The 60,948-nt window shown below is 36.7% G+C and overlaps 2 protein-coding genes across 4 annotated transcripts in view; both read left to right on the forward strand.

The window, feature by feature from the left end:
- Positions 1–8,367, forward strand: part of LOC145663805 (uncharacterized) — a 15,601-nt gene extending 7,234 nt beyond the window's left edge. Inside the window, exons 3-4 of the mRNA XM_081729893.1 lie at positions 77–238; positions 5,215–8,367. Of these exons, the coding sequence (XP_081586019.1) occupies positions 77–238; positions 5,215–5,403 (351 nt within the window). The 3' untranslated portion in view covers positions 5,404–8,367. The remainder of the gene's footprint in view (positions 1–76; positions 239–5,214) is intronic.
- Positions 8,368–21,969: 13,602 nt separating this feature from the next.
- On the forward strand, positions 21,970–59,882 carry LOC145663806 (uncharacterized). 3 transcript variants are annotated; one of them, XM_081729897.1, is made up of 4 exons: positions 21,970–22,191; positions 49,139–49,262; positions 52,501–52,671; positions 59,563–59,882. In XM_081729897.1, the coding sequence occupies exons 2-4, from the start codon at positions 49,140–49,142 to the stop codon at positions 59,851–59,853; spliced, it is 585 nt and encodes a 194-aa protein (XP_081586023.1). In that variant the 5' UTR covers positions 21,970–22,191; position 49,139; the 3' UTR covers positions 59,854–59,882. The 3 variants fall into 3 exon arrangements, with proteins under 3 accessions (XP_081586023.1, XP_081586020.1, XP_081586021.1); XM_081729894.1 differs by lacking the exon at positions 21,970–22,191 and adding an exon at positions 23,594–23,717; XM_081729895.1 differs by lacking the exon at positions 21,970–22,191 and adding an exon at positions 46,257–46,474 and having other exon boundaries at positions 59,563–59,881.
- Positions 59,883–60,948: the final 1,066 nt, after the last annotated feature.

Below are 60,948 nucleotides of genomic sequence, written 5' to 3' on the forward strand. Positions count from 1 at the left end.
AACTCAGCTGCATGAACTTGAAACTTCCCTTGATGAAATTCTGTGTACGCTACTGAACTATTTATTTACTTTCTAGCTACTGACTGTTCTATGTTTAATGCTCCACGCCGTCACCGACAGATACAGCTCGATCCATGTCACAGAGGGAGTTGCTTCTACAACATTTGTAGCCTACCTAATCCTTCCAGTGGGATTCATTCTAGGAATAGGCACCAAGGAACAGGTGCCACTAATAATTGTAAGTAAATGTGAACAATTTAATAAACTACTATCATATCTATATAAAATTATCCGTATTCGAAATTATCATACTATCATTACGAAATAGTAACATTTCACTTTCAAAAATTATATTATGAAATATATTGCCGTCAGAGAGCTCATTCCATGCGGGTTTGCATCAACGCAACGTAAAGCGTGCATTTTAGGTTGCGATAATCGATATAGCAGTTATCATTGACGTTTCCTGCTTTTGTGTTGCTTTGCGATCCGTAAAGGCGGATTTTCATGCCCGCGTTAGAACGGAAGCATCACATGTAGCGTATTCACCGTAAATTATTTTCGTTTTCATACATCCATGCGTGTATTGCGCCAAATTACTACTCCCTAGCTAATGCGCATGCGTAAAATAGAAAGTTTGCGACCTCCGCCATGTTAGTCAGTGAATACAATAGTGTACGCGCGCTACTTCCGTCAGAATTGAACAAATTTCTACTCTGACGCGAGTGTAGCGCGCCATCTCCGATGCGTGATTTCATTGGCTGTTTAGCACAATCGCTCGCAACTCACGGAGGTAAAGGACACATGAAAATCCGCCTTAAGATTTTGTGAAGACTGGTATGGAATAAGTTCCCAGGTTCAACTTAGCGAAATAATTGGAAATACTTCACGAAAATTTTCAAAAAGTTCTTTATTAAAGCATTATCAGCTACAAATTGCCTACCCACTAACGTACACCTTTACCTCAGAAAACAATAATTAGCACTTTTGTAACACAGAAATATCCATACTTTAGCTTTCCATGTTCATATACATCCTTGTCGAGAATTTGTTGAAGTTGGACAAGTCTCTTTGAGTTCACCTTGCCGTATTTTAAGGACTATAAGACGCTATGTACTATAAGCCGCACCTTAATTTTTAAGAGTTTTTTAACTACCGTAACATTTTTACCATTTGTATTATTGGTAATGCTAAGCTTAGCAATTTTACAGTGTTAGCAAGTTTGTGAATCCACGCAACTCATGTTCGTCGCATCGGTACACTGCTGCTGCCAGTTAAATCCAATGTTGCCAGATAGAGATAGGTTTCCCGTGGCATCGAATATATGGCCATTTTTAAAACTGGAGGGAATTTTAAATCAAACCTGTACATTTTTATATTAATTTCGAGTATAATTTTAGAGGCAATTTTTCGAAGAAAAAAAAAAAGTTTGTCTTATAGTCCGTAAAATACGGTATACGTTATTTGTATGTTATCGCCGGGATGCGCACGAGACGAGTCGAGACAGGATTTTCCTGACAAAATTCAAGTCCAGACACGACTCTTCCAATAGAGAAATATACATTTTTCGAGTCGAGACATCACTTTTACAGCATATTTTTCGAGACGAGGCAGCCACAAATCTTATCTCGTGCGCATCCTTAGTTATCTGTGTTTAGCTTTGTACCGGTATGTTATCTGACTTAAAGGTTCAATTTCTTGTACCTCTAATCGAGCAATCATTGCACCCCTCTTTGTACACAGCAAACAACGACAGCTCTTTTGTGGGTAAGCAGTTGGCGTACGCGCCTTGGTGTGGGAGACCCGCGTTCGATTCCAGGTAAGAGTTAATGTGGTTCGGATTCCACGTTAATCAATAGGTCCACGTCTCATTTAGCCTCACTGCTGAACGTGACGTTAAATTCAAAGTCAAATGAACGCAACAGCAAACAACGATGGTGTTAGCATAGTCCCAGCATGATTAACATGGTATCTCAACACCAAGGATTCGGTGTTTCGGTTACCACAGGCCCCGTGATACCGGTTTCACACAGAGCTGGTGCAAAGTGGTGTTAAATTAGACGACGATTCTAATTTTACATTGTGAAAACAATACAGTGACGGTGCTTAAAAAAAAAAAAACTAGGTGAGTGAACGAAGGAACGCAGAAATAAAAACAGTTCCACAGTGTTATTTTAATATGGTATATACCTTGTGTTGTTAGTAACACCGCAGCTGGCATGAAGAATGCAAGCTATTGAGGTGATGATATTGATTATGCATCAGCATCCAGTCAAATCAAAAGCATGTTGTTTGCTAAGAAAAATGATTTAGAAAAGGTGTCATAGCAGTTTCAAAATCAAAATCATGTTGAAGAGACAGATTTCATCTATGCTGTAATTTTCATATATACATTGCCTCGAAGGAATATCATAAACATCTAAGTATCTAGCATTCAGATGTTAAATTAGTTTCAATTTGTATCTATGAGCAAATGTATATTTAACATTTATACCAAGTAATGTACAATATATTATATTTTTTGTAATCTTTTACGAAATTATTTTTGTGGACGTTCGAATTTTCTAAGTTTACATTAGCAGAAGTGCTGCCATTTGTTGTTCTTACATTTATTATCGGTGTACTTAAATCTATACACACTTTAAAATTAAACTAAACCAAGAAAAAATTGACACTACATTCGATTATTTTGTTGAACATTTTCCGACGTTTTTTCTTTTACTCAGAAGCATGGTTGCCAAATCACATTATTTAAATCCACGATGATCCTCTTCCCTTCCGCATATACTTTGTTCTTCGAAACTACTTAGAATTTGTGCCACATACTTTATTACCCCACATAATAGTCATTTTCGTTTAATAAGAAAAAATATTTTTATAAAAATAGCTGTTTGGCAACTATACACAAAACAACATTAATGATGAGTTACTGAAATCAATCCTCTCGACAAGTCATCATGTCAGGTAGTTGATCTAACCATTACTATTTTGACAAAATACTTGACTCCAGTGGCGTTGCTGTAGCGTCAGGCATGTCCCATAATTTAACATAATTCGAATAACAGAATGTCATTGTATTGAATTGAAACATCTATTATTTTACTACACAGCAATGGGCGCCCGCAATGGGGAGGGGCGATTGCCCCTTCCTGGAATTTTCAAATACATGTCAAAATAAATTAGCTTATTCACTCACTACAGTACTTATACAGGGTGTCTTAAAAGTCCCCTAACATAGAGTAACTTATTATCAGAGTTACGACAAACTGCAAGATGGGGAAACTGTCTCCAAATATGTTTTCAATCTAAAGTGAAGGATTTTTTTTTTTTAAATCGAACGAGCCGTTTGGACTGTACACTCTTTATGCGACCAACGTTAAATGAAAATACAACGTTGCCATTTTACTTGGACCCACAACATAAGTGAATGAAGTTACTGTCTTCCTCGCTAACATGTCGAAGGCCAGCCCCCATTTCACACAGTAACTTCATTCACTTATGTTGTGGGCCCAGGTAAATAGGAACGTTGTATTTTCATTTAACATTGGTCACATAAAGAGTGTACAGCCCAACGGGCTCGTTCGATTAAAAAGAAAAAGCCTTCACTTTAGATTGAATACATCATATTGGAGACGGTTTCCCCCCTCTTACATTCTGTCGTAACACTGATAATAACAGTTACCCTATGTCAGGGGCTTTTGAGACACACTGTATATTTACTGTGGTTACTAAAGTTACGCGATCCGCATCTATGGTAATTGTTTTACACAAAATATGTGCATGAAAGTGTGTATATTCAAGGTTTTGCTTGTCTGTCTGTCATTTCCCGCCCCGTTACCCCTTTGGAAAAAATGCAAGCGTTCCTAGTGGCCTTCCTTATACAGATTTCCATTTTACAGGGTGTCTACTGAAATTCCAAAATGAAATTTCGTGACTTTTTCGTGACCTTGTCTTTACTAAAGCATAAAATTTCGTAACATTCTCAAGTGCGAATAGGCATGCGATAGTAGCATGCTTTGCTTACGATTTGGTAGCGTCTAAAGTCGACCATAGACATTCTTGGTGGTGAATTTTTACGTTTTATAGAACAAAATTTTCCATTCTGTACTTATATTTGTACAGATAAAAAAAAAAAATCGTGACCCAAAAGCCAAATTTCTTGACTTTCATGACCGTTTTCTGATTTCATGACTTTCGTGACCGATAGACACCTTGTAATTGTGTCTTTTTAAACTACTTACATTATAACGATCATGATGTAAGATCAATTACCAGGTGCACAGACCATGATGTATGATCAATTAGCACGTGCACAGATCAACTCTCACAACATAAGCTGTTCTGCATCACATCATTTCACATCCACACCAACGACCCCAGCTTATGTTCGTAAGGAATTCTGGGTGCTTACCCAGTTTAAATAAACATAGATGTGTAAAATTTATGGAAGAAATGTGTTTTATTATTTTGGAAGATCAATGTACGGTGTATAAGTACTCGAAATATATCTGGATCTTACTTCTCACACATACATATAGTACGGTAGAAATGCAAATGCGAAGGGAAGGCAGTGTACAAAGTAAACACAGAAGTATGTCCCAAAGCTATGTCACACGCAAAGCATGTATTTCTACGCTATATGAAGTGTTTTTTTTTTCACTGTACTCGTTTATGTATATACCCATCATCACTGACGCGCCTGCTACCGCGTTGGGACGACCCTTGTTTCGCTCCTTGCTCACTGACCACAAGTTGGTTAGTGTTTTTGCACTGTAGTTTTTATGGCATAAGTCACCACGCGTAACAGGTAAGCCCTCCTAAAGTGAACCTTTTCCACTAAGAAACATTTTGTAAAGTGGTCAGAGTGAAATTCTTGACGAAAGAAGTGAATATATTATGAATGTAAGTATGTTTACCTAAACTGAGACTGAATGGAATTCTGTATTTTATGACCAGTATCACAAGCAAAGAAACCCAAGTTTGACTGGACGACTTATTCTCTTTATAAAGTAAATAGTTAATTTTTCTTTCAATATACGAATTCATTTTTTAAGATTAAAATTTGAAAATTTGTCAATAAAGAATTATTACTAACTTCCATTATTAATAACCTACTTTGATTATTGTGCATATTCACCCACAGAAAAGACGCACTATGGATGATCGGATTCAAACGCAAAGTTAACTAACGATTTGTTTTTATTTGTATTCCAGGAAATGGTCTACACCTTCCTAGGAATCATTTTGTTCTTTGTTTCTGGCGGTGTTCTCTTGGGAATTGACGCTCCGCAACATCCGAACGCAGCGAAAACTCTGAAGGCTTGTGGTTCTTTGGCCGTTATCAATGCATTTGTTCTCATTGGAGATTTCACGATGACGTTCTTGGGAAAACGACAACAGTGATGATATACAAAATAAACATAATGTGTGTTTCACAAACTTTTCCATTATTTATTTGTTGATTTCACAATTGCTGGCAATATAACATTTAGCCTTATATCTTCACGTATGTATTGCAACTGAGAATCATGGACGTCTCTGGTATGTTAAAATTAAGGGGCCGATTATACACAGAATGTTTGTAGTCCCCAAACTCAATTTAAGTGAGAATTTTGAAATAAGTAGGAAGTAACCTGAGTTAAGAGCTACCAGCTAGTGTTTCTACTTCTAACTATACAATTTATTATAATTTCCATCAATCGCTGGTAGGTCACTTGCTACACATTTAGAAGTTTGCATGTATTGTACTTCCTAAGGTTTTTCGTCTTGGCGTAATAATTATACCTTTAATATATGTGAACCATTATTGAACCTTTCTGTACCTTTCCTAGGTTTCCATTCATCATACCTTCTAATCATGTTACTAAGAGTACAATTTGTACTCAAACAATACCCTAACATCTTACCAATTATACTCCTTTACTTCTATTATTCCCAACGTTCCTCATTAGTTTATGATTCCAATCAATTAAGTTTCTTCCATTCTTCTCAACATACAAATTTCCGAGAACTTACCTACAACACCTTTTGTTGTCTTTTTGTAATATCCACTTCCCTGCTCCGCACAATACAGAGATCATACACCTTAGTCATTTTTGTAACTCTTCATTCGAATAAAGTGCTTCTCACCATTCCACACCACAAAATGATCCTAAAAATATTTCACGATTTCTCATGTTCCTTTGTCACTTAGATTTTACATCTTCGTTCATAATACTAACAAGAATTAAAAACTAGTCAGTTGTTCCACTATTTTTGCTTAGACTTGTATGACTTTCACTGGTGTGAGCGGTCCTGGGTTCGATTCCCTTTGGGGGCATTAGGCCGAAAAAGTGTAAGTACTTTTTCAGACCAGCCATCCTGCGCGAGGTTTTCCTCAATCACACCAGACAAATGCAAGGGATGGTACCTAACATACCGGTGCCAGGGCGCTTCCTTCCTTCTTTCCCATTCCTCGAATAATGTGATCGCCGAGGGATGCCATCTTTGATACGTGACGCGCTAACATGACCATAGATCATTAAAAAAAACAAAATCTAATTTCTAATCCTAGTTCTATGACTTTCACAGCCTTAATCATCTGAACCACCATTACACTTTCATCTTCATATTCCTTTACTATTATTATTATTATTATTATTATTATTATTATTATTATTATTATTATTATTATTATTATTATTATTATTATTATTATTATTATTACTTTATCATCTTTGTTAGCGCACATCTCACAATAATAGTAAATTTCTAGGAATACACTTCTGAAATCGAATCCTTCATTTTGACTTTCCTTGCTTATAATTAGGGATGCGCACGAGACGAGTCGAGACAGGATTTTCCTGACAAAATTCGAGTCGCGACACGGCTGTTCCAATAGAAAAATATATATTTTTCGAGTCGAGACATCACTTTTACTGCACATTTTCGAGTCGAGACAGCCATAAATCTTGTCTCGTGTGCATCCCTACTTATAATATCTATCTTTTCATTGCTGATTTCGCTAATGTTCCTGAACTTGTCCCTCAGTATCACAATTTCGTTGTCATTTCCATTAACTTTGTTCTCCTTTTTAATCCCCAAAATAAAAATTATATTCCTGCTGACATACAAACTCTCAATGTGTCCTTTCCATCTATTTCAAACTGAATTTTGCTCTTAAAGGCTCATTTCTATCCTTAATTTCTATACGGTACTTCTGGTACTTCTCCGCTGCTATGTTTCTAATTCCATAAATTTCTGTATCCTTTTAAATTCCTCTTTTTATCTTGAAGTCCACCTTACTTCCCTGCCTTTGTCACTTTCCCTTCCTAACAGAGTTTAACCTTCTATACATTATTTTACATTCTACTGTGCAACTTTGATTCCATACTTTCTTTCATTATTATTTTTTAAAATCTCTTATATAATTCACGTTTCATAGCTATATACTGCGTTCATAATACTTCATAGCTGTACACTCATATTCACACAAAGTTCCAAATTTAAGGGGACGAGGTGGCTCAGCGGTAGAGCGTTCACCTCCGGTGCTTGGGGTCCCTGGCTCGATCCCAACTCGCGCCGTGGACTTTGTGGTGGATAAACACTGTGGTCGTGGGTTTTCTCGGGGTTCTCCAGTTTCCTCCCACTTCCTTCATTCCACCATTTCATTCATTTCTTATAAGCACCGTCTCCTTCAGCCTAACCAGCATAACTGTGGGACGTAAAACTCAAAGATTTCATTTCAAAGTTTCAAATACTTCTTAATTGTTTTTATACTCTTCTTTGAAATTTCAAATAAATCTGTTTCTAGTTCTCTATCTTTAAACTTTCTAGTAACTTGTTTAGCACCTCCGTTCCTAGCCTACGTTTCACTAATATTCCGGATCAGTAAGATTGTGGTCTGACTTTTTCTTCCTTTTTCTTTTCTTCTTCTTTTTTTTTTAACATCGGCGTTCAGCATAAGTTTCTACCATACTGGTAGCTCACTTCCTCAAAATTCAAAGTCTCCATACACAATGGGAACTAGGTGAATTATTTGTTTTGGTATATCATTAATTGTAGTATTTCTCTATCTCTTTTGTTCTACTTCCATTATACCATGGCATTCAAAATACACTTTTCCTATAAGTAGCTGTACAATGTAAAAAGCACCCCTTACCAACAGATACAAAATTAATTTGTTCTTGCTATTTCTTTATTTCTTCCATCTAAGTACCTTTGACCTTGAATATTTTCCTCCCTTACTAAAAATATTTGATTGGACACGTTCCTGCCTCTCACCCCCCGCCAGAGACGCCCTTGCTGAGAATACAAACTCAACTTAGGTGTTTGTTACGCCATTAAAACTTGTAAAAAAAATATTAATAATAAACGAAAATTGGAAAACTTGTACGGTATGCGTTTTTCTTTGTTTCAAGTAGGCCTATATGGTATTCTCTATCAACTGAATAAGGCGTTGTTGCCAAACCTATCTCTTTCGGTGTGCATATCGTAGGGAGTAATAGCATATTCAAACTCCAACTAAGAGACAACTCATTTGATTTAACAATATTTTCAGTTTAAAGCTGCCCTTAAACATTTATTAGACTGTTGGTGAAATCGTGGACGGTACTTTATTAGCTTCACGCCACTGAGCCTTATAAGATTGTATTGTTAAGAAGTCGGTTAGTATACACGATATTTCTCGAATGAATGGAAATTTTTAAATTCTGTTTTGAAATGCATAGCTAGAACCATTATCTCGGTTAACGGAGTCATGAGTTCGTTAACGATGTCATTCTGTTAATCTATCAACGGATAACGATGACTGTAACTGTTAATTAATTATTTTTGAAACAAATATCTAGAGCTAAGTTCGTTAATGAAGTCAATATCTTAACGTGTTAACGGATAAGAAAGATTCTACTGTTGGCTTCTATAGCCTGTATCTCATACACATAAGCGAATTTTTATTTATTTATTTATTAATTTATTTATTCCACAGATGGCTACTCCACTAAATATTATTTTCTAATTACGAGGGTAATCTCAAAAGTGCTGGGGACACACAAAACCTTTCGTGCGGCTGTTGGCAACATTGTTGTGTTTCTTATTTCTCTCATTCCCAAACAAGCCTCCGCGCATCTCACTGGGACATTCAACCTTGGCTTGGAAGTCGTTTGTAATGAAGCTGTTGCTTAGTGCTAACAACAAATGCGAATTTTGCGCATTTTTTTTCTTCACTTTTTGAATGCAAAATCCGTCAAGTCGATTGTCAATTTCCGCTGAGATAGTTGCGACAGTGACTCTATCCAGTAGTGTTATTCTAATTTTTAACAACTGGTTTTGTATATTTATTATATTTATTATATATATATATATAGGTGCCTTCCATTTCAACTCAGGCAAAAAAATATAAAATTGTACCATCACCATCTCAGATATTTTTGAAACTTTTTTTATAGCAACTAGACATGTTTTTAAGAGACCCATATTTTTTTGTTTTGTCGAAAAAAATTTTCCCGCCAAGTAATGGGCCATCAAAGACGGGGAGTACAATTTATGAATTGTAGAAGACATGGAAAATGGTCAACTTCGGAGCCTCACCATTCAGCTATGGAGACAGATAGAGTTATAATTCTTGTTGTGGTATGTACATAGGGATATAAATAAACTATATTTTATTATAGTCTGGTTTGCGCATGCGTATCTTTTTGTACATAAATTAACAAATGAACATCAATTTATCTGAAAAGTCGAAGTTTGCGAATTTTTTTCGAGCACTTCCGGTTCGAAATTTAAAATTCTGTTTTCACGGTTGGTAAGACCTAGTTACCCGCTTTCCGAAAAAAAATTTGTATCGCTTCTGTGGTCAACCGTTTTGTCGCAAAAAATTCGAGAAATTGTAAAATTTTCAAAAATCGCCATTTTTTGGCGCCATTTTCTCGAAAACACCATTTTTTAAAATTCTGAAATTTTGTCAGATGGTTGAACTTTACCTGAATAATAAACACACCAAATATCATTTTCGACCAATGCTTCGTGGATTAACTGCAGTCTTTTAAAGTTAGCGAAGTTTCGCTAATTTTGATGTCACAGTTAGCAACACTGGGAACAATGAAAGTGCAATGATTTGATGATGTTTGTGGTTCACATTCATTAAATGAAGAATAAATGGTTTTCTTGGCTGTTTTTTTTTATTATTTTGATTAAAAAGGCTCTGAAATAGTAAAATGAGCCTCCCTCTACTCCTCCGTTTTCTTAAACTGAAGTAATCTGAGGTGGAAATTACGATTACGAAACACACAAATTTCAAGTTCACTTACTTAAAATGGTCTTCGGAAACAAAATTTCACTGTTTTTTTTTTTTTTTTTTTTTTTTTTTTACATGGGTCAATCATTTGCTTGGTTGTTGTCTTCTTTGCTAATAGCATGTAACCGTGCAGATGATCCAATAGATGTTGGTTCACTCATAACTCATCCAGGAGTGGATGTAGGGGGACGATTGTCCCTTCCCCCCCAGAAGAAGAAACTTTCTTATTTATATATAAATAAAACCCATCCCAGAGTTTGGAGCTCTTAAAAGTAGCTCTAAGTAGCAGTATTACATTCCCCCCCCCAGAAGTCCGTCCTGGATCCGCCCCTGCGTAGCACATTGTCGATAGTCACAAAACACTTATTTTCACTTCTCTTATGCTCTTCTGGAAACCTGTACCCTGCTGAAGGTTCATGTGGAAGCATAAACAGCACTTAAACTTCACGTAATTCATGATTTATTCATAATATTTCTGCTACGCACCACTGGTTATCATACACATATGTATATAACAAAAGTTCCTTTTTGCAGATTTCTTAAATCTACACTTTGAATTGCAAAAGTTCGATTTTGGCGGAAGTATGAAGTTAGTTCATGGTGACCCGTTACTGCCATAAAAACTTCGCAATTTTCCGAAAGCCAAAGATAACTTCGTTGAATACCAGTTACCGGTCGCATACTTTCCCTTTTTTTCTTCCGGAAGTCGTCGAATTCAGTTGCAGGTAACAAAACGAGAGACATACCCGGAGTTTGTACTTGCACTATACTCACGAATTCTCCTGCGGTTTTAGTGGGAACGCGGTGGTTCAGTGGTAGAGCGTTCACTTCCGGTGCTTGGGGTCCCTGGTTCAATCCCAGCTCGTGCCGTGTGGGCTTTGTGGTGGACAAACACCGTGCTCGTGGGTTTTCTTGGAGTTATCCCGTTTCCTTCCACTTTCTGCATTCCACCATTTCATTCATTTCTCATAATCACCGTCTCCTTTAGCCTAACCGGCATAACCGTGGAACATAAAACAAAGATTTCATTTCATTTTTTTCTTCTGCGGTTTTAATACTGTGTATCTGTTTTAGCCTAAGGCTATGGCGCGTTGCCACATTCTTTGCCTCCCCCCCGTTCCCCACTACCGTCGCAGAGACCCTTGCATGGCCGGTTTCACTGCAAAAACACTGCTTTATCGGACCTGTCTGCATCTCGAACATCTGAAAGCGATTTTTAAAGTGGGATGCAGCACCATCAGAAATCACTGACACGGTTTGGGAAATTGTAGACACCTATTTTCACGTATTCAAACCTTTTTCTATAAAATATATTTTCGCTTTTCTTCGAGTATGTTTAGAATCTTGTCTATGACTATGAGTTCACGAGCCGAATCGTGTATTTTATCGTCGTTTATTACAACAAAACTGTCAATTGTTTCATATTTCGGTAATAACTCTGAATTTCACTTTGCAGAATAACAGTCCAGTTTTCAACGAAGTCCACATGAAGTAAAATAGAATTTGTATCTTGAAATTTTATACGGTGGTTTTCGGTACCAATTGATTCTCTTTAGATTTTCTTGATGTAGTCATGAATTACAATTCTTACAGTTAAACCGGCAATGTACGATACGAAAACAGAAAGTGGCACAGTTTTTTTTTTTTTTTTTTTTTTTTTTTTAACGAGATCATTATTCTCCCATATGGCATAAGTAACCACTATCATTTTCATCAGGATCAATAATTAAAGACACCACACTTATTTCTTCCACTCCAGGACATTCACCACATTCTTGAAGAAGACAGCTGTCATTTTCTACGGATCATACTACTAAAGGAAATAGGTCACTCATGACAGCTTCAATACAGGTTGCACCTTTGATTTGTAGCAACGCAGTAGCAGCTAACTTAAAATTTGCACAATACACACACACACACACACACACACACTTCCCTCTCAGGTTGCGGACTGACACACTTTAGTCGAATACTATAAAATTCAGAGTGACCCATTTTTATGCTGGGATTGTTCTGTTTAAAAATTCAGTAAATTTCTTTGGAACGCGTAAGAAAACGTTTCGATTTTTTTAAACTTTTTGTCATTTTTCGATCACTGTTATGACATCGCACTTAATTGAGAATTTGTCTGGAGCATTCCAAATCATACTGAGGTAATAGTTTAGGCCTTTTATAGATCATCAGAATTCATTGGATGGCCATTTCAAGTAAACTTAAAATTTGTGTGTTTCGTAATCGTAATTTCCACCTCAGATTACTTCAGTTTAAGAAAACGGAGGAGTAGGGGGAGGCTCATTTTACTATTTCAGAGAGCCTCTTTGTTCAAAATAATACAAAACCAGCCAAGAAAACCTTTTATTCTTCATTTAATGAATATGAACCACAAACATCATCAAATCATTGCACTTTTATTGTTCCCAGTGTTGCTAACTGTGACATCAAAATTAGCGAAACTTCGCTAACTTCAAAAGGCTGCAGTTAATCCATGAAGCATTGGTCGAGAATGGTATTTGGTGTGTTTATTATTCAGGTAAGGTTGAACCATCTGACAAAATTTCAGAATTTTAAAAAATGGTGTTTTCGAGAAAATGGCGCCAAAAAATGGCGATTTTTGAAAATTTTGCAATTTCTCGAATTTTTTGCGACAAAACGGTTGACCACAGAAGCGATACAAATTTTTTTTCGGAAAGCGGGTAACTAGGTCTTACCAACCGTGAAAACAGAATTTTAAAATTCGAACCGGAAGTGCTCGAAAAAAATTCGCAAACTTCGACTTTCCAGATAAATTGACGTTCATTTGTTAATTTATGTACAAAAAGATAAGCATGCGCAAACCAAACTATAATAAAATATAGTTTATTTATATCCCTATGTACATACCACAACAAGAATTATAACTCTACCTGTCTCCATAGCCGAATGGTGAGGCTCCGAAATTGACCATTTTCCATGTCTTCTACAATTCATAAATTGTACTCCCCGTCTTTGATGGCCCATTACTTGGCGGGAAAATTTTTCTCGACAAAACAAAAAAATATGGGTCTCTTAAAAACATGTCTAGTTGCTATAAAAAAAGTTTCAACAATTTCTGAGATGGTGATGGTACATGCTCTGCCTGAATTGAAATGGAAGGCACCTATATATATATATATATATATATATATATATATATATATATATATATATATAGAGAGAGAGAGAGAGAGAGAGAGAGAGAGAGAGAGAGGAGAAGAAGAAAAAGAAAGGGGGAACAGATGAAAATGTGGAATTTAAAGAAAGAAAAGAACCTAACATTATGTAGTTCCGTTTCCGGAACTCCAACAGTAATATAGAAGTAACCTTTCCTTTCATATATATTTTTTTTTTAGGACATTCGAATATATAGAGGATCCTTGAAACATTCATTAAGTCACTTTCATAAAGAATATCATACTCAATTTCCAGTAGAACTGTAGATCTCCTAGACAAATCTAGGTTAATGTAAAAAGGTTAACACACATGCTTTGTTTCCACGTGGTTCGGTTGCGAATTCGGAAGTGTTCATTGGACATACTGATCCAAAGTACATTCTAATAAACCCAGTAGGTAGCGTAAATCATATCTTGCATTCCAGACTACTAATGCAAACTGAACAAAAAAAAGAAAGAAAGAAAGAAAGAAAGAAAAAGAGAGAGAAAGAAAGAAAGAAAGAGAAAGATATTAAATGAGAGCTATTTTACTGGTAAATTTCTATCATAAATATCATATATTAAAAGTTCAAACTGAATCATAATGAAAAGTTACAAATGTTCAAAAGGAAAATTGGATGTTCCTAATAGATGCTGAAGACTGCATATTTCAAATTTCAAACGTGAATGAAACACATTGAATTACAGGATGGAAACAAATTTTGTATCGAACTAGTATAAATAAAATCTTGTTTTTAAATAAACAAAGAGTGGGTCATTTTCTAGTCTTGTCCGATGATTTATCTGTTACGAACATCCAGTGTCGATTTCATCTATTGCCAATATAACGTTGTAATTCGCACAGATAGAATAAACACGCTAGAGCTGAAACGGTTTATCGCGTCAGTCGGATGATGTTGGTTAGATTATAGACCACCACTGGGTCGAAGATTCAAACCCGTAGTGATCCGGTAATTCGGCTGAGACTCAGTAAACCAGAGGATAAACAACATATTTTACTTATTTCCTTGCGTTTAAACAGTATTTCTTTAAGAGATGACAAGGACTGGAGATGTTATCCCCAAAACACGAAAACCACGACGCCGAAATTCCAGTTAAATAGGTTTTTCAGACCGGTCGTTTGCGCTCTTGCTCCGTTTTAACTCTGAAACACGCACACGCACATAAAGAGTGTAAGAGAGGGGAGAAAAGGAATACGCAAAGACAGGACAAGGAACCATCAAAAGAGAGAGAGAGAGACGAATATAAATATGAAACATACTTATCATTACAGTGTATGATAAAGAACACACACAATGTTTACTCGAATTCTCGCCAATGATTCCTTGTAAGTTCTCCAACAGAACATGAATTTCTGCATCAGCCATTATTTTGTGCGGAAAAATGATACTACCCGACGGGGAATAGATCCGAGATTTTCCATTTGAAAGTCTAGCACGATATAACTACTACACCAATTATTCTACCATGACTTCGTTTAACAAATCATGTAGTGTTTCTTTTCGAGAACAATGACAAAAAGTGTATACTGTAGATCAATGAGATATTTCGAATATCCTGATAATTCCCTTGCCCTTTTCCAACTAACCTTCGTAAATTGTATCTATCTTGATACAGGTGTTTGCTTCCACATTCTTAAGGATTGCTCGTCCAGCAGTATGAGAGGTCGATTCTTCACAATCACTTTGTAAAAAAAAAACTTTGGCTTGAATAGTATTTGAACCTCCGTAGGATAGCTTTACTATTCCTAAGTACATTACGTTACCCCTACACTATCATACCACCTAAAACTACAAGCCAAATATTTACTTCAGCTGTGATCATTGGGACGAACGGCTTCTTCCTGTAAGGTTATTTACACCAAAGTGCATAACGAAATTCATTTATTCGAATGTCTAGAGAGAAATACCCACTAATAAAGGAAATAACATACAATCCAGGAAAAATTACAGAAATGAAAACATATTATGCAGTAATTTCGACGTGCAAGTTTAAAAGTATAGTAGATTTCTTCTATACATGGGCAGTTCGGTAAATTTTTTGACCTTCCCCTGCTGGATTTTTACAATATCTTTCCCTCCCCCATTGCTCTTTAGACCGCATTTGCGGGGCTGCAATGTCGCAGCACCCACTGGTTCTGTCTCTCACTCTCTCTCCCAATACTATCCTAATGTGAAACAGATGTCAAGCCTCCACATTTTGCTACAATTGAGTATAGTATATGAGACCTATATATGTTGAACAGCAATCTTCTAATTACTGACTGAATGGACAGCGTTTAGAACGTGGCAACTAAGTAGTCCACGTGGAGTTGATGAGCGGTTGTGAAAATCTGGAAATGAGGGTTCTGGTTGGCGATTTAGTTATCGGGGGTGTTTTCCACAAATTTCTGCGGACGATGACTTATTTATGGCACTAGCCTCCACACGTAGAAGGCTGGATCCTTTATATACAGGGTGACCGCGTGACTATGTTACAAAATTTAAGGGATGATTCCTGACACGGAAACAAGAAAAAAAGTTCAAATAAACTTTTGTCCAAAGTACATAATTTCGGAGCTACAAGGTGCCGAAAGCGTGGGAAACTGACATTCAAAGCTCTATAGCTCGACTATGGTGAATGATAGAGCTAATGCGGCATGGTCACGTCAAAGACACCGAAGCTGCTGTATTCAAAAATGCTTAGGTCGAGATCGTGCAATTCGTGCACAAGGGATTCCCCAAAGGAGCGTAGGGATTCCCGGATAATCTGTCAAGAAAGATGGGTCGAAAAGGATACGGATGAATAGCTGTCCCAACTGCTAGCAATAATGCGTCTGTACTAAGTCGATATCTCGCACAAGCACAAAATGGTGAACAGTTTTATACGTGCCATGTGTGGTTGCATAACGCGCACTAAATAAGAGTGGGGAAAATATGAAAGGAAAATGTGAATAATTTAGTACAAATGGTAAATACATGATAGTACATTGTCCTGTTCATTGTACGTATAGACGCGTTTAATAAAGGGAATAATCATGAAACGTACTAAAATGTTGTACAAACATCACACTATCATTGTTTTCTTTCATGTAGTTTTGTCATTGAAAGCAAGTAAAACTAAGGGGAAAAACCGGGGGATATGGGTGCTTTCTTCCAGGCAGAAACTTTATTTCATTTGATGATACGAGCCGAGGATACTTTTTACGAGAGGGGGATTTTTCCGCCATCCCATGTTAATTTGACCACTGCCAGAGAACAACAGTAAAATATCCGTTTCTTATCATTAGCCGTAATGTGCGTTACCCGAACATTGAAAAAGAACAAGGAAAAACAATTTATCAGGACGTTTGTTTTAGTCGCTGCTTCCGATGTTTTGCAGGACTAATTCCGAGATTTTGTTTAGAATGCTTAACATGTCGTATTGTTATCGTTTAGAAAATATTTTGTTTTCACAGACGGTGCTATCACCTGAAGCACACCACAGTTTGCAGGTTCGATCACAAGCATTTGTTCTTCCTTCTGTCGTAGAAAACAATCGAAGGTAAGGAAAGTATAAGACAATCCTACTAGAAGGTGTTGTGGAAGGTGGAAGGTCATTCTTCATGTGGTTTTGTTCGTAGCGTACGAGTTCCTTAGTGCAGTTTGTGCTTTGCTTGTTCGAATGGGAGATCAAATGGAGTATTCGATAGCAGAACTTGCGCATATGATATTTGTATACGGTCAAGCAAATGGCAACAGTCGACAAGCTAATAGGTTATATCGACTGAAATATCCAGAAAGAAGACATCCAGCCCATACTATGTTTGCCAGACTTTTTCAACGCTTACGAGACACGGGGAATTTACAACCTCAATACTACGACCAAGGAAGACGAAGAACCACAAGTACTCCGAACTTTGAAGAACAAGTGCTTGACCGTTTCACCCAAGACCCAACAGTAAGTACCCGGAAAGTAGCACGTGAAAGGGGAGTAGCACAAGATACTGTTTGGAAAGTAGTACACGAGCAACAGTTACACCCCTATCACCCGCAGAGGGTTCAGGCCTTACGTCCAACTGACTTTCAACCTCGCGTTCGGTTTTGAGAGTGGTTTCTCCAACGCTCTGTAATTGATCCAGTTTGCTTCCTACCTGCTTTTCACCGACGAAGCTTGTTTTACGAAAGACGGGATATTTAATAGTCACAATAGTCATGTATGGGCAGACGAAAATCCTTATGCAATTGTGGAAAGGGGCCACCAAGACCGATTCGCCATAAATATGTGGGCGGGTATTATCAGTGATCAGATAATAGGTCCATATTTACTACCACCACGATTAACTGCACCAGTGTATACGAGATTCCTGCGAGACATACTTCCAGAGTTATTAGAGGATGTCCCTCTCGGTGTTCGTCAACGGATGTGGTTTCAACATGATGGCGCCCCAGCCCACTTTTCAGCTAGTGCTCGAGAGTATTTGAATCAAACGTTTCGTGACAGATGGATTGGAAGAGGCGGTCCTTGTAATTGGCATGCACGTTCCCCAGATTTGCATCCACTTAATTTTTTCTTGTGGGGTCATGTCAAAACACTTGTCTATGAAACGTCTATAGACAACGCAGAAGACCTTAGCACGAATACTCGCTGTCTGTGATACTATAAGAACAGATCCTGGGTTGTTACAGCGGATGCGTCAGATCTTACTGCGACGCTGTGATGCCTGTGTTGAAGTAGAGGGACGCCATGTCCATCACCTATTGTAGGATAATTGGGAGATTTGTCTCGTTTACAGGTAATTGATGATGTTCTTGGCTGCATTCAATCCTGCTGTAAAATGTTGATTGAAGACATTATTCCCATTCTTGTGACTTTTGCTTTTAGGAAACAACCTCTTTTGCATTATGGTTGTTTCGCTCAGTTTTGTTTATTTGTTTTCAATGACAACAATACATGGAAGAAAGACTAATAGTGTGATCCTTTTACAACATTTTAGAACGTTTCATGACTATTGCCTTTTATTAAATGCGTATGTTCAATGATAGGACAGCGTAATATCATGTATTTAACATTTGTACTAAATTATTCCCATTTTCCTTTCATGTTTCCCATTCTTATTTAGTGCGCGTTATGCAACCACACATGGCACGTATAAAACTGCTCGCCATTTTGTGCTTGTGCGAGATATCGACTTAGTACAGACGCATTATTGCTAGCAGTTGGGACAGCTATTCATCCGTATCCTTTTCGACCCATCTTTCTTGACAGATTATCCGGGAATCCCTACGCTCCTTTGGGGAATCCCTTGTGCACGAATTGCACGATCTCGACCTAAGCATTTTTGAATACAGCAGCTTCGGTGTCTTTGACGTGACCATGCCGCATTAGCTCTATCATTCACCATAGTCGAGCTATAGAGCTTTGAATGTCAGTTTCCCACGCTTTCGGCACCTTGTAGCTCCGAAATTATGTACTTTGGACAAAAGTTTATTTGAACTTTTTTTCTTGTTTCCGTGTCAGGAATCATCCCTTAAATTTTGTAACATAGTCACGCGGTCACCCTGTATAAACTGCACACATATAGAATGAACTGACTTTATGCAAATAATAATCATAAATGTTCACCTTCACAATATATTTGTCATTATATTTTTCTATTATTATTATTAGCGTACTTTTATACTTTCACGGCGAAATTACTGCATAATATAATATATTTTTCTTAGATTGTATGTTATTTCCTTTATTAGTGGGCACTAATTTCTCTCTAGGCCGTCGAGTAAATGAATTTCGTTATGCACTTTGGTTAAATAACCTTACAGAAAGAAGCCGTTCGTCCTAAAGGTCAGCGCTGAAGTAAATAATATTTGACTTTTAGTTTTAGATGGCATGATAGTGTAGGGGTAACGTAATGTACTTACGAATAGTACAGCTATCCTACGTAGGTTCAAATTCTGTTTAAGCCAAAGATTTTTTTACAAAGTTTGAAGAATCGACTTCTCATACTAGACGAGTAATTCTTAAGAATGTGGAAGCAAACACCTGTATCGTGATAGATATAATCTACGAATTTTGGTTTTGAAATGGCAACGGAATCACCAGGCCATTAGAAATAATTCATTCATCTGCAGTATACACTTTTCGTGTTATCGTTGTGAGGAAGATATACTACACAATTTGTTAAAGTTATGGTAGAGCAGCCGGTGTAGTAGTGGTACTGTGCTAGACTTCCAAATGGAAAACATCGGTTTTATTCCACGTCAGGTAGTACTATTTTTCGCAAAAAAATAATGGCTGCTAACAGAAATTCATCTTCTGTTGGAGAACTTACAATGTGTCACTGGCGAGAATTCGAGTAAACATTGTGTGTGTTCTTTATCATACACTGTAATGATAAGTATGTTTCATATTTATATTCCTCTGTCTTTTTTGACGTTTACCTATCCTGTCTTTGCGTCTTCCTCTTCTCCCCTCTCTCTCACACACTCTTTATGTGCGTGTGCGTGTTCCAGAGTTAAAACGTAGCAACAGCCCGATCGACACGGCCTGGAATAACTAATTAACTGAGAACTTTCATTCTGATCCAGTTTGGACTTTTAATATATGGTACTTCTGATAGAAATTTACCAGTAAAATAGCACTCATTCAATTTCTTTCTCTCTTTTTCTTTTCTTTTTTTTTTAATTGTTCAGTTTACATTAGTAGTCTGGAATGGAAGATATGACCTACACTACCTACTGGGTTTGTTAGAATTCATTTTGGATCAGTACGTCCAATGAACACTACCGAATTTTCAACCGAACCACGCAGAAACAAAGCATGTGTGTTAAACTTTTTACATTATTCTAGATTTGTCTAGATCTACCTTGGTTCTATTCCACGTAGGATAGCTGGAAATTGAGTATGATATTATTTTTGAAAATGACTTAATGAATGTTTTGAGCATCCTCTATATATTCAAATGTCCTGAAAAAATATATAAAAACAAACGTTACTTCTATATTACTGTTGGATTTCTGGAAACGGAACTTTATAATGTTAGGTTCTTTTCTCACTATATTTAAATTCCACATTTTTACCTGTTCTCACTTTTCTTTTTCTTCTCTCCCTTTCTCTCTCTCTCTTATTTCTGAACCTGGGTGTAATAGACATCTATTGGTTTCAATTTTTAATTATGTGTATTTAAGTTTCTCCCTACATTAACTTATGGATTTTGTTTCATCTCGGTTTTATTCTTTCATTTTATCGATACTACTACATGTGTAGTTTGAAATTAGAATTGCGCTCATATTGTTAGCTAATTTTAGTATGGGAGAGAGAGGAAACGAGAGAGAGGGGGTCTCTTTAACAGACACGATTATCGGGAAAGGTGTATATTGGGTGGCCTAACTGGACGGCGTTAGCTGTCGCAATTTTTTTGATGCGGGGTGTATAAGATTTCAGAGCTATCATTAATATGAAAGCGCGTGACAGTAAGGATATAACATTTAAATCTATAATTTAAAAATACACCAAGACAGAATAGAAACCATTGTAAAAAAGAAATATTATATTTGTGCCTCACTGACTGTAATACTTGTAGAGGAAACTGGTTGAATTTCGCGCACTTACGGTTTAGTCGCGAATTACGCAGACATTTTGGGATGAAAAGGACTATCAAATCAGAAACATATAACCACATCCTGTAACTTAAACGTATGTATAAGCTGTTATGTTAACTGCATTACATTATGAAAAAAAGCGAAAAAATGAGTGAGGCAATTGCGCGGTATTCACCATCCCCGTAGAGTAATATCGCGCAGATAATATACTAATATTAAACAGTCCAATGTAACATAGAAACCAAGCATGTTTACGTATTTTATAATTTACTAGGTACTGTAAACTTGAAATACTAAAAGCAGAGACAATAAACTTGAAATACTATACCTGAAATGAAATACTTGAAGTATATTTGTGTATAATTTGTCCCCTAGAAAACAATGAGGGGGGAAACACTGCGCGCCATTACTCCATATGCACCTTCACATACACAAAAAAATAACTGAAAATAGAACATGCTAATATTGTCGTGTAATAGTTTTATATTTTAAAAGAATATACTATCCTACTTACCTTAGAAACATAATTTCCTTTTTCAAAACACGACTAACAGAGAACGTTCTAATGTCTCTGCTCAAATCATAAACACATTCCCACTTGCTTTTGATCATGTACTTTGCAGTTATTATGGCGCGCACAGCCAACTGTTACATTATGTATTGTTTCACTCCTTGTTCGCTACTGTCACTCGCCACTACAAATATCACGCTCTGCGATATCATAAATTTTGATGCGCAGCATTCACTCACTTTCTTCTAATTTTGGACAAATTTCAATATAGCAGCACTGTATAGCCTGACAGTAGGAATAACGGTCACCGGACTTAGAACCGTTAGTATATGCCAGACAGAATGGCGAAACGGTTGTCTCTGAAACAGCGTGTGTGTCTTGTGCGTTTGTATCCTGTGGATCTCCTAGATCTCCCGAATTGACACCACCTGACTTTTTCTTATGAGGTGTTTTAAAGGACAAAGTGTATCAACATCACAGATGCAATTAGGCCAAACTACAAGAAGCTATCACTAAAGAGTTTCACAGGATATCAGTATGGGTCTGTCAAGCTGCTTGCTATAATATCACTCTTCGTCTCCAGGCATGGATGGATTTGGATGGTGCATTGGTGGACGACCACGCCATGGAAAACAGAGATTAAACTTCTTGCAAGGAAAGGTATGAGAATAATGCGTTTATGTTCAAATTTATGTTCAACTTATGTTGCTAGTTTCTTTACCCAGTCTTTGAAACATCATACACACAATTATGGGCCATTCTGTACATTTAAAAATATCATTGTAGTTATTTCGTATTCTCATTGTGTTATATATATTGCATAAATTTCCCTGTGCGGGACACTGTGGTTTAGTGATAAAGAGGTTATCTTACTCGAATGCCTGGTTAGATCGATTCTCGGAACAAGAAGTTTGTCGTACACAACATCGTGTCCGTGGGGTTTTCTCACGGCACTCCCGTTTCCTCCCATATTTTCATTTCACTAATTCCTCCATTCTTATTCATTTCCCTTAATCCCCGTCTCCCTTAGCCTAAAGAGAATAATAGTGGGACGTGAAAAACTGAAAGATAAATTTCCCTTTAAATATTATATTCCAGTAAGTCAATCCGGTAGTCTTAATTTCGGTCGCATACAGGGAAAAACGTTAGTGATGATTTGATTCCAGCATTTATGTGTATTTCTAATTTGCTGATGTGGGTACATGAAAGACAGAAACCGCATTCTTTTCGTTGCTTCCTCACTCCAAAGATACGTGCGTACTTCCGAAATTTTCCGACCTCACAACGATGTATTGCACCATTGGTTATAAGCCGTTCATGGCATACAGTGCCATCTATCGAAGAAATAATGTATCAGTTTCAAATATTCTCTATGTAGCTGCGTCTGCGTCAGTTTGTTGGAGCTAGTCATTTGAATCAGACGTTGTGCATGCAGCTCGCTTACTGCATGACAGTGCTCCAGTCCACACTACAGTTTCAAATGACCGCAGCGCAAGATTTTAGCTTCGAAGAGTTTCAACACCCATCTTATGGGTCAGATTTGGCACCCCAGTCATGGTAACAAGAGTCGTGTGGACTGAAGCATTGCCATCCAGCAAGCGAGCTCAACGCAGAATGACGGATACAAGTGAACTGATGCAGTTAGACAGTTTAAAGTGATACATTCTTTCTTCGATAGATGGCACTGTACGCCATGAACGGCTTATTATTATCAGCGCCGCAGTATTCCAATTTAAGGCCGGAAAGTTTTGCTAATACCCTCGTATACCATTGCACAATCGAATTTGTGACAGCGCACTAACCACTGGACTACAGCGAAGCACACTCAACTTATTAAACACCTATTGTCCTGAAAACTCATTCTGAGGACATTCACAGGTTGACAAAAGGTAGGCTATTTTTAGTAATGAATGTTAATAAATTTGACCTTGTCTATGTGTGATAATAATTTCTTGGTAATCAAAGGATGATAAAAAAAAATGACAAGCAAAAGAGAAAAAGCAGACCACGCCTCCTACCAATTCGGAAGTTGCGTATTCCACTTTGCTGATAACACTTATATTCTTGACACACACACACACACTACGAACTCTCTCTCCTTGCCCATCGTACACTTGTTAGCTGCCTGGAAACCACTTTTCACTAACAACAACAACAGATCAGATGGGAGACATCGAAATGATCAGGTATGTATTGCAACTTCTCTACTTCTTAAATATTACAACGATGGAATAATTCGTATCAGTAGCTTCAGGAATTCACTCACACTCCCGAGCGAAGATAAATCATTTCATTAGAGTTATTGTTTGACATTCATGTAAGGTTATATGCTTGTCGTATAAACAACTTTAGATTTTTAGTTTACAGCGAGGTTTTCGATGAGTTAAGAATAAATTTGGTGGACTTACGAAGGAGGAATTATTGACAAAAGGTTGGGCATTGTATATAGAACCGCGTCTTAACTATAATAAGGCATAATTGGACTAATTCAAAGTATTTTATAAATCACTTATAATGTCCTGACGTTAGATATATACTGTATTTACATACCAGCAATTACTTTCCTGTTGTATTACGTAGGCCAGAAACATTAGAATTCTGACTTACTGTGTCAACCCAGATTTATTATTACGTGTATTATGATTAATCTTGTGCAAATACAAGTAATTAAAAGTCACTTACGAAAGAAAAATCAAATGTAATAAGCCATTGTTGAGCAAAATGCCTAATTCAAATTATGTATTAGGTTAGTATGTGATTATATAGAAGATAATACAGAGCTCTTCCAACGGAAATACATTTTTTACCAGACAAGACATCATTTTCATGATTCCTTTTCAAAATGAAACAGCTTCAACTCTTCTCTTCTAACCAACGATATTACAATGAAACATTAAAGAATATTCTATTTTTTCTCTATTTGTAGGCAATCTCCACAACGCACAGTACAAAGACATTTATAATGCAAATACAGGATCAGTATAAATTCGGGACAAAATTTGCTATGTGGTCGTGGTACATTTATTTAAGGTTAAAGACTACGAACATAATGCACACATTTATTCTTCTCCCCATTTCACGAGGTCCACACGAAAACGTCCACGAGTATGAACTATATGTTAAGAAGAACAATGGAAGTGAGAGAAAATGATAAAATGCAACGGACGTTCGACATAGGAACTATTGCGCTCCAAAATATCTATTCCAACGTGACACCAAATCGTCCATGCCCTTTGCAAAGAAATGTTGTATCAGATTTTCTAACCAGGTAACCGTATCCTGTTGTGTCTTTTCCAGTGTAGAGGCCCAAACAAATGGTAGTTGGAAGGATCCAAATCAGGGCTATACGGAGGATGATCAACAATTTCCCAGCTAACCTCACGATGTGTGTACGGGTCCGTTGGGCTTCATGTGGTCATGCGTTATTGTGCAGTAACAACATCTCCTCTCGCAGTGCCACTTCATTTCTGACGTATGGCTGCTTTTAGCCTGTTCATGGTTTGACAATGTGTGTCCGTAGTAAAGTTCTTACCTTTCGACAAAAATTCAACATGAATAACATCTGGACGATCCTAAAACACAGTAGCCATTGTTTTCTTGGCAAATGTTGAGATTTTGAATGTATTGGCAGGAGGTGACAGCTGATATTTCTATATCATACTCTGACGTTTTGATTCAGATGTCTATAGAGGCATGGAGTTTGATCGTCCGTTATGATGATGAGGAATGAATTTCCCTTGTGGGCATATCGTGTGAGATAGGTCATTCGAAGATGTTTTTGGTCCTCACTCAGATGTTTTAGCACCCAGCGCGCGCACACTTTTCTGAAGCCAAGTTGGTCATGGATGATACTCCTCACTGAACCATATGACATTTGCAATGCATCTGCAATGTCATGCAACCTCACGTTTCTGTCTTCAAGAATCATCGCATCGACGTCATGAACATTCCTGTCGGTGATGGACGATGGTGGTCTGTCACAGTCCTACCACTTGCGAATGCATTGCACCATACACATACTTCTTTTCTGCGACATAACACTCTCTCCATAAACCGCCATCAATTCTCGACGGATGTCAAATACTTTCTGTCCCTTGGCGCATTAAAAAAAATGTTCACCAGAGATTAGTAGCTTTCATACTTGAAAGGTTTATTTATTTATTTATTTTGCATAATTGAATAGATTGCCTTCTCTGGGAGTTGAAGTTTGGAAAATGCACACATATGTAAGTGCTTATATTTGATTACGACTTTATATGCCGAAAGTCGCTTCTTAACTCTGTCCAACTAAACATTGCATCCATCTTTACTTCGTGGGAGCGCGATGGCTCAGTAGTAGAGCGTTCACCTCCGGTGCTTGGGGTCCCCAGTTCGATCCCAGCTCGCACCGTGTGGACTTTGTGGTGAGTAGTTGTGGGCAAACTACTCGCCCAAATGAATATTCATGAGTGTGTACTTTTTTGACATTTTAGCACTTCCTAATGCACGTTTAAAAAAAATGGATACACCCTTTTACGCATACTAATGACACATAATGTATGCAGGTGCATCCGGAGGTAACATGACATATAATAAATGTTTCCGGTGAAAAAGAAATGTTAATGGGACAAGCAGAATACAGAAAAGACCTTTTCGGAAATAAAATATGCAGATCACACACGTAGAACAAGGTAATTCATTAATATTCAGCACATGTAACGCGACAGCTGCTGCTGGAGAACATTCTAGAAATTTGGATCGTTGGTATGAGTGAAAGAAAGTACTGGAAAACTTCGAGATCTTTTTTAAATTTATTATTGTTGGAATAGGGGAAAGAACACACTCGAAACTTCTGGAAAGATTGAAGGGCATATAAATACTGATGCATTTGCATGATGTGTACATTTAGAAAGAAGACAGCAGGAGCATCAAGTGTTAACTTTGCGAAGAAGATATTTTATTACTAGGAGAGATTGGAAGATTGGTAAGTACTAACATTGTAGTTTTCTTGTATTATACTTGTTTACTTTTATATGGGAAAGGGACATATTGTAATTGTTGGAAGTATAAGGGGGACGGAACTGTTTGGTTTTATCGGGAATTGATTGCGGAATTTCCGGCATTGAAAAAATGATATGACTCGGTGTACTTTTATGGAATTATAACTTGTCTAAGATATAGTATAATGTAATATGTAGGGAATCAACATTCATGATTGCACCGGGAATCGAATGAGTATTCTCCCAGGTGGAGAACCGTGCGCTAAATTTTATGCTTGCAGTGTGAACTTATTACTTATATGTAGCTATGAATTGTGTATGACACAACAGGTATATACAAATTATATTGTACAGAAAGTTAGGAGAATGTGCTCCCGGGAATCGAACCAGTGCTATTCTACGTGGAGAACCGCACACTTGCTTGCATTGTAGACTTTTGTCAGTTATAAATGGTATATTTTACAATCTTATATTGGATAGGTAGTTAATAGAATCTGCACCGCGAATCGAACCATGGCTCTCTTACATGCAAAGCCAATATGGTTGAGCGTTAGTGTTACGTTGAATATCATATTTTGTAATTTGAAAAGTCGTAATACGGTAACTAATTGCATTTTTTTTTCTTTTCTGTTTTAGGTGCTGAAGCAAATAAGTGATAGAAACGAGAAAAAGCAGAGAGCACGAAAGACGTGGATTTCAATTGGATTATCACTTAAACAGAGATAAACTAATATTCGGTAAGTATTATTATTATTATTATTAATATTATTATTATTATTATTATTATTATTATTATTATTATTATTATTATTATTATTATTATTTTCAAAATTTTGTTTGTTTTCAGGTTTTTAGTCATTGTATACATATATTGATTGCACTTTTTTTGTCTTGTATTTTACAGAAAAATGGAGTTTTACTTTGAGGAATTTAACGTGATTGATGAAACCATTTTCCAGGGAAGACTGAGAGGCTTGGATAGTGCTGAACGTGTTTTACAGACTTGGCAACAAGTAGTGGACCTGCAAGCAGCAGGGTATGTTGGATCGTCTGAAATTGTAAGTGATCTACTATCGCTTTTGTACCTATATTATAAAAATAATCAATATATCATTCTGAATAATGTTCGCTCAGCAGCGGATATTATAGAGCTTTTTGACCACGGATTTTTCCGTGAAGATCGACTGTATGATGCGGCATTTATGTCATATTTAAATTATATGGCTTCTGAGAAGGGGCAGTTAGAGCGAGTGAGTGACAAAAGTGTATCCGCGTTCTTTTCATTTACGGGAAATCGAGAAAATGTTCAATCAGAACATAATGATGATGATGATGATGACTCATTACATATTGATTGGGCACTATTAAATGAAATTAATTTGGATGAACCAGTAGAAATTCAAAATTCCGAAACTGACTTTACAGAGATGTTGTGGCAAAAATTACAAGAAATTGAGGAAGAAAATGCGCGTGTTGATCGTCTGAATAATGCACATTATTCAGAAGATATGCGACCCACAACTTCTCAGCACCCTCCATTGCGAGGATATGGAGGGAATGAAAGAGAGTGTAATATGTTTGAAATTGTGGGGAGAAATGTGAGAGAGTACCCGCGTTTCAATATGAAAGGGGTGGAAATTATTGTAAAACCAACGGTGCAACATATAATTACAAATCCCATGGATTATATTACATCCATGATGGATTATGCGCTTTCTACCGTTCTGAGGGATACACGGCCCCACGATTTTGTTGGTTTAAGAATAAATTCCGACCGAGATCTTCTGAATAAAGAAGTGTTTGTTCCATGGAGAAAACGTCAAAATTTGAATACCGATGTGGTTCTTAGAACGGTGGAGAACGTACTAAATAGCAATGAATCATTTCTTTTAGGAAATCAATTAGAATTCCGGTTTGACATCGTTGATGGATTACACGGACAGGGTATATCTAAACGCGCAGCGGTAAGAAAATATGCAGAAATGAGTATGTTTTTCAAGGATCATGTGGTGGCCACAAAGGCTAGCGATTTTCTTTGTCTGCCAAAATCCATAGTATATTGGATTACGAAACATGAACAAAGTAAGGATGCACTATACAATATGACCTTGCCTACGAAGAAAACATGGGTTAATAAAGCACAACAATTGTGTAACGATGCGAAAATGTACGTTGAACGGAAACAGGGATTTGATTTAGAAGATGTAGTTGCTTTTCAAAATTATTTAGTGAAAAAGAATTATCAAATTGTAGTATATGAATTACCGGAAAATTCCAGAACACCTGTGGTACGCTACCCAGGAATAAATGCTGAGAAAAAGATATTTATTCTGTATCAAAGAGGGGATACTGTGGGCCATTTCCAGCCCATTAAGAATATTACTTCGTTTATGGGTAAGAGAAATTTCTGCTTTTCGTGCTTGGAAGGATTTAGATCAGATCGTAGTGCTCACCAATGTCAGATGAGATGTTCGTACTGTGAACATTTTCATAGTAAAGAAACTAACGCGAAATTGGTACATTGTACACAATGTAATAGAAACTTTGCTGAAGGCATTTGCTTTAATAACCATTTAACACTAAATAAAGTAAAGAAATCCACATGTGATTACGTAAAATTGTGTAACGCATGTGGTGTAATTTATGATGTGAGAAAAAGAAAATCAGCTCATGTATGCGGCGACTACTATTGTAGTCTTTGTAAAGTGCACGTAACTGTTGGCCATCGATGTTTCGTTCAAAAGTGTAAACTAAAACGCACTGAACGGTTTTTGTATATTATATTTGATGTGGAAACTATGCTATTAGCACCAAATGAGAAAGGTGAACGGGAACATGCCGTAAATTTATGTTGTTGTTTGAATGTATGTTTCCACTGCATAAATACAGGAGTAGATAGTTTATGTTTCAAGTGCGGAGATAAAATATCCGGGAACCGTATGTTTTCTTTCACAACCATGGAGGCGTTTATTGAACATGTGCTTATGGAAAGGCCAGAGTATCAGATCATTGTGGCACTTGCTCACAATAATTCGCGATATGATGGCCTATTTTGTGTGCGGACACTTATTGAGAAACAAAAAATAACTCCACATGTTCTTATGCACGGTCAAAAGATATTTCAAATTAGTATTAGTAATCGTTTTTATTTTCGGGACACTTTTCTTTATCTTGGTGTAAAATTATCCAAATTACCGAAAACCTTAGGATTGAATGTTGAATTGAAAAAAGGAGATTTTCCATACCTCTTTAATACAGAGGAACATCAAAATTACGTTGGAGAATGGCCAGCATTGCATTATTATGACCCAGACTCACGTAGTACGGCAGACCGGGCAGAACTTATGCTGTGGCATGAAGAGCGAGTACGGAATGGTGATGTTTTTGATTTTCAGAAAGAATTGATGGAGTACTGCCGGAACGATGTGCGTATATTGGCGGAGGCAGTAATTAAATTTACCTCCATGATTGAAGAGAAAACAAATGGTATTCAATGTTTTATTTCCAGCACGACGATCGCTAGTCTAGCAATGTTGACGTACCGGTGTCATCACCTGATTGAAAACACAATTCCAGTTATTCCTCCAAACGGGTTCCAACTTACTCAACAACAGAGTATTAAAGCATTAAAGTGGTTGAAGTATATGGAACATGTAACAAAGAGATCTATTGTTACTTCGAATAATGCGTTGGAGGAACGGTTTGGCAGATATAAAGTCGATGGTTTTGACGCTAAAACAAACACTATATATCAGTTCATGGGATGTTACTGGCATTCCTGTAGAAGCTGTTATAAAGATAATAGAAATAGCATTTTATGCAAAGAAAATGGTGCGTACAACACTTTTGAAAAGAGATACGAACAAACAGTGCACTGCCGCAACTATTTGAAAAAATTAGGTTATAATTTAATAGAAATTTGGGAATGTGAATGGGATGCAATGGTAAAACGTGATAAACATATACAGAAGATCATCGAACAACGGTGCAAACATATTCGTGATCCTCTCATTCCAAAATCTGCCTATCAAGGAGGAAGAACAGAAAATTTTAAGTTATATGTAGACTGTGCAGAGGACGAATACGTAGTTTACGTAGATGTCACCTCGCTTTATCCCGCAACAATGTGTAAACGAGGCATGCCTGTGAATGTACCTAAAGTACACAATGGCCCCAATTTCCCCAATGTGCGAAACATTCATGGACTTGTAAAATGCAGTGTTCTTCCACCCTCCGATTTATATTTTCCAATCCTCCCTTATGTTACGGGAGGAAGATTAATCTTTGGATTGTGTAAATCATGCATGGATGAACAAAATGATGATGAATGTACGCACATAGATCTTGAACGTATCATTACCGGTACGTTTTGTACCCCCGAACTGCACAAAGCATTAGACAATGGGTATGAGCTAATTGAAATTCATGAAATATGGGAGTTTGATTTATTAGTCCCGGAAAAAGATGTTTGTGAAGGATTATTTGGGTCATATGTGAAATCCTTTTTACAAATGAAACAAGAAGCTTCAGGCTTTCCTGCAGAATGCAATACAAAAGAAGAGCAGGAAAAGTACATTCAAGAATATTTCAGGCATGAGGGGATACAGTTAAATTATGAGAATATAGAATATAATCCAGGCCTGCGCAGTACAGCGAAACTGTTTTTGAATTCGCTGTACGGGAAATGGGGACAACGAACAGACCTTTCACAGTGCACAATGGTTGATACAGCAGAGGATTTTTTAAAAATTTTAACAGATCCTAAATATGAAATTCAAGCTGTAACACCAGTTGGTGAAACTCATTTAATTGTTCAATATAAAGACTGTGAGAGTGAAAATATCCCATTAGCATTTTCAAATGTTGTGCTGGCAGCATTTATAACATCATGGGCACGACTGTGGCTGTATGATCTACTAACAAGTGTTGGAGAACAGAATGTAATCTATTGCGATACGGACAGTATCATGTTTATACAAAGAAAAGATGAGCAACTCCCATTAAAATTAAGTTCGTATTTGGGTGGGTTAACAAATGAAGTTCCCGAAGGTTGGGAAATACGTAAAGTAATAGCATTAGGTGCAAAGAATTACGCCTACGCTTTACGCAATGCTAGTGGGGAAATGAAATATGTCTATAAAATACGTGGAATAACATTAAATCACAGAACAAGTGATAAAATTAATTTTGATAGTTTTTATGATTTAGTGACGGGGAATCGGGAGGCAACTGTAATCGAAATGCCATCCAAAATTGTTCGGAAACCAGATTTGCGCATCTTTTCTCGAAGAGAACTAAAGACACATCAAATGGTGACCAGTAAACGCAGACGAATAGACGCTGACATTGTGACTGACGTACCAAAAAGTGTTACTGTTCCGTATGGCTATAGATCTCATAAATGATTGGCCAGAGACTCGTTTTTTGGGGAATAAAAAGCAGAGTTTCTATCACATTGTGTCATTTGCAACGAAGATGTTACGTTTTAAACATCCGTGCACTATTCTCATAGCCGGCCCTTCCCGTGCTGGTAAAACTCACTTTGTGAATCGATTAATCAAAGAAAGAAATGATATGTTTAATGTTTCCTTTAAAGAAATTGTATGGTGTTATGGCGCAGTTATACCAAACTTGGACGTTGATGCAAAAATACGTTTTCTGGAAGGAATCCCCGATATAAATACTTTTGATATAAGTGAAAATTCATTACTCATATTAGATGATTTAATGTCAGAAACAAATGACGATGTGGCCAAATTATTTACCAAGTACGCTCACCACAAAAAATTAACCGTAATATTTATTGTTCAAAATTTATTTCCAAAAAACCGGCATGCTCGAGATATTAGTTTAAATGCACATTATATAGTGGTATTTAAGAATCCACGTGATAAGTTACAAATTGAATATTTAGCAAGACAAATTATGCCTCGTGAAAGCAAACAACTCGTGAATGTCTTTGAGGAAATTACACAAAAACCACACACGTATTTATTGTTTGACCTTACACAACAAACACATGATGCCCTACGACTGAGAACAAATATATTTCCCGGAGAAATAATGCATGTGTACAGTAGTGTTAAAAACGCGGCCACACCGTTTTATGTTTAGTTAGCATCAAGATGTTGAAGGTAAAACATCATTACAATACGCTCTGCACGCTTGCGAAATGCAAGCCATCCGATCGGAAAGTTATTCTTCAAAACGCACCGGGTGATTTGATTCGTACCATATCACAAGTAGCAAAAAATACTATAAAAGGAAATATCCCCATATCATTAATTCAGAAGCAAAGGCTCCGTAGACATAAGAAGATCTTACGTGCTCTCTCCTCAAAACTTTCTCTTAAAAAGAAAAAGAAATTATTACTACAGAAAGGTGGTGCATTACTTCCATTAATTCTCGGGCCACTCATTGGTGCCTTAGCCTCAACAATTTTTGGAAGATAACATGTCGGAATTACGTAAAATGCTATTAGTTCCAGAAAATGCACTTCATAGAATACAATCTAATTTAAAGACGCATGAAGCACATCAATCAAGACTAGATAAAGATATGAGCGAAATCTTACAACGTACAGATTTGAGTAGAGAACAAAAATGGAAATTGTATCAGCAAGTATTACATCAATATTTACATTATAAATCGAGTCCCACACCGGAAAATCCTATTGCCCTACCCATTGTTGACTCAGAAAATGCAAGTAGTCGTACAGATAGTGGTATTTTAACTCTTGTACCCGATATATTACAATCAGTACCAAAAACACTTCGAAGGAAAACGGATTTATTACTTAAACAACTCATTAATTCACAGAAAATCTCGTGGGATCAAACAGGTACAGTAACTATCGATGGAAATATCATTCCCGGTTCCAATATTATCGATTTAGTAAATGATGTCGTTCGTACACGAAAATATTCAACACAACCAGTAGGATTACAGCCATTTAAAACGTTATTGGATGATATTAATGTTCCTCGGGAGTTTATTAGTTCACGTACACCAGGACCGCCTTCACCTGCTTTTACAACCCCGAAAGTGACTGGCAGTAAAATTCGAAAACGGCATTCTTCTTCGACTGCAGTATCTCCCGCAATTGCAGCTAACGTATTTCGGTATTGGAAAGAATATAAAATGTAAATAAGAAATGACAAAATTATCAAAAATCTATTACAAGTATTCAGATCCTGCATCTTTATCCAGTGTTAGTACATTAGAACGTAAAACAAAATTATCCCGAGAGAAAATTAAAAAATGGTTAGCATCACAAGATGCATATACAATGCACGCTCCAATACGAAAAACATTTCCACGGAAACAATATTATGTTAGTGGTCCTAATGAAACATTACAATGCGATTTGGCGGACATGCAAAATATTGCAAAGTATAATGACGGATATCGCTATATTTTATGTGCAATTGACATTTTTTCGCGGTACTTGTATTGCATTCCTGTGAAAACAAAGAAAGGGCCTGAAATGGCTAATGCAATAACTTCAATTTTAAACCAAGTGCCATTACTGGTTCACGTTCAAACTGATTTAGGGTCAGAATTTTATAATCGCCATGTAAAGAAAGTGTTTAAAGATTTTGGGATTAATCATTATAGTGTACATTCGGAAATGAAATGTGCGTTAGTAGAAAGAGTAATTCGTACCATTAAAAGTAAAATATATCGTTATTTTACTGCAGAAAATACGTATCGGTACATTGATGTGTTGGATCAAATTGTACACAATTATAATCATAGTTATCATTCAACTATTAAAATGGCACCCGCAGAAGTAAATGATTCAAATATCAATCAAGTGTGGAATACGCTGTACGGAAAGACTGTACACAAGAAGAAATTAACTTGTAAATTTCAAGCAGGAGATTATGTTCGTATTACTAAATATAAACATAAGCTTGAAAAAGGATATTTGCCAAATTGGTCTAGAGAAATATTTCTCGTTGATAAATGTATAAAATCAAATCCTGTAACTTATAAATTAAAAGACTGGAATGGTGATGAAATTAAAGGAATATTTTATGCTGAAGAATTACAAAAAATATTTCTAAGCTCAAACAAAACCTATTTAATTGAAAAAGTTCTTCAACGTAAGAAGGGGTGGGTTTTCGTAAAATGGTTAGGCTACCCAGAAAGTATGAATTCGTGGATTCGAGTATCTAGTATTCAGTCTGCATAATGAATTCGTCATTGAAACACGGTTTTTACGTGACGTTACCTTCCAATGCAAGTAGTACACTTTTTGATAATACAACATCCTCATTTCGAGTAAAACTTGCAAGGGCCATAGATTTAACGGACGGAGAGTGGGTTGTGGGCTTAACACAAATTAATATACCGTGGAGTTTTTATAATGTTGGTCCGGGTGAACAAATTACAATCGATACATTTATTGATGGTGAATATATTCGATATCCTGTTAAAGTAACAGAGGGATATTATGCATCCATTAAAGCCATCTTAAATCTAATTCCCGAGAAAGTACGTATAATAAAATATAATTATTTTAAGAATCAAGTGTATATTCAACATTCCTTCCGGTCACGTGATCGGTGTATTCTAGACATAACAAAAGGTTTACAACATATACTCGGTTTTATGAATGAAAATTCAAATTTTTATAATTCAGTGGTGTATATAAAAGATCAACATAGGGAACAATTTCTGGCTCCTCAGGGAAAATATCCCTGTAACCTTGATTATAATATTCCAACAGAAGTTAACGTATGTGTGGATATTGTAAAACAACAAGAAGAAATTGGACCTTTACTTCGTAAAATTAGTATATTTTACGAGCGGTATGGACGAATCAAAAATATTTTATTTCATAACCCGCAGTACGTGAAAGTTGAAAAGAAATATTTTGATACGATAGAAGTAAACTTAAAAGATGAACTCGGTATAAACTTACCATTTCGTTTTGGAACTTCGAACTTGACACTTCACTTTAAACGAAAATGATTTCTGAAAGCATCGAAGACAGTTTCTACATTACACTGGTTTCAAATGCAAGTACAGACGTTTATCCTAAAAATAGTCCAACCCATTTCATTAATAATTTGAAAAATACTGTACGTTTAACAGATACGGATTGGTGTGTCGGATTAAGTGAAATACATATTCCTTTAACGTGTCATAATGTCACCGAAGATGAAAATATCGTTTGGTACAAATTAGAAGGTCATGAAATTATGAAAAGTAAAATTACTCCTGGATATTATGCAAACATTGAACACATACTGGAAGAATTAAATAAAGTTTCAGAATTTATACGATTTAACGCTTCCAATATTATTCATGTTACTTCTGAACCAAACGTTGAATTTATAACACTTTCACCTACTTTGGCTATACAACTAGGTTTTCATGAAAAAAATGATCTCATTATTCAAAAACAGGGATTTAAACAACCATACTTAGATATTGGATATCCTTTTCAAATTTTTGTGTATACTGATCTTATTGAATATCAATTGGTGGGAGACACGCAAGCTCCCTTACTACGTATTGCAACTGTTGGCAATATGACTTATGGAAAAGTTCAAACGTTACGATATCAAGATATTCACTATATACCACTCTCTAAATTTTGCTTTAACAGTGTTGAAATACTACTAAAGGACCACGCAGGACGAAATTTACCATTTCGTTCCGGGACACTGACAGTGACACTTCATTTTAAACGTTCTCCTGGAAAATGAAAAAGCAACATACGTATTATCAGCGGGGACGTGGCCTTCCCTTCTTTTCAGGTCCAGTTTATCAACGGGGTCATGGGATTGGTAGTTTCTTTAAAGGTTTATTTCGTTTTGCATTGCCTTTATTAAAACAAGGTGCCAAAGCTGTAGGCCGGCAAGCGTTACAAACAGGAATACAAGTTGCAGGTGATGTACTAGAAGACCGTCCGTTTAAAGAATCCGTTCGTGCTCGCGTAGAAGAAGCTGGAGAAACATTAAAAACTAAAGCTGCAAATAAACTTAGTCAGTTGTTAACCGGTAGTGGTAAGAGACGTCCACGAAAACGTAAGGCTCCTGCTATTGTACAATTCGGTCCTCCGGTCAAACGTAATCGAAAATATTCCGGTGATATATTTAGTTAATCATGGCATTACTCAGTGGAAGTAGTCCTGAATGTTGTACAAGTGAACTTGATTTGTTTACTATTCCAATGACTCAAACTGCTATTGAGTCATCTTCCACTGTTGAATATCGTCCGGTTTCTACTTTATCGTCAGAAGGACCAATTGAATTTGTTGTACCTGGTGAAACTGGTGATTTTATTCACATTGCATACTTGTATCTCTATGTAAAATGTAAAATTACAAAAAACGATAATACAAATTTAGTTGCGGCGGATATTGTAGCACCTGTAAATAATTTTCTTCATTCGTTATTTAGTCAAGTTGATGTTTTATTAAACGATAAATTAATTAGTTCATCATCTGGTTCATATCCGTACCGGGCTTATATCGAAACATTATTAAATTATGGTAGTGATGCCGCTCGAACCCATTTAACTGGGGGATTATGGTATAAAGATACTGCAAACCAATTTAATGTATTAGGTAATGCAAATACTGGATTTACAAATCGTGCCCAGTATGTTAGAAATAGTGCATCATTCGATATGTATGGCCGTATCCATGCTGATATTGCCGGTGTGGGATGTATGCTTCCTAATAAAGTAAGCTTACGTGTAAAATTACATCGTACAAAAGATACGTTTTGTTTAATGTCTGCTGAAAATACAGCATATAAAGTCAAACTTGAAGACGTAACACTTCACGTGCGGCGTCTAGATATTGCTGCCGACTTAGCTATGCAAATCAATTCTGGCATGGAACACATTCCGGCCAGCATACCTCTTACTCGTGTTGAAACTCGTACCTATACCATTCCCGCAGAAGTAAGTTCATATAATCTCGATAATTTATTTTTGGGTAAAGTACCAAAAGGTGTTGTTATAGGTTTTGTATCAAACGCTGCATTTAATGGTCAACCACATGTAAATCCTTTTGAATTTCAACATTTTAACGTTAACAAACTGCAATTACAAGTTGGTTCAAAATCATTTCCACCGACACCCCTCACTCCTAATTTTGAAAATGGATTATATGTTCAAACATATTCCACTCTGTTTTCCGGTACCGGTATATATTATCAAGATCATTCACATACAATTTCCCGTGAAGAATTTCGACATGGATACACTTTGTACCCGTTCATTCTATCTCCAACAGGAACATTAGATGATTCTACGTGGGATGTCATACGTGATTCCCCTGTCAATTTAAAATTATCATTTTCTCAACCTCTACAAAATTCCATTACATGTATTGTGTACGCTCAATTTGACTCTCTCATTCAAATCGATAAAGACAGGAATGTATATACTGATCATACAATGTAAAATTTCGTCATTTGAGTGCCATGAGGGTTATTGTTCACTTCTCCGCGTTCAACGATAATGATGATCATATTATTATTAAGGAACTTGCAATTGTAAATCCTGATATCCCCTTTGTACAAAGCTGGATTTTTAAACCACCATATCCATTACATGAATTACGTGTGCCGCTCATACTTTCGAATAAACATCTAGTACAACATGATTATGGTATTGACTGGTACAATGGCGATGTAGATTACTCATTGTTACCTACTATATTGAAACAATATTGTGCTAATACCTGTACCTTGTATACTTATGGTAAAACACGTCAGGACTATCTGCAGCAACTATTGGAACGGACTGTTGTGAATTTAGAAGATTTACAGTGCCCAAAAGCGTCTTCCTTGGGATTTCATGTTTACTCTTGTGCTTATTTAAAACATAGATTTGGACAATTTAAGTGTTGTGTGCGTGAAGCTTTATTATATGCCGAATACTTAAAAGTCTATGGTTATGTTTTATACGTAAATCCAAATAGTGCAACGTATGTTCCATCCAAAATAAAACAAGAGGAGGAAAGTAAGGATGAAATAGACTAATAAACATGTATAGTGATCAATTATTACAAGTGTTACTAAAGGACTGCATTACCGGTGCAAATGTGACTGGAATTTATCCCATTGATCGTTTACCTATACTTGTTCAACACCCTGTAGGACTGATTATTAATTTGGACAAGTCTGATTTACCTGGTAGCCATTGGGTAGCGATCTATATCAATAACAATAAACATGGATACTATTTTGATTCTCTGGCACAGGGTGTGCCTAAACTAATTCAACAGTTCCTACAAAGGAATTGTAAACTCTATTTTGTAAATACTGTACAAGTTCAAGATAATCATTCTATCATGTGTGGATATTTTGTATTATATTTTCTGTATTATATGATACGTGGTGTTTCATTTGACAAATGTATTGCAATGTTTAATCATAAAAAATTAAAAAATAATGATAAGCTTGTCAAAAAACATGTAGAAAACATAATGAAAAAGAAACAAAGTAGATGTTTGTAGATTTTTAGAAATAAATAAATACCAATTTTTTAAAACTTTTATATTTTTATTTCTCCATAAAATATATCTTCCTTACAATAGTTTTAAGATTACAATGAAAACATTAAACTTGCTATGCCCTTAGTAAGGGTTGTGGATCGCTCATTTTTCCACCAATAATTCAATTGTTGTGCATTTCGATATGCACATGCCGATTTTGATTCTACTTGCTTATGAAATGAACAAATTTCATTACAAACGATACCTTGTAATTCTGTTAATGGTGGACAACCTTTTCTTTCCAGATCCACAACGTTTGCTAACGCAAAGATTTTCTTTATCCAAATGGATTTTTCCCCACCTTTACAAAGGAAAGTTGCATCTAATGCACAAAAATCATACATAATATTCCGAATATGTGATACGAGATAGCCAGTCTTACTAGACCATGACAAGCCATGCAAGTGGTTTGTAAGCCAATCGATTTGTTTTTGGCAACCTATTGGTAAATCGTTAAATTCACATGGTACTTTTACTAAACAATGAAAATTTAAAGTATCATCACACGCAGTAAGACAAAATTCACGTATCACAAATTCATTCGGGGAAATCTTAAATCCCTGTATGTCTACAATATACATTTTATGGCAAACTGAAATTTCACACGAACGTTCCATGACAACTGGAATAAGTTGTCCAATAAATTCAGTATTTTTTAAACATTCACCAGTTTTTAACATAAAGTTTGTGATTGAAATTTCACGATGCCGTTCATGAAAAATTTCAAAGAGTTCTACTAAAGTCTTATCATTCAACAAGTGCTTTTCTAGAAAAGTTCCAGGATTATGCTGCATACCACTTATTCCATTTGAGCGTAAGTATACAGTAATCGTTTCTAACACACAATTTTCACTAATGTTTTGTCCACAATTCTCACTATCACAATACATGATTACTAATAAAAGGAAATCAAACAATTAAACAATTTACCATATGTCCACGTATTTCCCATAATCTTTTTCCAGTAAAATTTTTAATAGAATGGGTCTATATTCAAAGTCCCACACAAGATCTCGGAAACGTTCAATGAAATTCCATATCATCGCAAAAGGCTGTCCATGCTTTTTTCTGTAAATTGATAATAATTCTTCACGAACTTCAAATTTCGTTACAGCATCTATAGCTTTCCGTTCAAGAGATTCCGTATCCAACACCAAACAATCATGTGTCCATTGACTGCCGTCTCCGAACCCGCAAGCAAAACAAATACATATATTGTCTGGTTTCCAGTATATTATACAGTCTTTTATACAATCCAATGATGTACGTTCCACAGTACACTCACATGGCAAATTCAAAAATTCTTCCAACTCCCAATTCTCCACCGGGGAATTACTCACTGTTGGTGAAGGTGTAGGGGGATATTCTTCTATTTCGTTTTCAACATCAAGTAACGGGAAAACTTCTGTTTCCAGTGGCGGAGGTTGCGGGCTTACCACCGGTTGGGATGAAAATTCTGTTCCCGGTAATACATCCGAGTTGGCCGTGGTAACTTCTGTTTTCAGTGGCGGAGGTTGCGGGCTCACCACCGGTTGGGATGAAAATTCTGTTCCCGGTAATACATCCAAGTTGGCCGGGGTAACTTCTGTTTCCAATGGCGGAAAATGCGAAATCACCACCGGTTGGGATAAAACCTCTGTCCCCGGCAAAGATGATGATTCTGCGAGATCACTTTCACCTCTTGTACTAAAATTCAAAGGTTTCGGTAAATCCATGCTTTAAAACCAATCTATAACTACTTTTCACTAAAAAAACACTGGGTATTTAATATGCTTCGTCCATCACGTGATATCCCATTCCAACAATCCAAATTTCTAGCATATTCTCCAGCAGCAGCTGTCGCGTTACATGTGCTGCATATTAATGAATTACCTTGTTCTACGTGTGTGATCTGCATATTTTATTTCCGAAAAGGTCTTTTCTGTATTCTGCTTGTCCAATTAACATTTCTTTTAACCGGAAACCAATTTATTATGTGTCATGTTCTTTATACAACCTTCGGCCGCACCTGCATACATTATGTGTCATTAGTATGCGTAAAAGGGTGTATCCATTTTTTAAAACGTGCATTACCAAGTGCTACCATGTCAAAAAAGTAAACACTCATGAATATTCATGAGTGAGGACTAGATGCCCCATAACTACTGTGGTGGACAAACACCGTACTCGTGGGTTTTCTCGGGGTTCTCCCGTTTCCTCCCACTTTCTTCATTCCACCATTTCATTCATCTCTCATCATCACAGATTCCTTTAGCCTAACCGGCATAACCGTGGGACGTAAAACTTAAAGATTTCATTTCCATTTCTACTTCATCCTTTAACAAAATTATTCCCCATTCCTCTTCCTTTGCAAGCTTGATTTCCAAACACCTTCAAACGTAAGTTTCATTTTTAATGTGCAGTTTCATAACTTGAACTTTGTCTTTAACAGCTTAGTTGGAATTCGTTAGTCTTTAGAAAAAATAAAAAAGAGGAAAGAAACAAAAGTAAGTCTCTGTTGTCTCCTTAGGATCCACTTTTCCAAAAGTCCTTTCTCAGCCCTTGACCACGTCACAGAAAAAAAAAATGCACTTCAAATTATAAGTTTCTGACAAGGAACGGACATTAACGTGCCATCCGGACATCCGAATAAAACCTAGTGCATTCGATAAACATAAAGATATATAATGCACAAAAAAAATTAGGTTTCATGGACAAAGGAGTAAGTCCTTGGAGCCCATTAACCCTGTCAATATAAAGAAAATCGTAGACTCGCAATGAAATAGCTATTGCATCAACACTGTTCATTCGAAAGTTACGGTGTTTAGTTCATTCTCTTCAGCATGAAACAAGCTTTCCAGAGGTGCTATGCATTGGGACCCATAGCGTACGTATTGCTGTACAACCTTTCAATCATATCTATTCAGCCTATCACTACAAAACTTGGTACACACATTTCTTATCCTCTGTAGTATTTTTCGAGATACATTTGGATTGTATGCCTTTACCCGAGGCCACTCCAGAGGGGTTCAAAGTTAATGGGAGGACTTCTGGAGGGAATTTTCCCAATTTTCCCTGTTCAAGTATGCTATGGGCCCCAATACATGGTACCTCTCGAAAGCTTGTTCCATGCTGAAGAGAATGAACTACACACCATGAATTTCCAATGAACAGTGTTGATGCAACAGCTATTTCACTGCTAGTCTGATTTTCTTTATATTAGCAGGATTAATGGGCCCCAGGGACTTACTCCGTTATCCATGGCACCAATTTTTTGTGTATGAAGATATCTTTGTTATGTTTATCGAATGGACTAGGTTTTATTCGGATGTCCGGATGACAGGTTCACGTCCGTTCCTTGTGAGAACACCATTTCATCTTGGCACTGTATGTATTTAAGTAACTGGTAACAAAAAATCCAATGTCATAAATACGTTTACTCTTTCATATCTTTTAAGCCCAGTCACCTTCTAAACATTTAAGCCCTTCTTTACATTGAAGCGAAGCTTCTACCATTCAACTCGATCAGCCCCTGTGTGTCTGTCTGTCGGTTCTAAGATAACTCTCGCAAAACTTATCTAATTTTAATGAAATTTCGTACTTCCTTCAATTTGCAGAAATAATACCATTGTTTGAGGTTGGGATTCATCAGAAGGGGATAAAATCTACCCCTCGTTATAAATGCAGGCAAGACAATTTACCAATAGACTATGTAAACTACTTAAAATTTACTTGATTATGGCAAAGCAAATCGTACAGTTTCCTTAGGATACTGTAATCATTCCAACAGCTCCTACACTATATATATATATAAAAAAAAATTACATATTATGCGAGATTTCGTCCGGAGGAATTTTGGATGGCGAGGTTTTCGTCAGACGAGGTTTTTGCCCGCGACGTTCTGGGTATGACGTATCGGCGGTCTGGTTTTGTACCCAAAATGTTTGTACGGACAACATCTGCACTAGTATTCACTAGAATAGTAGGATTTTCTCTCACACAGTTTAACACCAGTAAATATGTCAATTAATGGTTGCTTTGATGTTGTCATTCTGCAGTTGATACGAAAAGGAAAAACCGATCTAGAGACAAGTGCATATGGAAGGATAAGTCACAAATGTATTTACTGCTGTAATAACAAATTCTTAACAAATAGCAGCATCTTTTGCTACAGATAAAAGCATTGCTTGTAATTATGGTGAGCGATGAGATGGTAGGTGAGAAACCAAAGAATATTCTTGAACTTTAAACCCTCTGAACTACGACAACCAGCGAGACGAATAACTTCGAGACGAGACCTATAAGAATTCTTCTCTCGTTATCGAGAAGAGACGAAACATTTCACGATTTTTGTGGGCAGTGTTACATGACTCACAGTAATTATATTTGAACTGATAAAGTAATTGTGCGAACATAATGTAAAGCATTTATTAACGTTTAAAGATACGCAAATCATTACTCAATATTCTCCACTAATAAATATGGTTTAAATGTTGTTATTGCACAGTCTTCGTATAGACCACTTGTGACGCGAAAGGATTCTCATAACATCTACATAAGTGGTTCTCAAACTTTCCGATAACGCGGACCCCTTGTTCAGTCGGAAAGTGATCTGCGGACCCTGTTGCAATGCTATCTGAAATTTAACATGGTATTAAAAATATACACTAATTAGAAGAAGAATAATACAATAAGTAATTTACTCTAAAGATACATGATTGTTTCCTAGTGAACGAAATTTCAATTGAAAATGCAGTAACTTTCAAGCCTTTTTTTTTTTTAAGGAAATCTACTTGATAAACAATGTTCCCAAATATGGGGTCACTAATATGAAAAACGAAATTCTTTGTGTTTTTCCATAATTGCAATGAAATTTGGAATAAGTTTTGTCATCATCAATCTTAGGTCCGTTTCCACATTAATACGATTTCGCTTTGTTTTTTAATATTTCAAAAAACAGAAAAGGTCTGATGACATGATTGTGGCAGGGAAAGGCATCAAATGTTGCAATGCCTTTTTAGACAACTCTTTATACTCACAGCGCACACGCAACCAAAAGTTACAAAGTTCATTTTCTTTGAAAACTTTTTTTCATGAAGTATCGTAGGATAGTTCCAATAGCTGTTCTTCTTCTGTGTTACAGAAATGTGTGGACCTTTATGTCATGGATTTCTATATTAGTGAACAAATTTTCAATCCAACCATTACCAGATGTGGGACAGGGAAATATTCTCGAAAACTTGCAGCTAACGCTTTCAAGTGTCCTTTTGTGCATTTCAGCAGAGAGTTTTTCACCTGAAGAATGAATGAAATGCTTGAGCACTGAAAATGATGAATAGTTATTGTTTTGTACTCGTAGTGCTCATAGCTGTAGTTTCTTAATCTTAAAAGTATTCTTGCATAACAGCCGAGAGTTCCATTTTATTACAACACTTTTAAATTTTTAGGTGTCGCGGACCCCCTGGCTGTCCCGCGGACCCTCAGGAGTCACGGACCCCACTTTGAGAACCACTGATCTAGATGCAACTCAGAAAACAAACTCAAGCCATACATTTTGTACATACATTTGCACGCGGCGGGAGGAGACGACAAAAATCCTTAGAAAGTCGAGAGACGAGGCACGAGATTTTAATTCTCCCGTCCATCCCTCTTCGGGCTTATGGGGCGTTTACACTTGGTCGATTTAGTCGCATGGCTAAATCGACTCGTTGCATTTGCGACTAAATCGAAGCAACTAGGCCGAATCAGATCGATGGATGTGTTCAATTGTTTCAACCGAAATTGAATGCTGCTTGTCGACTCGCTCTCCTCTGGTCGATTCGAAATCGACTGGCAATTTAAAAGATGTCCAAGCAAGCAATAATTGGTACAATTTGCGGTGTTATAGCAGAAGAAAATAGAACGTCTTTCAATTCAGTTGCCAGTCGATTACTCGCCTTCGATCAACAAGCGATTAAATTGAAGTCCCGTTTACACGGTCGATTAAGTTGAAAGTGACGTCAATTCAACTGAATCGAACGCAAATCGACTAAGTGTAAACGCCCCATTATACAGAGCTCTTCCAATAGAAATATATGTTTTCTACGACAGACGTTTTCAAGTCGAAACAACGTCAACTTCTGACTCGTGGGCAATCATTACCATAACGCCTTCAAATGGTATATCTGTATATAAACTATATTATGCGTAACAAACTGGACGTCGGAAAAGACACAGGAAGTAAAAATACTAGAACATAACACAATTCTTAAATAAAGTTAACTAAAGGTTGTAAGAACTAGTAGCATTATATTAACGAAGGTTCACCAAGTAGTTTGAGGTCACGAACTACTTTCTGTAACCAAATTTTACTTAGAAAGTTAATTTTTAGCTTGTGTTCCGTATCTTAATGCAGCCACGGAAACTTTTCCAACGGTTTCTTGTTGACTTGTAGGAAAACATAGGTTTATTTTGTTTAATATTGGAATTTATATATATATATATATATATATATATATATATATATATATATATATATATATATATATATATATATATATATAAATTCTCCCAGTTTATATTGTCCTGATCCTAGGTGATCATTAGAATACGAAGCAGAACACACATGGATTTTAAAATGTTTGGTTGTTGATAAACGGAACGAACATTAATTTGAAAATGTCGACAAACGGAATTTCCCTCAACAAAAGATAATCCTGTAGCAAAAGGCAGAAATCAGTGTTCATAGTTTAAGGGAAATTTCCCTAATCTATGGGAATTTCGTAGGTAAATTTAGCAAAAAGAGAATTTTTCGATAAAATATTGAAAATGCGAAGAAATTATCACGCCGACTGATTGACCAATATAAATGTTTCTTTGATTTTCAGAAATAAACCAATGCAATAGCAATAGTTTGTGTGTGTGTGTGTGTTCAAAGTAGCATCATTTGCACCTATTTTTGGCCGGATGTATTTGTATGTATTTTTTCTAGAAAAAGTGAAGAAAAAAGGAAAGAAATAGAAGCAAAAAGCAAATTAATAAAACAAATATGGTTGCTACTTCCTTTAATATAGCTAAATTAATCGTATCGCGTAACTTCTGTCACAAGAATTGGACGCAACAAACTAAGGGAAAATTTGATAAGGGAAAATGAGTAATTTGAGGGAAATTTTCTAAAGGAAATCTACAAACACCTACAGAAATACAAAGCTTGTTTCTTCCTATACTATGCTCTGTATCAGTTAACTGATAAAACTCCCTTTTGCTATAGTAACAGTCTAAATGCTAGAGATAACCCAAGCAAACAAGAATCCTTTGGACTTACTTGCAATAACAATGCTAGAAGATAATTTGTAAAAGCCACATGGACAAGCAGTGAAGAACAGATAATGAGACGATAGAAAAGTTCATCTTCGTCGGGAAGACATCGGACAGGTTATTATAGACATTAACCCACTATATCAAATTCATTCAGTCTTGACAGGTGAGCCAGTTTAACTTTTTTTCTAGGTAGGCCTATCTCGTAACGTGAAAAAATGTTAACGTATTTAGATAGTAACTTAATAAGCAACACTGATTACTATCAAAAAATGACGACATTTAATAGCGTGCGATACTTCGTTTAAAAAACAGTAAGAATAAAGGTCAATTTTGAACACAAAAGGAGCTATTTTCTTTACAAATATAATTGCGTCACTGTGAGGGACAGTAACGTAATATGCTAACATTATTTTGGTGAATATGACAGGTTGTGAAAATACCGTATAGCGCATACCCACGTCCGTTATTGCTCGTTTTTTTTTTTTCGTAAATTTCGTCGATGAAGGGGCGTATTGGCGTAACCCGACAATGTGATTTTGTCTTATCACCATCATCCCATCATTATTTAACTTTGCTCTATCAAGAATAAAATATTCATATCTAAATTCCTCATATAAACGGATATATGAACTTCATGAAAATAGCGTAACTTGAAATGAGTAACAACATCGTGCCCGTTGATTTTTCGTGGTACTCTCGTTTTCTCCCACATCCTCATTCCACAATTATTCCAGCATCGTTCACTTGTCTCAATCATCTATCTCCCTTAGCCTAAAGGGCATAATCCTGGAACGTTAAACTTAAAGATTTCATTTCATTTCACTTTTGAGACGAATGTCATGATATAACATTAAACGAGACATTTTAAACCGCTCTCGTATGAACTTATCAGGATACGCCACTATGCTGCTTCACCGACGACTTAAGGTGAGTGTACGCTGGACTATAAAAATATTACATGGGTATACATCTTATTACATCCCTGGTTAGGAATATGCGTAAAATCTTTAGACGATAAAAAGCAACAACAGATTTTGGTATTTAATACTGTAGTGTATTTTTATATGCAATAAATAAATAAATTAATTCAGCTGTTCCAGTAAAATAAAAGCTTTCAATTATTATTAGCAATGGACGATTTAAGTACTAGCGCGATAAAAATCCATCTTTCTCGATCTTCTCGAAAGCTTCGAACTATCAAACACTTCATTTTATTCAGCTGAACGTGATCAATTAATATATCGTATCTTCTGTCAATATTATAGTTAAATACAATTTACAGTTTATGAAGTGTTCATAATTTTGGGCTATATTTCACTATTGTGACCGTATCGACTCGTGAAGCCTGAGCTCTAAACCAATCAGAGAACTGCCTTCCATCACGTGCAAAGCATCGGAAGAATTCGGGGAGATTCGTAGAGCTGCCTTCCGAACGCACACTTGAGAAAAAGTGAAACAACAGAAGCGGACCAACAACGTTGCCAAACTTAAAAGACATGGCAAACGAGCGAGAAAAAAAAACATCACTTACAAGGAGTATAGCACGAATACTAACAATCATCCGAATGAAACAGCAACAATAATAATAGCAAAATAGTTTTTTAAAAATGAAACACCCAACAACATTGTAGCCTCAGGAGATGTGCTCCGTATAGCCCGAAAGATAACAGTGGGGAAACTTTCATGATTGGGGATTGACGACCTAGACACACCTTCGCGTTCTATTGGATGCAAAATTGGCAGATTTAGGTCAGGCTTCACGACTCCGTGCGATCACTATGATCATACTGTAAGATATAAACTTGTTAGTAGCCATGCAAATGCATGATGAAAGTATACATTACTATCAGTTTCATTTTAAGTAAGGTTTTATAGCTGCAATAGTTCTTTTCTGAACCGTTGTCCCGTTTTATTATGAGTCTCAAACGGGACGCCTGTTTTTGAGCAAATACGAACAAAATGACCTATAATAATTGTTATTGAACACTCTTTCCTTAAAATGACTATGTATAGAGCTAGTTTGGTATAATTGTGGTCACAAAGAGTGAGACTGCCTTCCAGAGACTAAGTCCGAAAAAGTGACCCTAGATCATTACGAATTCCCGTTAGGTCTGGTTCTTTTTCCCTGTATTTTTGCCACAGTCAGAGGGTGGAAATTGAACAATAATATTGTAGTAGGCATATGATAATTTGATTGTAAACACACGAAATAGGTATAACCTAGAAAATTATGGTAATTTTAAATCGCAAATATGATACATTATTTGTTTTTATGTAGAAGAAAAAAGTGATGGAAGTAGAGAAAATATCGTAACTACAGACTACAATTTTCAGACTGAATAACTAATCAGGGAATACTCGATGCAATTTCTCATTACTAGCAGCATGAAACAAACAACAAAAAAGCAAATCGTATATCTCATTCCTTGGTTATTTATTCAACTTGGCTTTGAAAAAGAAAACGGCTGAATATTCATCTTTTGTACTTGATTGAATAATTTTGAATATTGTGCCTGCCTCCTTCAAAAGGTAGCGTTGGTTACCGCTCAGATCAATTTTTAGGTTTACAAAATAAATCGTTTCCTTCGAAAATTACGCATCAGGATTTATGCTCAGCATGCCATTTTGTTCAGCTCAGTAAGTCATATAGATTGGTACGTGTCTCATCTTTGGCCTCTTTCAAAGTTACACGCTAATAATATATTTTACAATTACGCTCAGATTCATTTCAATCAGTGTGGTTCACTGTGTATGTACGAGGGGTCTCGTACTATTACATTTACTTTTTTTTTATTATTTTAAAACGTAAATTATTTTAATTTTTCAGCATGGATACATCAACTCCTGGACCATCTGGGATACAGGATCTACAGTCCTCCACATCGATGTTAACTCAGAAAGTGAAACGGAAAGAAAACAGTCCTTTCATGCTTCTAAAAGTCGTTGAGCTGGTAAGTAGATAATGAAAGGTGTAATACTGCATTTTATTATTATTATTATTATTAATCTTTATTTCAGTGCAAGAACATCTTGTTAGCAAAAATACAACACATTGTGCATATCAGAAGAACAGTAATAATTAAGAAAACGTTAAAAAGAGGAAAACAAATACAAAATAGAACGTAAATAAAAGTCCATTAAACAGAAATAATTCCTGTAAAAGTTGTCAAGCCGTCTGCCTATTTAAAACGAACAAAAAACAGCAATCTTAAAATTACATTTTAGCTTAATGATTCTAAATCTCTTTGCTTAAAAACTATCTTATAAAACGTTCACTGGTTTAATACAGTAAGTCTAAATTTATATACTTACAGAATCTAACAATCTTCTTAAAATTTCACATTTCCAATACAAAGGAACTAAAATCGTCCTGTGATTTGGTACGTTGAAACCTATGCTTCGTATTCACTGACATCTTTTATATTTTGCATGCATACTTTGTAAAAATCTAAAATAATAATAATAATAATAATAATAATAATAATAATAATAATAATAATAATAATAATAATAATAATAATAATAATACTGTAAATAAAATACGAAATACAAATACTTAGGAGTACCTCGATATACACGATTAATTCGTTCCATACAGTTACTCTTATCTCGAAAATCTCGTAACCCAAATCAAATTTTCAGATATAAGAAGGGCTTACCGAGATCACATAATTCGTTTCGGAATGTTGCTCGTATCTTGAAAATCTTGTATCCCAAATTGAATTTTTCAACATAAAATAGGCTAATGAAGATCCCATTAACTAGTTCCAGAAATTTACTAGTCTGAAGAAAACATGGCATTTATTTATTTAATTTATTTATTTATTTATTTATTTGTGAACAACACAACAGGAGTAAGCTCAATTACATTGTTGGCTTACAATAGTTTATATTTTATATATTGTAGTTCATATTACAGATGTCTATTTCTTTGTGTTCACTACATATTCTGTCATAAAAAGAGAATATTTTCCAGATTGGTGATTTCAATAATACGTTGGTCCTTACTTTTTTCAATAGAACAGGCCAGAGTTATCAGCATGAGTTTTAAGTGTCGGGACATGAAAATTTAGTGTCGATATCAGATCTATCTAGTTGACTCGTTTTGTATTATTTTATGAGGAAAATTCAGATTTATCACATTCTGACTTTATTCAAGTGTAGAGATACAAAAGTTGTTTACTAATGTAAGACAGTTTTCGTAAGATAGGTAGATTGCAGTTCTCTTGTATGCTAAGTATTTGATAAATTTAGACTGGACTTTTTCCAGTTGGTGTCGGTATTGCTGTTGCGATAGGTTCCAGATCAGAGCAGGATAAATTTAATCTATTTAAAAAGATCCGGTTCACTGAATAATTAAATTTTATTTGACCTTTGTTTTTAGTAAACGATTAAATGCTACATTTATTTAGGTTTACACTAAGTTTATTAAGAGAACACCAGTTAGCAATATTTTCTGTCATGTAAATTGAAACAGTCACACATGGTGTTTATCCTAGTGTATAATTTGAGGCCATCCGCAAAGGACAACTTGTCACCTAATAATATGGTCAGGGAGATCGTTAGTGAATAAAATGAACAATAACGGACCTAGGTTGGAGCCTTATGGAATTCCAGGCTGTGCAATATATTGATTTAAGCTCATTATAGATAACATTTGTTCACGATTACTTTAATATGATGAGAAGTATTTTTTTCAAGGGAGAAGAGAAATTATAGTTAGCTTATGCAACAATACTTTGTGATTAACTCTGTCAAATGTTTTTTTTTTTTTTTTTTTTTCAAAATCTATGGAGGGTGTTTCAAAACAACACCGACAACGTTTGGAAGGTGATTCCTGACATCAAGATAAGACAAAAAATAAAGACCAACCTGGGTACACAAATGCTTCCTTTTGGAGTTATAGGCTGCCGAAAACATGAAAAGATGAAATTTAAAGGTTCATAGTTCCAAAACTATGGAGCCTACCGTAGTTGGGTCAAGACTTCATCTAGGAACTATATGTGTCCTATCCAAATATCCATTTTTCAGAATCGTGCGGTACTTCCGCAACAATTATTTTTATAGAGGTAGTTGGTGAGTACTTCAAATTATATGCCCGTATCCAAACTCCCTCTATAAAAATTGTTGCGTGAGTACCTTAGGATTCTGAAACATGGAGTTTTGGATAGGATACATGTTAGTTCCTCTATAAAGTCTTGACCCGACTACGGTAGGTCACATAGTTTGGAGCTATGGACCTATAAATTTCATCTTTTCATGTACTCGGCGGCATATAATTCCGAAAGGAAGCATTTGTGCACCCAGGTTGGTCTATACTTTTTTGTCTTATCTTGGTGTCAGGAACAATCTCCAAACGTTGTCGGTATTGTTTTGAAACACTCTGTATACCACTCATTCTAGCTTTGGAACTTCTTGTACACATTAAAAGACACATTCTGACCAAAGCATATATTAACTAATAAATAATAGCGTTACAGTTTCGGCAAAGTATTTTTGCCTTTTGAATATGTCTGATGAAAGCAAAGACACTTTGATGAAACTCTTTCAAAATATATATATTATTAATTTCATTTTTATTATCGGTCTTTGATATTAGGCAAACTATAGATAACTTCCATTTATCTGGGAAAACGCACGTTTTCTAGAAAAAGGTTGAATGCGATGCATAGAGGATACGTAAATGCCTCTACACACCCCGTTACAATATATGGAGGAATTTCATTGGCTCCAACAGCTGTTATGGGCTTTAATTTTTTGATTGCCATTTCTACTTCAGATAGAGTGGTTTCATCTATGCTACGTCACTCTAGATTTCCATTTACATCAGTTGTCAGTAGTGATATTAGTGGCGTCTATATGAGGCACAAATACTAAAGAGAAATACTGTGCAGTGCATTGGCTAGTTCATTATTATCATACAGTTCACGTCCTTCATAATTTAATATAATATATTCACAAAATATTATTGTGTGTTGTTGCGTCGAACACACATGTGCTATTTAGGTTTCTCATCTTCATGTGTAGTTTGGTTTATCTTGGCTCACCCTGTACATGGAATAAATCTTTTCTATGTTAAGTAAATGCAGTGTATACATATGATAAAGGATTGCTAAAACAAATAAAAGGCATTACTGGTTGTACTATTGCCATATGCTCACTTATATCTTTTTATCTGTTAATTTCCAGATTTTGGCGTGCACTTGTTCTTCTTTACTCACGGAGACATGGGTTATTCTGCTGAAAGTAGGAAGCCCCCATGCAATGGCTGAATCATATATTGCTTCAACAACATATATAATCTACAGTCCTGTTTGCCTCGTGGGATACATCACCGGGTGTAAAACACCCAAATATCTAGTAAGTATCTACTTAAACTAGTTCATTCCTATCATATTACCAAGAGAGAAACTCAACTTAGAATCTAAATTCAATTTACAGGATGTTATGTCTGTGAAGTTCCCGTTCCCCTAAGTTTGATTATCATAGGGAACAGTAACAAGTGTAGTTTTAGTTGTGGTATTGGTAACACTGCTTTCACGGTCACAGGCAGCACTGTCATGTTAAGTGGTTGCACTTAACAGCTTTCAACGGTTAGTGACATGTATGTGGGTGCACCAACTACCAGACACACAGCAACAGAGGACACATATACGAGGTGAGAGCAAAAAGAAACGGAACTTCCGAAACAGCGCGCCAACTGGCAGAGAAAGCGCGCTGCGGCTGCTAAGGGTACCTAGCGTTAGGCTTAGGCATTTGCATCGTTTCGCTATGATCGTTAATCGCCGAACTACAGCCGCTGAAATGAGTACATACACAAGCTGTTCGTTGGATTAATTATACAGTGACAATGAAAGAGCTTGAAGAACATGTGTATCTGAAATTTCGCTTCAAACTTAGCACAATATTTACAGAGACCTTCAATTTTTTTTTTTTTTAAACCTTATTCAGGATCTCGTCCAAAAAAGCACGTATCAGTCGGTCAAAGATCAAGGTGATGTTGGTTTTGTCTCTTGATTGAAAGGGCATTATGCATTGTGAATTTTTATCACGTGGTCAGATGGTAAACAAACAGTTGTATCACATTTTAGTGCCGTTGAGGGATATTGTACGCAGGAAGAGACCTGAACTGCGGGAAAACCAGACTTGGATGGTGTATCGTGCCAACATGCCTACTCACGCTTCGATCAGCATCTTCAGTTATCTGGCAAAACATCATACTCCCGTTGTGTTCTATCCTCCCTATTCTCCGGGAATAGCCCAAGCAGACATTTTCCTGTTTTACAAACTTAAAATCACTTTGAAAGGACGTCATTTCCAAACCACAGAGGAATTCCAGGACAACGGGAAAGAGACCTGTGCGCCATCCCACAAAGTACATTCCAGGACACTTTCCAAAAATGGAAGAGACGTTGGGAACGGTGCGTTGCCAGAAGAGAGGACTACTTTGAGAAGGACACTGCTTTTCAAATGTTGCGAAATAAGTAACACAGATTTTATAGCAAAAGTTTGATTTCTTTTTGAACACAACTCGTAGTAGCTCGTATACATTAGTACGCAACTATAGTATGTACTAAATAAACTAAAATTACACTACCATTGCTCTGTATCATACTCAAGCTAGGGGTACAGGGACTTGTAAAATGTTTTATTATTTTCAATTTTATGAAACTAAAGCTTTAAAAAATCCACTGAAATAATCATAATTCTCCCTACAACAAAAGAGTAAACTTACTGGCTCATCACCAGATCTGGAAAATAGTTGGACATAGAAACTTCTCCTACAAAAGTTCTCCTTAGACGTACAATAGTTCGCTGCAGGGATGCAAACTGGGCCCCACCTGATTTTTATATATTTTGTAAATTAGACTACGAAGAAACCGAATCTGGAGGAATTTTGACATTCCGAATTTCCGAACTCGAGATATTTGAACATAAAGTGACCATGGAAGCAAATTGGACCCAACCTGTTTTTCATAATTATATTTTGATAAGGATCACGAGGAACACGAATCTAAAGGAATTTTAACATAGCGACTTCCGGAACTCGATATATTAAAACTTAATGTTTAATATAGACCCTATATATCTATACGAAAATACACAATATTCTCTATATGAAACACATTAAGTCCTGTGAGATATATAAAGGTAACCAAGAAAGTTCTGTCGCTTTTTGTGAAAGTCTGTGTTGAATTGGCCCTCACACCGTGAGTTGAAAGCGAATGGAGATAAGGCGAAGGTCAGTTGTTGGTGTGAGTATATCCAACATACTACCTGGTTGTGGCACTTCAGTTACACCGTGGATTTGCGTAAGGACAGATTGAATAAATATGGAACCTCCACAAAGAATCATAAGGGCGTGTATGCTGTACAAGTTCAAACTGGAGTCAAACGCCACTGCAGCGCGGCGGAAGATATCTCAGGCCTTTCGTGAGTGTATCGTGATTACGAGGACAGTGCAGCGGTGGTTTAACAAGTTTAAGGACGGTAACAAAACACTCGAAGACGCAACACGTGCCGGAAGACCAACATGTACAAAATGAAGATCTTCAGGCAGCAATTGAGGCGAAAAGTGGCCAGACATGTGAGGAACTGGCACTACAACTTAGTGTAAGTGGAGAAACCATTCGGTAGCACTTCCATCAACTTGGGAAACACTACAAGTTGGGTCGATGGATTCCACATTATTTGACTCCGGGCCAGAAGACAACGCGAGCAAACACCTGTGTTTCTTACTGTCTCGTCAGAGGAGGGATCCATTTCTGGAAAGGGTGTTGATATGTGATAAGAAGTTGGTTTTGTACGAAGCTCCATGGCGCCGTTGTCATTGGTTAACATCCCATGAACCAGTTCCAAAACAGCCGATACCAGTACTACAGCAGAAGGTCGTCCTGTGTGTTTAGTGGACTGCTCGCAGTATCGTGTATAGGAACTGCTACCAGCTGGTCAGAGCATCAGTGCCATACTCCGCCATACTCCCCGGACACTGTACCTTCCGATTATCACCTGTTCCATTCCTTGGACAATTACTTTAGAGGACTCCATTTCAAATCCCTAGTAAAGGTGGAAAATGCACCTGATACCTTCTTCGTTTCACGGTCCACCAAGTTCTACTGCGAAGGAATCCATAGCAATCCCGAACGTTGGCAGAAAGTCGTTGATACTGATGGGTAATATTTTTGATCTTCCAGGCACGTCTTAGGTGACATATCGTTGTTTGAAGGTAGTGGGCCAAAAACCGACAGAACTTTCTTCGTTACCTTTATACACACTATATAAAAGTATAAGTTCTAGTATCTGAAGTTTGGGAAGTCAGAATGTCAAAATTCCTTAAGATTATTGTTTCTCGTAGTCTAGCTTAGAAAATACATGAAAATCAGGTAGGGTCCAGTTCGCTTCCGTGGTCATTTTATTTTCGGGTATCTCGAGTTCCGAAATTCGGAAAGTCAAAATTCCTTCAGATTCGTGTTCCTCGTCGTCTAATTTACAAAATATATAAAAATCAGGAGGGGTTCAGTTTTGCTTCTCTGCACCACATCTTACAACAACGAACAAACACAACGAGCTTTCCGACAAACTTGTTCCTGCGAATATCACATTCACGAAAAAAGTAATCTTGGCTGAATGCACAGGACTAGTACAGCCCCTGTACGTATACTCTTTTCCGTCCTTACAAGAACGTGATCAACTTCGTCACTGCCATAATCGTACTTTCCCAGGAAAAGAACATTGTGGAACAGTGACAAGTTGTTGAATCTCTAATCGTTTACGCTGTATCAGTTAGGGATGGCCACAAAGATCCGGTTCCGGCGGAACCGGTTTTCAGAACCGGATCTTAGGAACCGGTTCCAGATCTGGATCTGAAAACCCGGTTCCAGAACCGGATCTTAGGAACCGGTTCCAGACCTGGATCCGAAAGCCCCCAAAGACCCGTAAAGGAGGCACAAAGTTCATCTTCAAAGAACACTGCAAAGAGGACCATGCGCTTGTGCCCTCTCCGCCCAGACCCGCTTGTGCCTCCAGAAAAAAAAAAAAAATTGGTCCACTAGTGGATGTTTAGCCAAATGAGTTGGCCACTTTGCCTGTTTTGCCAATGAGTTTGCCAGTTACCCAGTTTATTTAGCAAAATTAGACAAGCGGCCGCCGCGTGGGCGCCTGCCTGTCGCTTCCACCATTTCATCTAGCACACTGTTTACAGTCTGCCAGCAGCTCGGGTTTAGCGTAGGGATGGTTACAAAGTTTCGGTTCCAGCGGAACCGGTTCTTGGAGATCCGGTTTTCAGAACTGGACCTTGGGAACCGGTTCCAGATCTGGATCTGAAAACCCGGTTCCAGAACCGGATCTTAGGAACCGGTTCCAGACCTGGATCCGAAAGCCCCCAAAGACCCGTAAAGGAGGCACAAAGTTCATCTTCAAAACACTGCAAAGAGGACCATGCGCTTGTGCCCTCTCCGCCCAGACCCGCTTGTGCCTCCAGAAAAAAAAAAAATTGGTCCACTAGTGGATGTTTAGCCAAATGAGTTGGCCACTTTGCCTGTTTTGCCAATGAGTTTGCCAGTTACCCAGTTTATTTAGCAAAATTAGACAAGCGGCCGCCGCGTGGGCGCCTGCCTGTCGCTTCCACCATTTCATCTAGCACACTGTTTACAGTCTGCCAGCAGCTCGGGTTTAGCGTAGGGATGGTTACAAAGTTTCGGTTCCAGCGGAACCGGTTCTTGGAGATCCGGTTTTCAGAACTGGACCTTGGGAACCGGTTCCAGACCTGGATCCGAAGAACCGGTTCCGGAACCGGATCTTCTAGAACCGGACCCGTTCAGACTCGAAAATCGGTTCCACCAGAAGCCGGTTCTGGTTATCCCTAGTATCAGTTCTGTGCTCCCCTGTTCCGCAACATGGTTGGATTTGTTTCCTACAAAGCGGGATAACTGGATATCGAACCAGAAGTATTCCAGATACCCATTCAGTACTGCTCCGACTCCCTTACTACTAAATTGTGTTATCACGAGTCGATGGCTATTGTTATAAGATGTTCACATTGTTCAAACTGCTTTTGTTTGGATCATTTGATCCTTTCTACTCTCCACATCAACTGTGTATCTTGAACGTGTCGTTTGAATCGCTATATCACCTTCCCAAATACATAGGAGAGACGGGAGAAACGATTTCTTCCTTGTGTTTTCCATAGACCCCCATGTTACTTTTGAAGTCCCATTACTTTTTCCCTATTGACGGACTGCAGCTAATAACTTGGTAATTAACTAACTACTTGATGCTCTTTAAAGATATGTAACTCTTATTGCGCAACTCGAGTACTGATATCGTACCCTCTGCTTGTAAGAACCTGAAATGATCTGAGTCTTACGTTTTGTGTTGAAACAATGGTTTCGTGCGACGCTGTTGTGAAATTTAGATACGGACTGTTTGGTAATAGCGAAGCTTTTGTTAAACACCTATTTTTAATGTTTCAAGTTGCCTTTGTGTGTGCCCTCATAGTAACCGAACATAATTTACAAGTATTATGTGAGTACGGAATGCACGTGTCACAGCTAGGAAATGGCAAACGACAATCCGCTAGTTATTTATTTATGTAATATAGTAAGCTTTCAACTGTTACTGGCCAAAATATTACACTTTTCAACGTCAACGTTCTTTTTTTAATAATTCATCTTTAAACATGTTTACTTCCTTCAACTTTGTGTGATTTAACTAACTCTATGCCTTATGGAACTCGGAGAAAACTGCGTACAAAAAAGCTCTCCATTGACTTTTGTCTTCAGCCAAATAAATACGTAAGAGCATGGTAAACATTTTGGTACCAAATAGTAACCGTTGGCCACCGGCCAACTGGCGACCGTTCCCCAAATATTGGCCCAAAAAGTTCGGATTTTGGGAAATTTAAGAAGTTATATCTCGGGAACCATAATCATAGAGAGATATATTTTGCGAATTTTTCAATTTTGAGCCCTCCATTTTGAGCATGTCTTCGTAAAACAACATAACGTAGAACGCTTTAACATAACTCTTAAACAAAATGTGGAAAAACTCTAGTATTCAAGGAAATTACGAATGGATAGATATATTACAAGAATTGTTTAATGAGTATAATAAATTACATAGAACAATTGGTATAAAGCCTGTAGAAGATAAGAAAAAATATCTTTTTTAAAAAATTTAGTCATAGCAATGTTCATGGAGCATTCTCAACTGGTTTACTTTTGTCTTTATATTCCTTACACCGAATATTTCACTTATATGGCCTATTTTCCACTTCCGTAATGAATAGTTTTGTGCAATGATGTACGCAATCGAGGTACTGGGAGTTTAACATCCCTCTCCCCCAACTCAGCAAAATGAAATGCAAAAATAAACATTTCTGATATTAAGATGCATATATAAGTTCCTTAAATTATAAGAACTTGCGATCTTGAACCACCCTCCATAAACGAACTTCGTACGAAAATGCTCCTGTGTGTACTTTATCCATATCTAGATCATTAAACTCACTTGCGGAAACTTTTTTTTAATAATATAAATAGCATAATATAAACTTAACACCATGAGGTGTGAAACAATGCATAAACCGCGCCACGTGATTATTTAGCCCAGCAGGTAAATCGCTCGTGTGAATGATACCATTTGAAGCAACAGTAATAAAAGTCAGTTCAATCGTCGTTAAGCGCTCTGTCCGCTGTGGGCGATGCTTATAAAACGCTTCAGATGTTCAACATTAGTAGGCTAGTCAGTTACTCGTGTGAATGATACCATATGATGATGCAACAGAAACAGGAGCAGCTCCATCATTGTTAAGCGCTCTGTCCGCTATAGGTAATACTTACAAAGTGCTTCAAATGTTCAGCATTAACAGGTTAGTCATCTCGTGGTGTGAGGTCCCATTACTTTCTTTAGCCATGGCAAACAATACTTAAGGAAAGCTAAAACGTTAAGCAATCTTTAAGCATTTTGTGAGTCCGTGTGAACTCGAGGTAAGACTTCAAAATACATTCTAGGTTAATTGCAGTTTATATACGCGAAGTTCAATTTTCAGCTAATTTCACGCAACTTGAGAATTAAAAATAGCAAGTTAATTGCAGCTTATTTACACGTGTTTTGATTTTCAGCAGTTTTCGACGCAGCTATGACTTTAAAAAATACTTTTCACAACTGATTACGGCTCATACACGCGTTAATGCTATATTGAGAAGCTTTGTGTATCCTTATTATTACTAAATCTTTTTCTTTTCTTTGCAGATGGTTCTGTACAACGTCGTAGGAGCTGGCCTATTTCTAGCAATGGCTTCTTTCTGCTTCCTTTATTACATGGACATGCAATATATCATTGATACTTTGCCCCCTGAAAAACCATTGCCACTGCCATATAGGGAAATCGAAGAAATCCTTGGAAACATTACCTACAACGACCCAAGCGTCGTTAACGATAAACTTTTCATGCAAGGACTTCTCGCTGTTGTTACTGTTGCTTTGTTTCTCTACGATATTTTTCTCACACTCCATTATGCAGCCAGCAATAAACGATTGTAATTATTTCACATTAAAAGACTGTAATTTTATTTCTAAATATACACCTCCATTAGAAAGTTTCCTCATTTGAAGAAAACGTCATCTTCCACTGATTTTAGCAAAATTATTATTATTATTATTATTATTATAATATATATAAGACTGTCCCAAAATTCGTGTATAAATTTCATTTTCGTGTTATAGAGAAATGGGAACACGGCAGTATAGTGGTTACAAAGTTGGATTCATGTTCGCGTGGTCCCGGGTTCGATTCCCGGTCGGTGCTTTCCAATTCTCGGCGTCCATCCAGCGTTGTGAGGAAAACTGGGGAGAGCTCCTGCTAGGGACTAGAGATGGCCACAAAGTTCCGGTTCTCGGAGATCCGGTTTTCAGAACCGGTTCTGGAAACGGTTCCGGGTCTGGATCCGGTTCCAGACCTGGATCCGAAAACCCGGTTCCAGAACTGGTTCCAGATCTGGATCCGAAAAACCGGTTCCGGAACCGGATCTTCTAGAACCGGATCCGTTCAAACCCGAAAACCGGTTCCACCAGGAACCGGTTCTGGCCATCCCTATTAGGGACAGGGTGTCGCAGCACGCTGACCGCATGCTCGCCGCTACGCTGAACGTAGTTGAGTTGGTTGCTAGCGGATGGAGCTTAGCCTCACAAATGAACCTTTATGTCAAGTGTTTTGGATTGGTTACAGAGGAATTGTATGCCATAGGAATGTCAAATTTGATGAGATTATACAGAGAGGTCCCAAATTTTGTGGTGGTGTTTGCCACGATTCTATTTTAGTGTTCTTTGCCACGGCATTGTTCTCTTTGATTTATCGTATAGGCCCTATCATTATCGTTAAGATTTATACAAACTCGACTCATAAGCTGAGAGTTACCAGATTACTATATTCAAGGGATCGTTTGTATAACAATCTAATCTATTATATTTATAAGCAGAATACATACAACACAAACGGTTCCAAGCACGTTATTGGGTTACTGCGCTATCAACTGTTAACGCCACAGATAAATTTATTCAAGTTGAGTTTAAGCACTCGAGGTAATCAATCATTTGTGTGCTTTGAAACCTACTAAATGAATTTCAAAATTGGTATTA

Source organism: Thermobia domestica, chromosome 11 (assembly GCF_964235325.1).
Source record: "Thermobia domestica chromosome 11, izTheDome1.hap1.1, whole genome shotgun sequence".
NCBI classification, from domain to species: domain Eukaryota; kingdom Metazoa; phylum Arthropoda; class Insecta; order Zygentoma; family Lepismatidae; genus Thermobia; species Thermobia domestica.

Excerpts from the sequence above, each read along its gene's own strand:
- LOC145663806 (XM_081729894.1), top strand. The coding sequence starts at position 23,695 with ATGGGAGACATCGAAATGATCAG. Across the intron at positions 23,718-49,138 it reads GGAGACATCGAAATGATCAG|CATGGATACATCAACTCCTG; the intron begins GTATGTATTGCA and ends TTAATTTTTCAG. Across the intron at positions 52,672-59,562 it reads GTAAAACACCCAAATATCTA|ATGGTTCTGTACAACGTCGT; the intron begins GTAAGTATCTAC and ends TTTTCTTTGCAG.